Source organism: Diceros bicornis, unplaced genomic scaffold, assembly GCF_020826845.1.
Source record: "Diceros bicornis minor isolate mBicDic1 unplaced genomic scaffold, mDicBic1.mat.cur scaffold_67_ctg1, whole genome shotgun sequence".
NCBI classification, from domain to species: domain Eukaryota; kingdom Metazoa; phylum Chordata; class Mammalia; order Perissodactyla; family Rhinocerotidae; genus Diceros; species Diceros bicornis.
In genome coordinates this window covers 618,814-686,337 of record NW_026691553.1, presented here as the reverse complement: position 1 = coordinate 686,337, position 67,524 = coordinate 618,814, and the positions used below count along the sequence as shown (strand labels likewise).

Genomic DNA, 67,524 nt, shown 5'->3' with positions numbered 1-67,524 from the left:
CCATCCGTTCATTACGTTATGTCCAGTGTGTATTTATTGGGCACTGCTGTATACCACTCATTCATCCATTGATGCTGCCCCAGAAGCCCGCAGGGGGATGACTGGCCAGCAGCGGTTTCTACTGCCCAGGGCTACTCCCTGCTTTCAACCCAGTCCAGAGGGTCCTCGCCCCATTGGCTGACTCCATACACCCCTGACTCCATACACCCCATTGGCTGACATCATAACGTCTCACCCCATTGGCTAATTCCATATAACCACATGATCCCAGCTTGGCCACTCAGGGCTTTCTGTTACCTGGCCACAACCATTGGTTCAACAAGGACATGTGACTGAGGTTGGGCCAATCAAAACCTTCCCTGGGACTTTTGCTGCCTTTCTTGGGGAAAAGGTGCTGGCCTTCTGCTGGGGCTCTTAAGCTCATGGGCACTACTGAATTTGGTCTGGGGCCGTTGGCACCATCTTTGTCCCCACAAAAGTGGAGACTGCTGGGGCCGGCCCGGTGGCACAAGCAGTTAAGTGCGCGCGCTCTGCTGCGGCGGCCCGGGGTTCACCAGTTCGGATCCCAGGTGTGCACTGACGCACCGCTTGGCAAGCCATGCTGTGGCGGTGTCCCATATAAAGTGGAGGAGGATGGGCACGGATGTTAGCCCAGGGCCAGTCTTCCTCAACAAAAAAAGAGGAGCATTGGCAGATGTTAGCACAGGGCTGATCTCCTCACAAAAAAAAAAAAAAAAAAGAGAGGGGAGACTGCTGAGGAAAAAAGCCAAGAGAGGATGGCAGAGCCAAAAGATAGAGAGGTGGATGAATCTTTGTGACATGGTGGATACTGGATCCAGCTGAACCTGAAACCAACTGGGCCAGTGGGTCTCAATCAGGGGTGATTCCCCACCCCCAGGGGACACTGGGCAGTGTCTGGGGACATTTGTGGTTGTCACGGCTGGGGGTGCTCCTGGGATCGAGTGGGTGGGGGCCAGGGATGCTGCTCAACCCCCTACAGTGCCGAGGATGGCTGCTCAACACAAATAAACATCTGGCCCCAAATGTCAGCATGCCGACGGGGGAGACCCCTGAGTTAGATGTATCCTTGGACTTTTCAGTTCCACGAGCAAGAAAATTCCCATTATGAAAAAAAAGCCAGTTTCAGTTGCGGTTTCTGTCACTCATAACCAAAAGATTCTAACCCATCCGGGAGATAAGACTCACGCAGGGGGTTTCGGAGATGGGAGCTGCAGGTGGCCGGCCTGGGTGGGCTGCATCCCAGGAGCGAGAGCCCTGCCCAAGAACAATAATGGGGAGGGGGGACGTTACTCCAATTCCTTTTTTAAATAGGCTTAGTTTTAGATTTATGGAATAGTTGCAAAGATAGCCTGGAGACTTCCTGCATGCCTGGCACCCATTTTCGCCTATTGTTAACATCTTGCATTCGTGGGGGAAATTTGTCATTGATCATTATTATGAACTCAAGTCCTCAGTTTTTTCCAGATTTCTTTAGTTTTTCCTAACATCCCTTTACTGCCCCAGGATCCCACGTGACATTCAGGCCTCACGTTTCCTGGGGCCCCTCTGGGCTCTGACGCTTCCTCAGACCCTCTTTGTTTTTGATGATCTGGACAAGTTTGAGAAAGGTGGGAGGGTAGTTTGTAGGCTGTCCCTCTTTTGCGGTTTGCCTGGTGTTTTTCTCAGGGTTAGACCAGAGTGATGGGTTTCAGGAGGATCATGGAGGTGAGGGGCCCTTCTCACCCTGTCGTATCAAGGGTCCCTCTGTCCACATGGCTGATCACAGTCAGTGGCCACAGAACCTCTTGAGCACCTCTTGAGAACCTCTGAGCCCGTGGATCAGAGCCAGAACCCCAACTTGATCATTGGCGTTCGCGACTTTGGTTTAGGGTGCGAGGACGAGCTGGCTGTGACATCTATCACCCTTTGATCACCAGGGTTGATTGTTTTTTCTTCTTTTTTTTGTGTGTGTAATTCACATAACATACAATTAACCGTTTTAAAGTGTACCGCTCAGTGGCGGTCAATGCCTTCACATTGTGGTTCAACCACCACCTCTCTCTAGTTTCAAAACATTTCATCTCTCCCTCAAAACATCAGGTCCTCGTTAGCTGTCACTTCCAACCCCCTCCTCAGCCGCTGACAACCCCAAACCCACTTTCTGTCTGTGGATCTGCCTGTTCTGGACATTTCACATCAATGGAATCACACACCATGTGTCCTTCTGTGTCTGGTTCTCACTGAGCATCGTGTGTTCAAGGTCCATCCACAGTGTGGCTGTGTCAGGGCTTCACTCCTTTTCACGGCTGCGTCATATTCCAGTGTGTGGATGGAGATGTGTTTATCTGCTCACCTGCTGAAGTACATCTGTGTTGTTTGCACTTCTTGGCTATTACAAATTGTGCTGCTATGAATGTATTTGTTTTTTTTTAAAACTGTTTTACCCTAAAGTCCTCACCACTTCCTGAGCCCTGCTCCAAACGCTTAACATCTCCTGGTACTCAACAAATTCTCTCAAAAACCCTCCGAGGGAGGTACTATGATTATCCCCATTTTATAGGTGGGCAAACTGAGGCACAGAGAGGTTAAGTCACTTGCCTGGAGTCACACAGCCACTGGGTGGGAGAGCTGGAATTGAACCCAGGAAGTCTTAACCCTCGTGCTCTGCAGCTGAAGCTCCGCTTTGTCGGTCATCCTTGCAGCCCTGGGGACATGAGATGACCAGCAGGGGAGGAAAAACGTCCCAAACCAGCTCCAATACCCATCCCCAAATTCTCACCTGTTGGAACCCAGCTTCCCATCCGTGCCCTGCAGGCTGTGATGGGGACGCCCAACCTGGGGCTGGAGAGCCTGGCTCCTTGCTAAGCCCAGGGTCTGGAGGGTGGTGGGACCCACACAGTTCTCCAAATGGCCCTGATGCCCCGCGGGAGCCTGGCCCCCTCTCGAGCCGCTGGGACCTGGACGTGAGTCAACCCGGCCCCAGCAGCCCTGGAATTTCCCTTTGGGGCCAGGCAGAGCCAAGGTGGAGGTTCAGGAAGTCCCAGCACAGGTGACATCAGCTCTCGGGCCTGGGGCCGTCTACACTCAGAGGACAGCTGGGGGAAGGGGGGAGGGGCAGGGCCTCGTCCACCTGCTCGGACCCTCAGCTGGCACTCATGTTGCAGGGACCTGCCCGGGAAGGGCCAACGCGTTGGTGCCCTGAACGGCAGGGGTGTCCCACTCTTCGTGGTCTCTTGTGTCCCTGGAGACCCAGGAGGCACCCCAAGAATGCTTCTTACATGAGTGCACAGCCCCAAACAGGGCGGCGGCCTTGTCTCCCTCCCCCTCACCCACCTTGCAGCCCAGCCATCCTCCTCCTTGGGCCCTCTACCCTCCGACGCCCACCCCCGCCCCGTGCTGTGCTCGAAACCCTCCATGGCTCTCCATCGCCCTGGGGACTGGGTGAGGGGGCATCCTGAGGGTCCTCACCTCCACCCCAACTCTTCTCCAGCCACATCTGGCTCACTATGGGCCCTTGACAGAGAGAAATGCAAAGTCTGGCTCCTTCCTCTGGCTTCGGGGCAGCAGCTCAGTCTCCTCTGGCCTCCGTCTTGCCACCAGATGAGCCTTCAGAGATGTGGCCCCTCTGCCCCATCCGGTCCAGCACTGCGGGCAGATCCAGCCCCACCCCCACCGTACCACTCCATTGCTCTATAACCATCAATGGCCCCCTACTGCCCCAGGATAAAGGCCTCGTCTTGGCTTTCTGGACCCCCCATTACCACCCCTCCCCCTTCCCAGCCTCACTGCCCTGCCCCTGCACATGCTCCCTGGATGCTTTCCCCACTCTGGGCCGTTGCACGTGCTGTGCCCTCTCCCTGCCAGTCCTTCTCCTCTGGGGTGGACTGCTGATCTTCCTCCTCCTTCACGCCTGCTCCCCAACCTCAGGGCCCAGCCTGGGGGGTGCTGGCTCTGGTGTCGCCTTTAACTCCCACAGCCCTGGTGTCCCAGCCTCGGTGCAGAGGCTGGAAGACCTGTCTGGGGCGGATCTCAAACCCGTTGGACGGGTTTGCTGGTTACTGAAGTCGTCCTGGCTCAGAGGCAGCCCTGGCGGGGCCTGGCAGGATCCTGCTCACGGGTCAGGCTGGGCGGGGAGGGAGCCGAGGGAGGCGCAGGGCCCTGGAACCCGCCAGCCAGTGCCGCCTGAGGACACCTCAGGGCAAGTGGCAGGTGGGCCGGGTACAGGGAGGGCGTGGTAGCTGGACAGGGCGGGTCGGCTTGGGGAGGGCAGCTGACGGGTGACAGAGACACAAAGTCAGACAGACTCAGAGACATGGCAACAGAGAGAGACGTGGAGAGAGAGAGACACTGAATCTGACAGACAGAGAGACATGGAGAGATAGAGAATCTGAGAGACACAAAGAGAGACCAGGAGAGACGGGGAGAAAGGCCAAGGAGGCACAGACATGGCTTGTGTGACCGGGCCAGGCCCTGGGGCTCCTGCCTCAGTTTCCCCTTCTGCACCACAAGGAGGGCCGGACTGGGGCTTGAGGGACAAATAAGAGGAGGAGGAGAGGGAAGGGGTGGGCAGGCGGGAACCGAGCTGTGGGCCGGGGGCAGCAAGGGGAAGTGTGTGGAAAGGAGAAGTGGCAAGGGACCGGGCGGGAGGGAGGAGGTGCTCCCGCGGCTCGGGAACGCCGGGGCTTTCCAGAATGTGGAGAAACAGGAAGTTGCTCCGTCCCACCCCAGCTCTGCGGGGGCCCGCCGGCCCACCTGCCCCATCTCACCTGGCTCCTCCTCCCTGGGCGCGCCCTCTGCCTGCCTCGGTCTCCCCGACTGCACAGGAGTCCTTCCCAAGGGAGAAACTGAGGCTGGGGGCGGGGGGCCTCCAGGGGGTGCTTCTCAGGTGGGGAAACTGAGGGGCAGCCGGAGAATCTCGCCATCGACTCACAGCGAAGCCCCCAGGGCCCCGACCTCGGGGTCTGCCAGCAGTTCTCTGCAGCCTGAAACAATTCAAACCGTGAGCGCTGACCTGGGCCTTCGGGAGCCACGATGGCGCCCACTTAGCAGACAGAACAGAGGCCCAGAGAGAGGCAGCCGCTCACCCAGGCCCCCAAGCCCAGCTCTGGGACCCCATTTCTGTTTGTGGCCTCCCCACATCAGGTCGCCTGATGTCACCAATAAAAACACAGGACTTCCCCCGTTCGATGGGAATTTCAGATACATGGAGGCTGCCTCGTTAGCATAAGCATATCCCAAATACTGCCTGGGACGTACGGACACTGAAAAATTATTCTTTGTGTCCTTGAAATTCAAACTTCAAAGCCTGTATTCTACCTGGCGACCTACTCCCACGAGCCTGGCCAGAGGGCTTGGGGGGACACTCCGGGGGGCACTGCACCAGATGGGGGAGCGGGAGGGCTTGGGGGTGGAAGGTCTTTGACCTCCAACAGAGCCTCACCAGAAAGACCTCTGGCCTTCCGTGAGGCCTGTCCCCACGTCTGACCAGCTGGGCATGCCCCCGGCCCCGGAGGGTTCCTTTTGCAGCCTGAGCCAGGAGAACTGGGGCCTCCAGGGCCCAGCTGTGCATCAGCACAGCCCCAAACCCCTCCTCTCTGGACCTCCAACCTCAGTCCTCCTCATTATTACTATCACACTGAACTCTTTTTAGGTGACCCCGTGGACTTTTCCCAGGAAAGATCCAGAAGCTCCCTTGGAAACATGCATACTGGCCGGACACCAGGCGCTGTCTGAACAACCTAGGGGGTAGCAACTATTGTTATCACCATCCCCATTTTACAGGTGGTGAAACGGAGGCACAGAGAGGTTAAGTAACCTCCCGGGGGTCACACAGCATGTAACCAGAGCTGCACAGAGCGCCGGACCTCGAGCTTCAGAACACTGTTCCTTCTGCTCTCCCAGGCTGTCTCTTTCGATTCCCTGGAAATCCCCACATCTGACTAATTCCCTAGACATCCCCATAGTTGGCAGATTCCTCCACGCTGAGATGGCTGGACCCACCCCGGCCTGGGCAAACTGCCCCCATCTCAGGCAAAATTACCCATCAAGACCTCGTGGTTTCCCGAGGTGGACGTGGCAGAGGTTGAGTCCACGCCTCCCCGAGGCTCTCTCTGTGACCTCGGACTGGCTATTGAACAGGGCTGCGCCTCCGTGTCCCCACCAGCAAAATGCAGGTAATACCCGTCCCCACCTCCGAGGGCCTCGGTGGGAACGGGCCGGCTTCGTGGGTGTCCTACTCGGGACTACACCCTGGCCCCACGTGCTGGGGGCCCCATGCTCAGTTTAACGCTCCACTGTCGCCGTCTCGAAATTCTTAATACATTTTGAACAAGGGGCCCCGAAAATCATGTGGCTGGTCCCATGCGGGAGGAAATGGGAAAAGGCAATCGGATGCTCTCTCCTCCCCAGATCTGCTCACTCACCCTTTTAAATCTTAAGTGTCTGTTGCTCAATTTGATTGCTTTTCATGAGTTGTGAAAAGTAGTTTCAAAGTCAAGGTTACAACCCAAATTGCCAAAAACTATGCATACCAAAGCAAGGTCGCTCTGGATAAATCACTTCTCCTCTCTGGGTCTCAGTTTCCCCATCTGCTCTCTTGTGCTTGTGGATTTGGGGACAGGGGGTCCTTGTGCCGAATTTTGTAGGGCAAACAGGTTTTTTTTTTTTTTTTATTTACTTTTCCCCCAAAGCCCCAGTAGATAGTTGTGTGTCATAGTTGCACATCCCTCTAGCTGCTTAGTTGCTGTATGTGGGATGCGGCCTCAGCATGGCCGGAGAAGCAGTGCGTCGGTGTGAGCCCGAGATCCGAACCTGGGCCGCCAGCATCGGAGCGCACGCACTTAACTGCTAAGCCATGGGGCCGGCCCGGCAAACAGGTTTTAAACATACTCGTCTCTGTTACCAGACCAGGCCTTTGAACAGTTTTTACTTTAACCGGGCTGTCCTTCCTATGCTTGTCTGTCTGGTAAACTCCTACTTGAACTTCAAACCCCCAGCTTCAACATCCCCTCCTCCATGCAGCCCTCCATGATGCCCTAGGCTGAGACTTCACTCCTCCCTGGGTCCTGGGCCTGATGTTACAGATGAGAGTGTCTGGTCCTGGCTCTGTCTCTCCTAGACTGTGGACTTCCTGAGGGCAGGGCTGAGAATTGAGTCCTCTCCAGGGCCCCAGCTTTGCCCAGCTCAAGGCCAGGCACAGAGCAGCATCTATAAGAGTTCATTGAATGAATAAACAAGCCCGTGGAGAGGTGACCTCTAATTTTAGGGGGTTGGGATGGGTGCAGAGGCCTCTGGCTGGTGGTGAGGTCGGCCCAGGGAAACTGTGGCAGCTTCACTGCTGAAAACTCCTCTGGGGAAGGGGTGGTGCGCCCCACACTGGGTCTGCCTGAACCGCCCCGGCCCACTCCGTGGTGGGTCCAATGGGCTCGAGTCACAGGAAAGCTGCCGTCTGTGCCAGCGCTGAGTCCCGCCCTCTTCCTGGCAATGCAGTTGGCAAATCCCGGCACCGTTTGCATCAGGCCCCTGGAAGCCCTGTTGGGGAAGGAGGTGGCCAGCAGGGGAGCCTGCCTGAGAGCCTCCTGATCTCTTGGGGTGGCCCCTAGGACTCACCAGACCCCCAACCCCTGTGTGCCAGGCTCTGTGTTCTTCCGGCGGGGAGGCAATAGAGAGCATGACTGGGTGGGGAGGCAGAGAGTCTCTGAGGAGGGGGCTTTAGAGCCAAGATTGGGGTTTTACAAGAACCCCAGCAGTTTCAAGGTCAGGGGTGAGAGTGCAGCAGGGTTGGGGGGGCACAGCCCGTGCAAAGGCCTGGAGATGGGACTGCTTCGATTCTGTCCTCATGTTGCAGAGGAGGAAACTGGGGCTCGCCAGGGTAAGCCTCCGGCCAAGGTCCCAACAGCACAGGCGGGGGTGGGATTCGAACCCGGGGACGACAGAGTCCGAGCCCCTCGGAAGGCGCAGGGGCCTCCAGGAGCCCAGAGGCGAAGGCCGGCCTCGGTGGCCCCGCCCCGCCACAGGCCCCGCCCCCGCGGCATGACCGGAAGTGCGCGGGGCCCCCAAGATGGCGCCTGAAACCCGGAAGTGAGCGCGGCGGCGGCGAAGCGCGGAGAAACTGAGGCGCCGCGGGCTCCGCGCCCGGCCGGACCCGGGTCCGAGGTGAGGCGCGTGCGGCCCGACCCCCGCCCCGACCCCGCCGTCCCCGTCCGGCCCGGCCCGCTCTCCCGGCCCGCGCGGGCCCCGGCTCCCCGCGGCCGCCCGCGCCCCGGGTCGGGGGTTCTGGGGTTCCGGGGCCGCGGGCGGGGGGAGCGCGGCGGCGTATCGCCGCCCTCCGGCGCGACCCCCGACCCCGCCCTCCGGCGCGACCCCCGACCGCTCTCCGCCGTGAATCCTGACCCCGCCGTCCGCCGTGAACCCTGACCCCGCCCTCCTCCGCGACCCCCGACCGCGCTCTCCGCCTTGAACCCAGACTCCGCCTTCCTCCGCGACCGCCGACCCCGTTCTGCACCGTGAACGCTAACCCCGCCCTCCTCCGCGACCCCCGACCGCGCTCTCCGCCTTGAACCCTGACTCCGCCCTCCTCCGCGACCCCCGACCCCGCTCTGCGCCGTGAACACTAACCCCGCCCTCCTCCGCGACCCCCGACCGCGCTCTCCGCCGTGAAGCCTGACTCTGCTCTCTGCGACCCCCGACCCTGCCCTCCTCGGTGATCTCCGACCCCCCTCTCCGCCGCGACCCCTGACCTGCCCTTCTCGGTGACCCTCCACCCCGCTCATCGGTGATTCCCTGACACCTCCCTTCTTGGCGACTTCTATCCCACGCTCCTTGGTGACCCCCGAACTTTACTTCTTTGGTGATCCTTGACCCCGCGCTTCTCGGTGACCCTCCAGCACCTTGTGACCCCCTGGAACCTACTCCTCCGTGATTCCCTGACTCCTCCCTTCTTGTGATCCTCAACACCCTGCCCGTCGCTGACCCCAGCTCCTCCCTTTCTGGGGGGCCCCTCCTCTCCCCCCATCTTGGTGACCCCTGACCCCAGGCTCCCTGGGGATTCCTGTCCCATCCTCCTTAGTGTCCCCTTTCCCAGGACCCGTCCTTTCCTGGCTCCTGGGCCCCTGCAGCGTGGCAAGAGGGGCAGACACTCCTGTTCCCTGCCCTCGGGTTGGGTCACTCGGCTTTGGGGTGGGGGCCTTGCTGGTGTCAGCTGACTGGGGGAGGGGGACGGCAGAGCTTGTTGGGGTGGGAGTGTCCCCTGGAGCTGGCACTGGGACCACCGAAGGACGGGCTGGGGGCAGTGGTGGGCAGAGACTCCCCTGCCAGAGGTGCAGGAGGAGCAGCCTGCGTGGGTGGAGGGGAAGGGAGGCGCCCAGGAGGGTCCCGCCACCCCGTGCTTCTCCCCAGAGCCCCTAGAGGGACTGGCCAGGACCGGAACTGGCTGGGTGGGGGCGCGGGGGCGCCAGGGAGGCCATGGGGTGTCTCCCTGCAAAACGCTCTCGACGTTCTGAGAAGGGAGAAGCATGGAGTCTGTGCGGGGCGTCTGGGGCACCCCCGGCTCCTGCTTCCCGGAACGGCATGTGCGTTGGTCCCGCCCGCCCTGAATGTCCGTCCTCCCTGCTGTCCATGGCCCGTCGGGCCAGTGGTGCCGTCTGTTTGCACCCGTCCAGGAGGGGGCCCGGCCTGGAAGCCGGCCTTCGATGGAGCGTGCTGGCAGGCTAGGGGGTGGTGAGTGTTTCACGGCGGGGCTGGGGAACTGGTGTTGGACTGGACACCCCCGGGGGACCTGCTGCCAGGTGAAGTGATCAAGCCCGGAGCCGGCACCCTGGGGCTGTCCCCGTAGGCGCTTCTGAAAAGTTCAAGGAAATGGGGCCTGGGCCTGGGGGACGCACGTCCCGGAGGGAAGAAAGGCATCTGTCACAGGCAGGAAACTCGAGAGAGGGTCGGAGGGCGGCCTCGGTCAGTAGATGGGAGGCCCGGCAGTCCTGCAGGCACAGGACGTGCCCGTGCGCTCCGCTTTTCCCTGCCCTGGATTCTGCTTCTCCGGCTGCGGGGCGCTGTGCTGTCAGGACCCTGTGAGCAGGGGAGTGTCTGAGCCCCCTGTCTTTGAGGCTGAGACCTGGGGCCCATCTGCCACCGGTCTGCATCCTTTCTTCCCAGCTCTCTGGATTTTCCCAGGGGAGGCCCCAGGGGTGGGTGATGGCTGCCCAGGGCTGTCTGTTCGGTCCCCGTCGTGCAGTCCTCTCCAGAGTCCTCGTGAAGAATGCTGAATGTGCACTTGTGCTGCTGGCTGGGTGGGCCAGGGAAGGGTGCGTGGGCAGGTGGCCCCAGGGCCCCCCGATGGTGGGGGAAGTGCAGGCAGGCACCCACCAGACCCTGGGGGAGCCCGGCAGGTGCATGACCCCGGCCTGGGGACGACCCAGTGCAGGGACCTGGGGACAGGCGCCTTTGTTTAACTCTGAGCTTCTGACGTGTGCTCACACCTGCCCTGAGCCAGGACCTGCCCTGCCCGGGTGTGTGTCGGGGGGGAGACTCGGTGCTTTGGCAGAGGGTGGGGGAGGCCGGGGCCCAGACGAGGGCCAGGTTTCCAGGGGAGCCCATGGGGGCAGCACAGAAGAGGCGGTTGGCTTTGAAGTCGGGGTGGGCGGGGCCGCAGGTGTGCAGGTGGGCCGTCCAGGGCCACTGGGTGACCTTGGGCCAGTCACCGTCCCCCCCCGGGGGGGCGGGTGGAACCGAGGCCAGACCTCCACAGCCCACAGGCCTGGCCCCCACTGGGGCATGACCAGCCTGGGCTGGCCCAGCTGGGGTCCAGCAGAGTCTCAGACGCGCATCCAGCGGGGGCCGGGCCGGAAACGCTGACCCAGCACGGGGCTCTGGCGGGTGAGTGAGCTGGGCTGGGAATAAAGAGGCGACTGTGTCCAGTCCCAGAGGCCGCCTCCCCCCTCCCGGGGCGGCCTCCCTGCTGCAGCCGGCACAGCCGGCGGGGGTGGGGAGCTGCCGCTCTCGTGTGGGGGGGCTGGCGGTGGGGAGCCAGCCCCCCGTGGCGCCAGCACAGTCCCAGGGTGTGCGTGTGTCCGTGTGCAGGCGTGACTGTGTATGTGTGCCAGTGCATGTTTCGTGCGTGCAGCAGATGCACACACATATGTCATGTGTGTGCTTGTGTCGCGTGTACCTGTGATTCGCCGTGGGCAGACTTGGTGCGTCTCCAGCCACTTTCCGCAGCCGAGGGCTATGTGGTCAGACGGCAGGGAGGGCCGGGCCGGGCAGGCTGCAGGGTGTAGCCGAGAGCACGGTCACCCACACCCGTTCCAGGCCTGCCTGCCCCCTGCTCGCCCGCCACCTCATCCAGTCTGCCCACGCTTGTCCATGGGGCGCCCGGCAAGTGCAGTCCCCCTCTCCCCTGAGTGGAGCCCCAGTCCCTGTCCCTGGGAACTTCCACACCCCCCACCCCCCAGCTGCTGGCAGTCCCACGTGAGCGACCTGAGCGGGGCTGGGGCGGAAAGCCCGCTTCCTTCATCTGCTGAAGATGGTGACAGCCCGCTCCCCTGCTGGGAGGTGTGGCCGCCCTGCCCTCGCCCTGCCCTCCGGCGGGTGGCTCAGGTGAGGGCAGGACCGCTGCCTAGGATGCTGGCTCCTTCACCTGCTGCACTGGGCTTGCCGGGCCCCTGGGGAGGCAGAACAAGACCTGCCGCTTGTTTATATCCCACACCGTGAGGGACTTGAACACACGATGCTCAGTGAGAACCAGACACAGAAGGACACACAGTGTGTGAGTCCATTGATGTGAAATATCCAGAACAGGCACATCCACAGACAGAACGTGGGTTCGTGGTTGTCAGGGGCTGGGGAGGGGCTGGGGGTGACTGCTGATGGGGACAGGGCTTCCTTTAGGGCTGATGGAATGTTCTGGAACTAGATAGAGGTGATGGTTTGCACAACCATCACTAAATGGACTAAAACCCACTGCGTTGTACACTGTAGTGGGTGAGGTATATGGTGTGTGAATTGTGTTGCCATAAAACAAGTGTTAGAAACCCAGAAAGCAGGGCCAGTCCTTGCCCCTCAGCTGCCCGTGTGCCGTGGCCTGGAGTTGAGTGGGCATCTGGGGGTGGCCCCCAGCATGGCCCCGCTGCCAGCTCACGCGTGGGCGCTGGGTGGTTTTGAGGCATCTTCTCCCGGCCCCACAAGGAGAGCAGAGGGGGCACCGTCTCTGAAGTTTATGGGGGGTAAACGAGGCTCTCCTGGGAGCCCCCCACCAGGCCCCCGCTCTGTCCCCAACAGCTGCCGTGGGCAGACGGGAAGCATGTCCTGCAGGACGTGGTCTGGGGGTCTGGACTTCCGGTGCGGGGTGCTCAGCTGTGTGCGGGGTGGAGAGTGGGCAGCCCTGGGGGCCCGGCCTGCAGGAGGTGGCGGCTGGGGCCAGCGCTGCTCTGGCCCTCTGGTACATTCCCCTGACTGGCCGGGCCCCCCACGAGGCCAGGTGACAGCGGGGAGGGGAGTGATCCTCTTGAGTGCGGGCCGAGCCGCACCCGCCAGTTCACTCACTGACAGTGACCCTCCCAAGTCAGCCGTGCCCTCCTGCCGTTGTCCACGGCACGGCCGCGGGGAGCCTGCCCACTAGGGGAAGGCGTTGATTTGGCCCCTGCCCAGGTTCCCGCACCCAGAGCCCTACAGCGGGAATCACCGCCCGCAGAGGGGAGGGCCCTGGCCGGGCACCCCGGGCACGTGCGGCCCGAGCTTCCAGCGCCTTCTGGAATGTGCTCGTGGCTGCCGACCTCTGGTGCCACCGTGCCCTCCAGTCCATCCGTCTGTCTGTCCGCCCATCTGTCCATCCGGTTGTTCAGAGAGGGCGCCGGCTTTCCCGTCGGGACTGGCGTCTTAGGAGTAAACCCCCTCGTTCCCAGGCCGCTGTGTTTCAAAAGCACGGGCGCCACATTCCCGAGGACGGATCACCCGCTGTTCCCGGGGAGTCCGCTGCCCGGGGGTCAGAGGCCCTCAACACCGGAAGCTGGGACAGGGTGGGAGGGGTTGGGGGGTCTGTGGCCGGCAGTGAACTCTCATGGCCCTGGCTCATCAAGGGAGTGGCTGGCATCCAGCCCGACCTGCGGCCTGAGGCTCCGGGTCCGGCCCGGGCGGAAGGCATCTTCGCCTGTGAGGTAAACTGAGGAAGGGCCCACCCTGTGGGGGCTGCGGCCCCATGGAGCAGTGGGGCCCTCCCGCCTGCGTCTCCTCCCGGTGCTGTGGCCGTGGCCGTGGCCGTGGCCTGGTCTGCCTGGGGTGGGAGCTCAGCAGGGACCCGTGTGCTTCTGAGGGCTGCTTCAGGGTGTCTGGAATGTTCTCCTCGGCTGGTTTGGGGTGCGGCTCTGCTCTGGATGCTGTGAAGTGGGGGCGTCAGGCTCCCTCCCTCCCCGGCCTGGCCTGGGGTGGTTCTGAGATTGGTGCTGGGGGCGCAGGGCCTGGAAGCCTCTCCTGGTGTCACCAGGGAGCAGGTGAGCTGGCAAGGGGCATTTTGGGGGGTTTTCATCAGATTCCAGAATGACTTTTGGGGGTTTTCATCAGATTCCAGAGCGACTTTTGGGGGGTTTTCATCAGATTCTGGCCCTCTGGGAGCTCAGCCCAGTGTTATGGGGGTGGGGCTCAGGGTGAGTGAGCCCCCAGGCAGATGTTGGGGGCCATCAGGGCGGCATTTTGGGGTCCTGGCTGGTAATGGGAGGGCCGGTGGCTCCGCCCCCAGCCTCCTGGGGCCCTGGAGGAAGGCACGCCACGTCGGGAGGATGGGTGTGAGGGGGGGATGCCAGCCTTGAGAAGCCAAGTGCTGCCACCCCCAACCCAGACCTACAGCTTCCCTTGAAAAACCAGCCTGTCTGGAAGCCCTGGGCTGCATTCCTGGCGGTGGAGGCTGTGCTGCGCCAGCCGGCCCCCCAGCCTGGCCACCCTGTGCTGCCGAAAGGCGGCCTCGCTGCAGTCAGGCACCTCCAGGGAGCGGGGCCCCCGTCCCGTCCCCCGGAATCTGTTACTGTGCGCGGGGCCGGGCCGGCCTGGCTGCCCGCTCTGGTCCACTCGTGGCTGCATCCTGCCTCTGTCCTGTCAGCTCAGTAACGGCCCTGGAGACGTCCCGTCCTGGTCCCAGGACCTGTGGACTTGGCACCTCATGTGGCAGAGGGGACTTTGCAGCTGGATTAAGTCAAGGTCCCTGAGATGGAGGATGATCCTGGGTCACCGGGGGGCCCTGGGTCATCACAGCGTCCTCTTAAGCAGAGAACTTCCTCCCTGGAGGCTGCTGGGGTGAGAGACCTGGAGCTTGAGTAGGCCTCGTGCTGCCGCTGGCTTTGAAGATGGGTCAGCGTGCGTGACAGGGACACGGGCAGCCTCTAGAAGCCGAGACCCAGCCCCGGCTGACCACCAGCTCGGAGACAGCCCTGGGCCCTGCCGACCGCGTGGACTGAGAAGCGGATCCTCCTGAGGGTCCAGCGGCAAGCCTGGGCCTCATGAGACCTGGCGCCAAGGGCCGGCGAGCTCGCCTGGACTTCTGACCTGTGGAGCCGCGAGGATCCACGTGGGCTTTTCAAGTGGCCCGGTTTGCGGGCGCTCATCACGGCAGGAGGAGGAATGGATCCAGGCTCCGCTGATGGGTCTTGGGCTTCCCGCCACTGCGATTTGGGGGCCTCTGTCCTCTTCCCAGAGGTGGGCCCGGGGTCGAGCCCAGTGTGGGCGTTTGCGTGGGTCCGTGGAGCAAGGTTGCCGTCCCCCGAGCTCAGCCCAGGGCTGGGAGGGCCTCTTCCTCCTGGGACGCTGGATGCCCTTCGGGCTCAGGTAAAGGTCTCTTGTGATGTTCTTGGCACCGACCTGGACTGGGGGAGCCTGAGGAGGGTGCTGACTGGTCAGGCCTCTCACCTGGGACTAGTGTGACCCGGCTGCAGGCAGCGCCAGCCGCTCTCCTGCTCAGGGCTCTCCGAGGGGCTGGGTAGAGAGACCTGGCATGCTGGCTGGGTCGAGGCACACGCGATACCAAGCAGGGGCGGCCACAAGTGCCAGGAGGGACAGACCACCCTCTGCATGGACCCTGGGCAGGCCAGGGCACGCTAGTTTCAAAAGACCAGAGAGTTGGTGGCCAGTGATATTTTCTTAACATCTGCTCAGGGGTGGAAGACCCTCGGGGTCAGGGAGACCACAAGCTCGGTGTCTCTAAAGCCTTTTTAACACCACGAATAAACACGAGACCTGGGCAGCAGGCACCTCCCAGGAGAGGAAGCCTGCATGGGAGATGCTCGGCTGCTGCGTGAAGCCATTCCATGCCTGTCGGCCTGGGCAGAGGTTTAAAGGTCTGCCCGGAGCAAGGGTGCTGCAGCTGGACCTCCATCGCTGCCAGTGGGCGGGCGGAACGGTGCCACTGCCTTGGGAAGCATTCGGCTCTCCCCTGGAAGGCTGAACCGCCTCTGGGAGAGAGGGTATCAGGGGTCCGGGACCCCCCTGAGACCCAGGCTCAGTGTCCCCCACTGTGACTGAGAAGGCTGCCTGTCCTGGGCCCCTTTCCCTGCTGACCAGCCTCCTAACGGCCGTGCGGCTCTGACGTGTCCTTACGAGCTCAGGTGTGGCTTGCTCCAGCTGTGCTAAGTTGCTTTGTGAAGCTTCCGCCTTACTGTAGGCCATCAGAGCATCCTTCCACCTCCCTGTGTGTGGGGCCGTCACAGCGGCCGTGGGGTCTGGTGGCCGGCTGGTCTGTCCTGGATGAGCCAACGGGTCTCTGGGCCCGTGGCCAGCAGATGCATTGGCTGGAGAGCCAGGCAGCCATAGGTGACCCAAATCGATGCCTCCAGAGCCCAGCCTGACATTTGTTTCAAGCAGATGTGGCTCCCCGGGGTGGCGTGTGGGGGCGCTGTGTGTTTGCCCTGTTGCTGGCCCCCATGTGGTCCAGCTCTGCTGCTTTTGCTCTTGGGGGTCAGATTGGGGTGACGGGCTGTGCGGCCCCCCTCCCACCAGGGCCTCCTCCATCCGCTGTCGGCTTACTGGTCCTCCGTTCACCCACATGTTGACCGTGCCAGGCTGGGGCCAGGACGTCAGCTGAGCAACCCCATGGCCCGGCTGTGCGCAGGAGCTGTGGGGTCTCCCTGTCCCGCCGGGTGGGGCGGCCGCTTGGGGCCTCGGCCTGGAGTGTCGTCCCCCCAGTGCCCGGCCCCGTGACGGGGAGGGAGGGGGCTTTGTGTCCCAGCAGGACGGGAGGTTTTTCGAGAGACGCCCCCTCACCATCTGCCGTGAGGCGCAGGAGCCCGGCTGGGGGGGTGCCCTGGGGACCCGTGGGGTCTTGCAGGCCCTTTCCTACCTTTCCCGCGCTGAGAGCAGAGCTGGAAATTCAGCTCTGGCTTTCTGCTTTCTTAAATGGGGCTTCCGAGGGGGCCCCCCTCCTCCTCCGTGTCTTGGATGGAGTGCTCCTCCCGCCTGCCCCACCTGGCATCCCAGATGCCTCTGGGGACTCCGTAGAAACCTGAGGGCACACGCTTGGTGCCAGCCTCACCCAGTCGGCGGTGCTCCCAGCCCCCCAGGTGCCACGGGGATCCAGGCCGAGGGCCATGGCGGCTGCAGCTAGGGGTTGCCTCCCCGTCCTGCCGAGTGTCCGGGGCGGCTGTGACAACTGACTGCGTGCTGGACAGCTTAAACCACAGAGGTGTATCCTCTCCCAGCTCTGGAGGCTGGACGTCCCAGATCACGCGCTCCCTCCGGAGGCTCCAGGGGAGGGTCCATCCTGCCTCGTCCGGCCTCTGGGGGCTCCAGGCTTGTGGCCGCGTCCCTCCATCTCTGCTTCTGTCGTCACGTGTCCTCTCCCTGTGTCTGTCCAGATGTCCCTCTTATGAAGACAACAGTCTTTGCATCAGGGCCACCCAACCCCGGTGTGACCCCATCTTAACTAATTTCGTCTGCAAAGACCCTGTTTCCAAATGAGGGGCTGTTCACAGGTTCCCATGGGTGCACCTCGGTCCCCCCGGCCCCTCCTCCAAATCCCGACCCCCTGTTGCTCACCAGCTGGCCTTCAGTCCCTGCCTGGCCCTTGGGCCCTGGGATCTGACCCTGGCCCCGCTTTGCTGCCTTGTCCCCGTGCGTCTCCCCTGAGTACCACCCGGTCTCAGTGTCAGTAGATGAGGAATGGGTCCCCGAGGCTTTCAGGAAGGAAAGAGCCAGCACCTTCCCTCGGATCCCTCCCCTTCCCCCCCTTCCTTCTTGTCCTTGGGGCTAGCACCCCATGGAGGGGGCTGTCCAGGGGCATGTGCCCCCCTGGGGGTCCCAGGAGAGCTGACCTGTGCCCCCGAACTCAGGCAGGACCTCAGTGCGGGGCTGGAGCCCCCAGGACAGGCGGTGGCTCTCACCCCCACGTTGAGCTCCGTCGGCTTGGCCCCCTGGCCCGAGGCTGCCCGTCTCTGCCCCACTGACCCCACCCGTCCCGTCTCAGCCGGGCGCCTCTGCCTAGGAGCTGTGGAGCCCCTCCTGGACGCCCTGCTCGTGTCCCTTCCTGGGCCGCCTGCTGGAGGCTGCCCTCAGGCTGGCTGTGACCCGAGGTGAGGAGGCAGCTCCCCACCCCAGCCGTGTGTGGATTCCGCGGACGGTTCTTCCCCCGGACAGTCCAGGGCGGCCAAGTCGGGGCCTGGCCAGGCCTCCGATTCCACCAGGGCCTCTGCCCTAACAGCCAAGCCTTGGGGAGCCCTGGCTGGCCCCTGCTCTGCCCCCGGCCCAGGACCCCAGGGCTGTTGATCAGAGCCCAGTGGAGGGGTCGCCAGAGGGGCTGCTGTCTTGTGCCCCGTGGGGGCCAGCAGGTCCCTGCTGCTGGAGGACACTGTTCCTGGACGGGGGGTGTGGCAGCCTCTTCCTGGCCTGGCGGGACACAGGTGAGGTAACGAGTGACGGGCAGTCCATGCGGCTGCTGGGGTCCGGGCACCACTAGGCAGAGGGTCTGGGCGGCAGCTCAGAGTGTGTTGGGGGCCGAGCCGACAGCTCATTGTGGGCTGACACCAGCAGCCTGTCCTGGGGCACCGGCCCCGGGCTGAGGACCGGCTGGGGCGATGGGCCGAGTGGGCTCAGTGGTGGGATGGCCGTTGTCACCCAGGGTCAGGCTCTCCCAGATCTCGGCCTCATCCCGCGTCCCACCCCTGTTGTTGTCTTGCGTGGGCCACTGATGCCTTGATCTCTCTCTCCTGTAATGACTCATCTGAAAACCTGATCTCAGGAGGAAATCCTCTGAACTGAAACCGCGGTGTTTGTGAAGTGCCGGCCCCTCCCCGCGAGAGCGCCCACACTTCTCCAGTCAGGAGACTCACGGCTAAAAATACACAGCGCCCGCTGCAGGCGCTGGGCTCTCACCACCAGGCGGGGTCTGGGTTACGAGCCTCTGGCCCGAGACCACACTCAGTGCCCTCGGGGGTGGACCCCGGGGCAGCTGGAAGCCCCCAGGGCCGTGGTGCTTTCGTGCTCTGGAGCTGGGGGCCAGGGCATGGTCCAGAACGCAGGACCACGGGGCGGGGCAGCCAGCCAAGGCCGGAAAGCAACAGGATGGAGGGGGGCTGTGTCTGGGGGGCTGTCCCAGCACCTGGGGGGACGGAAGCAGGAAGCCTGAGGCTGTGGTGGCGCTGCGGCAGAGAGAGGTGACAGGACTGGGGTATCAGAAGAAGGGGGGCACCGTAGGGGTGGGCCCTGGGGGCGTGGGGATGGTGGTGGGCACAGTATCCCCCACTCGTCCCCAGCCGCTGACGACTGCTAACCCATGTTCTGTCTGTGGATGTGCCTGTTCTGGACATTTCACATCAGTGGAATCACACACCGTGTGTCCTTCTGTGTCTGGTTCTCTCACTGAGCGTCATGTGTTCAAGGTCCATCCACGGTATGGCTGTGTCAGGGCCTCACTCCTCTTCGTGGCCGCGTCATATTCCAGTGTGTAGGTGGACATGTTGTGTGGATCCGTTTGTCTGTCAGTGGACACTGAGGTTGTTTCCACCTTTTGGCTCTTGTGACTCGTGCTGCTGTGAACGTGCGTGTGCAGATTTTGTGTGGATGCGTGTTTTCAGTTCTCCTGGATGGACACGTGGGAGCAGATGGCTGGGTCTGTGGAAATTCTGTGTTTAACCGTTTGAGGACCTGCCGACTTTTACAAGTGGCTGCACCATCTTACATTCCTGCGCACGAGGATCCATCTCCTGCCTCCTGCTCCGTTGGCCCTGGTCTCAGTTCACAGTGCCTGGTGGCCGACTTGCCCACGTTCCTGCCCTCCCCACACCCCCTCCAGGCCCAGGTCTGAATGCCCTGCTTGGTCAGAGAAGCCTCTGGGGTCCCCAAGGCTTCTCTGTTTGTGAAAAGAGAGGATGCACGGGCCCTGGTCACAGTCCCCTGGGTCACAGCCCCCTGGGTGTCGGGCCCCCAGCCAAGTCTGGAGCCTTCCTCTAGGTCACGAAGGCTCTTTCTCTGAAGGACTGCATGCAGGTGACTCCGCGGGGCCTGGCCTCCTGGGGCTGCCACTCAGATCAGGTTCCACGGGGGCTTATGGACACAGCCCGACCTGGGTTCCTGGGACTGGGGTCTCCGGGGCTCTGGGAGAGGGCAGGAGGGGCCGTGCAGGCCAGAGGGACGCAGATGAGGGGTGAATGCAGGGCCAGCCTGCTGCTGCTAGGGGTCCCTCGGGCACAGTGCACCCCGAGGATGGCCCAGAGGGTCCCTGGGGAGCTGCCCACAGCGCCCCCTCCTGCTCGTTGGCCCGTAGGCTCTGGCTGGTGCCTTCCAGGGGAGCAGCCCGGGGCTCCGTGGCGGCAGAGCCAAGAGGTACCGCAGAATGGGAAGGGATCTGCTTCCCCTGGGGACGTGGCTGCTGAGAGAGGGAAGCTGTGGCAGGGAGGGGTGCCCCCAGGGTTTAACAGGGCGTCTCGGGCGGGGTCGTTCCTAGGGTTGACTGCAGAGAAGGGGCAGGTGGTCGAACCCCGGAGACGAGAGCAAGCCAGCCAGCGCCCGGGGTCAGCTCTGTGAGCTTTCCCTGTTGAATAGGGGTGGTTCCTGCCCCTTCCTGTCCCAGGTGTCGGGACAGACCCCCCTCAGTCACTTAGGCAGCCACTGGATTGCAGAGGCCCCAAGCTCTGCTGGGTGCCTGGTGGGCCTTGTCCCTGTCCCCCAGACAACCCATTCTCCAGCTGAGCAAACTGAGGCTCAGAGGAGCTGAGGGGCCCCCGAGTTGTCAGAGGTTATGCAGCTGTTAGGCGGCTGACCAGGTCTGGACCCTGTCTGCCTGACCCTGGAATCTTTATAAGGAACAGCGGAGACCCCAGATCATGGAGTAGCCGTGTGGTCATCGAGGACCCCAGGTCATTCCACTTGCAGCCTCTGAGTCCGTGTCCCGTCGGGTCTCAGCCTGCAGGAGGCTGGAGGGCGCAGGCAGGAGGGGGCCGGGGCCTCCGGGGATCCAGGTCTCTGCGGGCGGCGAGAGGTAGCGTCCTGCCAGCGGGCGAGAGCCGGGAGCCTGAGCGGTCGGCTGGAGGCCTGGAGCAGAGCAGCCACCCCGCAGCCCCCTGCGGCCTTCTCGAAGGGCCCGGACCCGTCTGTGTGCCGCCCTCGGCCGTGGGCCCCTTTCCTGCCGCCTGACCAGGAGCGCAGGGGGAGGCGCCCCTCCCTGCCCCTGCGGGATTGCACAAGCTGCCGCGTGCAGACGGTGATTACTGGAAGTCCCGAGGATTTCTTCACTGAGGCTTGGCCGGGAGTGGCGGCCGCCTCCCCTTCCTGCCTCCCTTGGTGATTAACGTCCGTGTCCGGCCGCCGCCTGCGAGGAGCCAGGGCCAGCCTGGGGTCGCTGCTCACGGTGGCGAGGGTGGGGCTGGGGGGCTCTGTCACAGGCCACAGGGCAGATGGAAATCGTATGTGGCCGGAGTCAGCCCCTGTGCCTTTCCCCAGGGAACGTTCTCAGTGGGGTCACTGTGTGTCTTTACTCTTAGCCAGGTCTGAAGGCTCTTCCCGGCTCAGCTGGGCCCCGACCACCCCGGAGACCCTTGGGCAAGCCTCGCCTGGCTGCAGAGGGGCAGGGTGGCCCGTATCCCCTGTGGGCGCCCAGCTTGGAGGTGCCGGCCGGGTTGGACTCAGCCTCCCAGCCTCAGACGCGCCTGGTCAGACAGCCAGGCGTGGGCTGTGCTCCTCACTCCGGGGGTCCCTTCGTGGGTGGCAGGAGCTTGTTCTGTGGGCCAGGAGGCCCAGGCGGTGCTGTGAACAGCAGGGAGGGGATGCGGCGGCGGCGCCTGGCCACACTGAAGGGGCTGCCCTCACCCCAGAGCTCCACCCGAGAAGCTCATCTTAGTTCTGCCCCCGGCACAGCTCCCTGTGGCCAGGAGCCCCACCTGGTGGCGCTTGATGCCCAGCTGGGATCTGTGGTCAGGGGTCCAGGCCCAGTGTCCCCAGGAGGGGCGGCCAGGCAGCGATGGGGCCTCCCCTGTGTGGACTTGGAGCCTAGAGGCTGAGCGGGCTGCCACCCTGGCAGTTGAGGGACCCCCTCCCCAGCACAGCCCCTGGAGGGAGGCTGGGAACCAGAGGCCCCAGCAGCACTGCAGAGTTGAGGACCCTTGGTTCACACCCCTGCTCTTGTGGGCTGGGCGGTCAGGGTGGGCTAGCCCGGCTGCCCCTCAGCCCACTGTCCCTTGTCCCCAGGGAGGGCACCTCACCCGTTGGGGTCAGAGGGCGCCCTCAGGACATTCTGTGTCTTTCTCCAGGTCATGATGCCACCCCCGCGGAGCAAGAAGCCCAGATAGACGCCCCCGCGGCCCGGGTCGAGGAGCCGCCCGATGCTGGCAGTGGGGCCCGCCATGGACGGGGAGTTCCCTCAGCACGAGCCCCCGCCGACGGGCAGCGTCCTGTACAGCCCGCCGCCTCTGCAGACCCCGCTGTGCGGGTCCAGCGTCCAGGTGAGCCCCGGCCCCCCGGGGTCGGCCTTGGGGTGGGACGTGGCCTCCCCTTCTAGACCTTGAGCGAGTATCAAAGTCCCCAGCTTTGCGGGAGGACCCGGGGGGGGTCCCGTCTGCCCCAGAGATCCCCAGACATGAGCCACTAGGTTTCTTTTGGAAAGGCCACAACTGGCCTCGGGGAGACGCTGGGGCCTGGGCTGCCGCCTTCACCTGCAGGACATCGAGGGCTGGGACTCCTGTGACAGGTCACAGCCGTCCATTTTTTCTTTAATGTTTTTTTCTTTTTCGTTTCGTGGACTTCATTTCTTACACGGTTTTAGGTTTACAGGAATATTGCACACAAAGGTCCCACATCCCCCCAGTGTCCCCATGGTTAACATCTCGGTTAATGAGCGTGTTACGTTGTTACAATGATGAGCCGATATTGATACATTGTCAATAACTGAAGTCCACGGTTGACACTGGGGTCGCCTCCTGGTGTTGGACGTTTCACAGGTTTGGACAAATGGATAATGACGTGTCCACCGTCACAGTGTCACACAGAGCAGTGTCACTACCTCAAACATCCTCTGTGCCCCACTATTCACCCCCCTACCCCTGGGACCACGGATCTTTTTAGGGTCTCCATAGTTTCATCTTTTCCAGGACATCCTGTAGTTGGAATCACAGTGTGTAGCCTTTTCAGACGGGCTTCTTTGAGTTTGTCATGTATATTTAAGGCTCCTGCCTTTCTTTTCGTGGCTTGAAGGCTCATTTCTCTTTAGCGCTGAATAATGTCCCATCGTCTGGACAGACCGCAGTCTATTTGTCCATCCCCCACTGCAGGGCGTCTTGGGTGCTCCCAAGTTTTGACGACCGCAATAAAGTATCCTAAGTAATAAAATGACCATAGATGCCGGCCGGGCCTCCTCATAGGACAGAGGGTACAAGAGCCCCACGCAGAGAAGGGTCCAGAATTCTCCAGCAAGTCAGGCCTGGAGCCCTCCATTCCTGGGAGAAACTGGGGCTCTTTCCCCTGTAGAAACGAAAACAAACCGTGTTTCGTGGTGGGGAAACTTGAGCTGCCGGGAGGCTGGGCGGAGAGCAGGTGGGGTGCCAGGCGCCAGAGGACAGCTTGGGGTGCAGCAGCGACGGGGGGGGGTGCTGCCGTAAGTCTCTCCTTCAGTAAAGAATTGGCTGCTTCCTCTCCCTTGGTCCTACTGGGATAGGGCCAAGGAGGGAAGGCCGGTGGGGAGAGAGAGCGAGAATCGAGCTTGGGTTTTGGAGGAGCCAGGAAATGGGCCACTGGGGTCAGAGGGAGCTCAGGGTCGAATGCCTGGAACCATCAGGAGGCGCCCCGGCCTATAATTGGAGCTTTGGAGAGGGGCTGGGACAGCGTGCACGGACCCAGAATTCACTCCCTGCCCAGATGTGCCCACGTGGTATCCTTATGGGATAGGGCACGGAGCACAGAGATACAGAGGGGGCGGGGAGCAGAAATGAGTTAGGACTGAAGCTACACTCGCAGCTTCAAAGCCTTGGCTGACGTCCAGTGCCTCCGGCCAGCCTCCTCTCTCCCCATCCTGTTGAAGCCATGTCCACACTTCCCCTGACCCTTCATGTCCCCCGCCTCACTCCGAGCCGCCCCCTGCCCATCTACATGGCCGATGATGCCTTCCCGTCCCCGTGTGCCAGCCAACACGTGGCAATAAGTGGGCTCATTCCTGGGCTCTATTTCGCCCCGTCTCGTCGGTTCAGAGCACAGGCTTGTCATTCTTAATAACGCCACAGGATTCCTTCTTCTCCGCATCCCATAATTTGCTTAATTATTTCCCTATTGTCGGGCCTTTGGGGCAATTCCAATTTTTTACGGCTATAAATAGCCATGCTGAGTCTTCCTCCCCCTCACGGATGAGTCCCCAGGGGTGTGCTTCTGAAATAGAACTCCTGGGTCAGAACGAGTGCCTGGCGGGTTTGCAGAGGATGGAGCCGTTCCGCAGGGTATCTGCTCCTGCCACATTCCCTGTTGGTGACCCAGGAAGCCGGCCGACGGCCAGGACAGCCTGTGGGGACCACAAGGGCTCAGAAGCTGGAATTGAGGGAGGGAAATTTGGGCTGCAGTAGGGACCCTGGTGCAAGGGAGGCGCAGCATCGAGCCGCAACTTTGGCTCCAGCCCCTCTCCAGCAGGCAGAGCACAGCGGAGCAGACTGCGCTGCTCTCCCAGGCCGGGTGGCCCCTCCCCAGGGTGTGCACCGAGTGTGTTCCTCCCGGCCGCCCCCCACGCCACACCAGGTCCAGCCTGGGAGTGGCCGGCAGACTCTGCAGCCCGTGCAGGCACTGGGCGTGTGCGCGGTCTGTGTGGGCAGCACCCTCCTCACCCAGGACTCCTGGGTCTGGGCTGGACCGAGCTCAGAAGGAGGGCTCCAGGGTGGAAGGCGCGGGGCGTGGAGCTGCCCCCAGGACTTTCAGTGTCGCTAAGGTGGTCAGAATTGCAAATAAAAACACAGACATCTAGTGAAATTTAAATTTCACATGAACACATATAATTTCTTAGTACATGTCCCATGCAATATTTATACTAAAAATTGTTTATCAGAAATTCCAATTTCACTAAACATCCTGTGTTTTATTTGGCAACTCTCTTTTATCTGCTGCCCTAGCAGGAGTGTCATCTTTCTACATCAGCTTACACGGGGCAGCTTTGAGCTAGTGTCCCAGGGCCTGCACCTCCCTGGGACCGTGCCAGCCTCTCTGTCTCCAGGTGGAAAATCCCCAGGCAGGTTCTGATTGGCTGGCTGGAGTCAGGTGCCCATCTCTGGACCAGTCACGTTCCAGGGGCCTACCCTTTGAAAAGAAGGAACTGCCCCCTGTGGCTGCAAGTGGAAAATCCCTAGGCAGGCTCTGATTGGCTGGCTGGGGTCAGGTGCCCATCTCTGGACCAATCATTTACTAGGGCCTGCCCTCTAAAGGTGGAGCCAACCTTCTGGCTGCAGGTGGAAAATCCCAAGGAAGGCTCTGATTGGCTGGCCATGCAGTGCCACCCCTGTGGGGTGGGACTCTGGTGTCCTTGATTGGCGTCCTCACCAGAGCCGCATGCTGGGGGAGGAGGTTGGGGGGCTGGGTAGACAAAGCCATGAGTGACCCCTGGCATCCTCCCTCCCCAGCCTGAGATCCTTGAGGACCTGGGGCTCCCCTGGCCTGGGAGCTCTTCAGGGGTGGCTCCAGGCCAGTGTGGGTGCAGATGGAGAAGGTTGGTGAGTGAAGGACCCCTCTTTTTTTTTTTTTTGTGAGGAAGATCAGCCCTGAGCTAACATCCGTGCCAATCCTCCTTTTTTTTTTTTTTTTGCTGAGGAAGACTGGCCCTGGGTTAACATCTGTGCCCATCTTCCTCCACTTTATATGGGATGCCACCAAAGTGTGGCCTGACAAGCGGTGCTTTGGTGCACACCTGAGATCCGAACCCGGGCTGCCAGTAGTGGAGCGTGAGCACTTAACTGCTATGCCACAGGGCCTGCCCTGCAAAGGACCCCTTTGGTTGCTCCCACCCCGGAAACCCCCGGCAGCCCTGAGGCCAGCTGTGCCCCTTCTGGGCCCACAGTGCACGCCTGCTCCCTGGACTGGCCTGGCTGAAAGTGCTTGTCCATGCCCCAAGACCATTTACTCTAGTTCATCTAGGAGGCCGAGCACGGTCTGGAGTCAGAGTTCTGCTCTGGAATGTTCCGGAAGTGCCCGTGGCCTTGGGAAGTTCATGTTTCTCTCTGGAGCTGGATTTCTCTTAAATGGGGCTGGAGGGGGGATGTGACACTAAGCCAGGGCCCTGGGGAGAAATGGAGGTGCCTGGGAAGACCCCACCCTGCTCCCCCAGTCCATGGTGGTATAGCTTCCTTCCGGAGTCTTCCACGATGGTATGTGAGAGTGTTCGCGCCACCGGCCTTCGTGCTCGGGAGCGGCCCTGTGCTTCCTTTCCCCCCAGCTCTTTATTTTGATAACTTTATTTTGCAGCCTGTGCAAAACTGAAAGAGCAGGCGCGGCCCCTGGGGCCTCCGCCAGTCGATAACGGCTCCCCGCCTGTCTCGCCCCTTCCTCCTCATGCGGTTCTCGGGGGCTGGACCTCTGGACGCTGGCAGGCCCCCGCGGGGGGCCCGGGGGCAGGTCGCAGTGATGGGAAGTCACGGCACGCAGAGGGTACAGGAGGGCGCCAAGGCGGTTCCGGCCATCTGGGCTGGGCCAGCTCTCAGTTAGTGAGTCCTGCGGACAGGGAGGAAGCGGCGGCCTCGCAGGGAGCAGGGCTGGCGTGGGTCGGTGGGGAGACTGCTGGGCCAGCTGGGACAAGCGGGGACGGTGACCGCAGCCAGCAGGCCTCTCCCCAGGGACAGCCAGGGGCCTCCCTGACGGGGTCCCCTGCAGGCCATGTTGGAGGTGGGGCTGGCTGTGGAACAGCGGCCCATCTAGGGCAGGGGACCCCTGCTGGGCAGGCCCTTGTGTGGAGGTGGGACGCACCCCCCTCATTCTGCAGAGGGGCGTGAGTGTCCCTGTCCCACACCCCCAAGCTGGGCCTGTCAGATCCCAGCGCAGGGCCCCTCGTGCCCCCGCTGACCTCAGGCTCCCCCTTCCAGCCTCCCACTGGCACTTCCCAAAGCAGCTTCCCCCGAACCCCCACCCGTGCCGTGCTCGTGGGCCAGCCAAGCCTGGTCGATGCCGGCAGCCCCCTGAGCCCGTGGGAACTCTGAGAAGGCCAGGCTCCCGACCTGCCGGGGAGGGATGGGCCACGAGGGCTTGTCTGGGGCAGGGGCCCGTCCATGGTGCCAGTGAGAGCCCCTTGCCCTGACCGGGGCCATTGCCCCTCTGGCGGGCTGCACGTCTTTCTCATGGGGGCCTTGCCCAGCAGGGCTTGCGCCATCCTGCTTTGCATACGGCTGCGTCCTCCACTTTCTAGAATGGTGGCCTCCAGGCGGCAACCTGAGGTCCTTGTGAAATGCAGGTTCTCGGGCCCCAGGCCTGGAGTGAGAACCTCGGGTGGGCCGGCAGCCTAACCCTGCATGCCCGCCGTCTCTCTGCCCCGTCTCGAGTCCCACATGTGTATTAATGGACACCTTCATCTTCACCGCAACCCTCTCGATCGGTTCTGCCATGTAGACGGGGAAACTGAGGCACAGAGTGGTTTACAGGTGACCCAGCGTGCACTCGGCCTCTTGACCCCAGTGCAGCGGGGCTAGACCGGGTGTCACCACTCCTGACCCCATGCCCCTCTGTTTCAGAACGCCATGCTGCACTGCCCGTGCTGGCACCCCTTCTCGGCCTCGCAATATCCAGCCTTCTCCAGCGAAAGCCAGTAAGTGCCCCGGGCCCGGGTCTGAGTGCATCCTTCTGCGTCCTGCTGGGTGCCCCCAGCCCCCCATGGGGGCCTCGCTCTGCCTTCTTGTTCTGCAGTCACAGGTTAAATGAAAATAGAGGTGACAGCCGGGGGGCTTCAACGTCCTGCCAAGGGGCCCGTGGGCTGGGCCTTGGCCTCACGGCAGCTGAGACTGAGCAGCTGTGATCTGTCTCAGTGAGAACCCACCAGGGGGACAGGCAGAGGTAGTGGGGAGGAGCAGCCAGGGAGGGCTCCACTGCAGGGGTGACATCAGGCGGGGGACAGCCAGCAACTTCAGGGGCAAAAGGAGCCAGGCGGGCACCTTCCTGCAGAGGGCAATGGTGAGCTGGGTTTTCAAGGCTAAGGAGGAGTTTGCCAGGGGGTGCAGGCCCAGAGCCAGGACAAGGAATGGCCCGTGCAAAGGGCCTGGAAGCACATGCAGCTAGAACCTCGAGGTTTTCCCGGGGCACGTGTCCTGGGACGTGGGCGCGTCTGAGCTGGGTTTCCGAGATGCCAGAGTTCTTCCTGTGGGCGGGAGGCCCCCGCGCCTGTCCTGCACGTGGGGTGGGGAGGCAGCGCCCCTGCCACGCCCGACGGCTCACCTTCTTCCCATCTCCACCTCCAGCCAGTTCATGAACTCCGCCTCCTTCCTCGTGGGCCAGCCCTGTGCGGACACCAGCTACGGCCCCACGGCCGCCACCCCCAGCTTCCTGCCAAAGAGCGCAGACTTTCCTCAGGTAGGAGACCTCAAGGCGGAGCCACCCCTCGGCCCCCGGCCTGCTGGAGAACCCCTGCCATGCCCCAGGGCGGCCGACGGCCTCGGCTGGGCCATGGGCCACATGGGTCTGTCAGGTGCCGTGGGGACGGGGCTTGTTTTTTGGGAATAGCCGGTGTGGCCTTGCCTCTCCAGATCTGTCAGAGGCGACTCCCCGACAGTGGGAGCTGGGTTGGAGGTCACGTAACAAAAGATGGGGAGCGCATCCCCGTCGTGTGTGGGTTTCAGGGCCGTATCTCAGAGCGCCCGATTCGTCTCGTCTTTCCCAAACTGCGGCGCCCCCTCCCTGCCCGGCGAGGCCCCTGCGCTTGCTCCGTCCAGCACTGTAGCATCTCCACGAGGGTCCCTGTTCCCCGAGCCCCCAGGCCAGAGCGACACACCGCCAGGTCCAAACACCGGCACAAGCGTTTGTGTCCTGAAATCTAGACAGCCATGTGAAAACCGTAACCACACAAGGCAAAGCAGAAGATAACATTCTATTTCCTTCTTTTGGGGGGCATGGGGTGGCTCAGCCCCACAGAGAATCAGGCGGACCCCCGCCCTCGCAGCCTTGCCCACAGGGTTCTCGCGTGGCACCCGCGTCTCCTCACGGCAGCCGGCCCTCGAAAACCAAACGCCGCAGAGACGGCTTGTCGGAAGGAGCCCAGGCGCCATCTGGGCTGGGGCCTAAGCTCTGATGCAACTGACCCGGGGCCCGCAGGGGCCAAGCTGTGCTGGGGTGCCCTTGGAAATTTAAATACTGGGAGACCAGCTGGATTCACAGTACCAGGGGTGCCCTGGCACTCAGTTTGGGAACTGTCCAGGTGGGACGGCACCTGGGGCCCATTGGGGAGTGAGGGGGCACCAGGTGACAGGCTATGGACGACACGGCACAAACCGGCCCGTTCAAACCTGCTGGAGTCTTCTGGACCCAGACAAGGTCGTTCAGCCAACTCACGCCGCTGGAGCCCTGCCCCCGTCTCCGTCCCCGGGGCCGTAGCAGGACCGGGCAGAGAAGTGGACCGAGGATCTGTACTGCGGGGACCAGTGTGCCCCCAAATCCAGGTCTGCCCAGATCCTCAGAACGGGACCCTATTTGGAAATAGGGTCTGCAGGTGTGATTAAAGACGGAGGTGGGATGATCCTGGCCTAGTCCAGTGGGTCCTTATAAGAGACGGAGAGACAGACACACAGGAGAGGCCACGTGACGAGGAGGCAGAGACTGTGCGATGGGGCCGCAAGCCAAGGCTGCCCGGGGCTGGAAGGGGCAGGAAGGACCCTCCCCCGGGGCCTCATCTCGCCCTTGGACGTCTGGGCCGTGGGAGCGTCCGCGTCTGTCCTGGAAGCTGCCCTGTCGGTGACCCTTTGGTGGGCGCCCGGGAAATGATGTGGCTGGGCCTTGCGGAGGGAGCACAGGGGCACACATCTGTGTCCCCAAGGCCCCCAGGGAGGGCAGCAGTGGGACAGCGACAAGGGGCCGTGGACGTGGCCCGCCAGGCTTTCCAGGCGCATACGTGGTTTCTTCCACCGACCTTGGCTTCTCTTGCCCTGCGAGGTACCCCGTCTCCATGAGAGGAGGGCCCAGCGGGGCTCAGCCTCCCAGGGCACCCGGCTGTCGGCCCAGACCCTCTCCCCGTCTGCTGCGTCTCTGTGCGTTGGCTGGTCCGCAGGGCCCCCGTGGCTCGTGGCCTGGCGCCTGGCTCTGAGCTCCTCCGAGCTCTGGTTAAATTCCTCCCCGCCAGGTACGGGACATGACTCCACGCCCGACTTGTCTCTGGCGCTGTGTCCCCAGCTGGGGCCTCACCTCTGTGCGGACGAGGAAACTGAGGCACAGGGCGTGCAGAGCCCAGGGCCAGTGGAAGCCTTTGGGGGCCCTCCCTGCGGCCACGCACCCACCAGCCCCCTGGCCTGTTCTCGCTCCCCCATCTGTCTCTCTAATGCATTTGGCTCCCGCTGCCTCCCCTACTCTGCCAAGAATCGACGTGGCTTCTGGAGCTGAGAGTCCCCCGGGGCGCCGCATCCGCTTCCCGCCGCACGATGGGCGAGCGCTGCCCAGAGTTGCCCCTCGTTGGAGGTCGGCCGCCTCCACCCCAGAGGTTTATGGTGCCTGTGAATGCGGCAGCACCCCCCCCGCCCCATCCCCCCTCCAGCACCCTTGCTGGGGGGCAGCCTGGACCCGGCTATCCCTTTAATGCAGCGGAACCTTCTTCAAACAAAATCTTGCCCCAGTGCCGCGTGTGGGATCAGATGGACGTGAGGCCAAAGTTCCTTCAGGGGGAGCAGGCCTGAGGCCCTGTCGATCAGCCTCCTCCACCTCCCCTGACCTCAGACCTCAGGCCTGCCGGCTGAGCCAGGAAGAAGCCAGACTGAGCCTGGCATTCGAGGCCCTTCATCCCCAGCCCCGCCCACCGGACGCGCCGCAGACACCCTCTGTTCCTGGTTCATGGCATCATCCCTAAGGACGTCCCTGTCCTGGTCCCGGGACCTGAGGACATGTCACCTCACGTGGCAGAGGGGACTTTGCAGATGGATTAACTTGAGGCCCCTGAGATGGGGGATGACCCTGGATCCCCGGGGGCCCAGTGTCATCACAGGGTCCTCATCAGAGGGAGGAGGAGGGTCAGAGGCAGAGAGAGACGGGAGATGCTGGGCTGCGGGCTGTGCAGACGGAGGAAGGGGCCCCGAGCCCAGGACGCGGCGCCTCTAGAAGCTGGAAAAGGCAGGAGACGGTTCTCCCTGGAGCCTCCGGGAGGACAGCCCTGCCCAACCTGGATTTAGTCCAGGGAGGCCTGTGTGGGACCCCTGACCTCCAGGACCATAAGGTAATAAATATGTGCTCTTTTAAGCCATGAAGTTTGTAGTACTTTATCATAGCAGTGATTGGAAACTGATACAGCTGCGAAACCTTCGTGTGGTTCATCACTCACTTTAGAAGTGTTCCCTACTGTTGTATAAGTTAGAAGGAATTGGAATGGAAAGTCCAGAGCTGGGCAGGAGGTGAGGAGTGAATATAAACCCACAGGCCTTAACATACTTCCTGGTAACTAAACTTGAGCCCTGAGTTTCCTGGCAGCCAATGCAAAAAGAGAAAAGAGTTGACCTGTGTGACTCTTGTTGCCTTTCAGGAGAAAGCTTCTCCCCCATTTCCCTTTGGGGCATGGAGCAGTTCCCGGGGATTGGCATCCCACCCCATCTCCCCTGTGTGTGGACCGTGTTCCCAAGCCTGTGGTTGGTCTCAGCCCCGGCTTCACCGTCTGAGGTCTTTGCTCCTTCTCCTGTCACCTGGGCTGAATCATGGAACCCCAGGGGTACTGGGTCACTCCCTTGTTTCTGCACATGAGCTGACCCAGGCACAGGACCACTGGGGGCGGATTGACCACTCCACCATGTGGAGTCCCCCTTTCACAGATACCTGGGAGGGGCCTCCAGCCAGGGGGACTCTGCTCTCAGGAATGGGCTCTGAGGCAGCTCTGCTGGCGGTGACCCTCCCCGATCACGCCTGTGCTGCAGGGTGGTCCTGGCGGTCAGACCGGGTGCCCACTGAACCCGCCAGAGCCTGGGACCTGGCTTCCAGTATTGGAGGCCCCGTGCCTCACGAGGTTGTCTGAACATTTAAGCTCTGACGCTCTTTTCCCCATGTTTGAAGATTTTCACGACGAGACAAATTTTCCAAATATTGTAGATTTACAGAAACGTTGCAAAGACAGTAGCGAGAATTCCGGAATGCCCTCACTCGTCCCCCCGGCTTCCCCACATGGCATATGACGTCCTGCGTTCCCCTGGCCTGTCCAGCCCGATGCAGAGATTGGCCTGGTACAGCGCCAGCCACTAAATCAGAGCGCCCGGGTTGGGGCGCGGGATGAGGCTCCGGAGAGGCCCGTCAGGTGTCGTCCTGGGAGGGACGCGCGGGGCTGTGCGGGCCTCATGGTGGGGACATGATGGCCTTTACCGCCCATGGCTGGGTGTCGTCTGCGGGGACCGTCTCCGCGGCGTCTGTCCGGGGGAGCCTGTCGCCCTCGTCGGCTACGCTCGTGAGCTGATGGCGTCTGTAGGAGAGCCGTCCCTCCTCTTCGTCGTGCCGTCGTTTGTGTGTCAGCGGGGGCTCGGGGGCTCTCGCTGTTTACTGCCCCGTCCCGCGGGGTTCCCTGAGGCCGTCCCTGCCCCCATGGAGCACTTCCTCCCCCGCAGGCCCCCCGCGTCTTCCCTGCCACGGCCCTCGTGTCACCCGCTTCCCGAGGAGGGGCCTCCTCTCCCTCCAACTTCCCCTTGACATGGAGCCACTGGGGCTCCCACGTCCCCGGTGGGTGACCTAAACAGCTCCAGGGGCCCCTCGTGGGGTCTCCCGCCCCGGGTGTGCCGTGCGTTGGGGGGTGTGGGCGTGCGGTTTTTCTTTCATTCTTTTTTTTTTTCTTGTGAAGAGATCAGCCCTGTGCTAACATCTGCCAATCCTCCTCTTTTTGCTGAGGAAGACTGGCCCTGGGCTAACATCCGTGCCCATCTTCCTCCACTTTATATGGGATGCTGCCACAGCATGGCTTGACAAGCGGTGTGTCAGTGCACGCCCAGGATCCGAACCGGTGAACCCCGGGCCGAGGCAGCGGAGCGCACGCACTTAACTGCTTGCGCCACCAGGCCAGCCCCTCGTTCTTTGTTTTTTAGTTGAGATAGGATGCACATATATGATTCAGTGGCTTTTAGTGAATTCACAGGGTTGTGCAACCATCACTTCTGTCTAGTTCCAGAATGTTCCATCACCTCAGAATAAACCTCGTCCCCATCAGCAATCACTCCCCCTCCCCCTCCCCCGCCCCTGACAACCACAAACCCGCTGTCTGTCTGTGGATGTGCCTGTTCCGGACAATTCACATCAATAGGATCACACACCGTGTGTCCTTCTGTGTCTCGTTCTCTCACTGAGCATCGTGTGTTAAAGGTCCGTCCACGGTGTGGCTGTGTCAGGGCCTCACTCCTCTTCATGGCTGCATCGTATTCCAGTATGTGGGTGTGCACGTCATGAGGATCCGTTGACCCATTGCTGGGCATTTAGGTTGTTTCCACTGTTTGGCAATTGTGAATCCCGCTGCCGTGCACATCCGTGTACAGGCTTTTGTGTGAACGTATGTTCCAGACGTGGCTGAATCTGATGGGGGGATATTTGGGGACGTGTCGAGGTCAGGGTTGGGAGTGAGGGACTCAGTAATCCAGACCCCGTCTCGTGCCTCCCACCCTCGCTGCCCCCGCCCCTCCACACCCTCCTCTGGGTTCCCCCTCTCTGGGGTCTTGGCTGCAGGCTGGCCACCCTACCCTGCCCTCCCTCCCTGCCCCCCAGTGCCCATCCCCCTGCCGCCCTGCACACTTGTTCCTCGGGAGCAGGTGCTGCCCTGCCCCCTCCTCCCACCCGGACCCCTAGCTTCTCGGCCGGGCTCTGGGGAAGGTTCTCTCCCACCTCGGACCCCCCTCACGCAGTCAGCAGGGTGGGCGTCCACCCTGAGTGTCCCCTCCAGGCGTCTCGGGCGGCCGTGTGTCCACCCATAAGGACACTTTCCGTCTGCCAGCCCAGGGCTTCTGGGAAGCCAGGATGAGGTCACGGCTCAGAAAAGTGCTTTGCAAACTCTCGCAGCTCCCTCCGGCCCCCCTGGCAGGGGCGGCGGCATCGACTGCTCTGCAGATGGATCCGCGGCAATCGGAGGGCTCGCCCACCCTCCAGCAGGTTCCCAGTCGTTACTGGCATTGGCAAGAGCGAGCGTGACGTTCTTCTACAGGAAGCCCCTTGGTTTGCACGGGGCCACGGCCAAAAAAAGCCCCGCTCCGTGGTCTGTGTCAAGAAACCCCACTGCTTCGTGGTCTGCGCTAAGGGCCACGGACAAGAAGGAACACCCACTGTGTGGTCTGCGCTGAGGGCCGCAGCCAGAAAACCCCCACTCTGGTCTGTGCTGAGGGCCACGGCCACGAGCCCCCCCCACTCCCTGGTCTGTGTGAAGGGCCACGGACGAGAAACCCCCCTGCTCCGTGGTCTGTGTCAAGGGCCTTGTCCAGTAGGAGCAGGGCGTGGGCATCTCGGGAGGGTCTCTGCAGGGAAGTTGAGGCACCAGGAACCAGGGACAAGAAGGTGGGGCAGTTCAGAGGCCACCAGCTGCCCCGCAGCCAGATTCTCAGAGAGGGGACCCTGCCGTAAGCCTGGGTCAGGGTCGGGCCATGGGAGAGGGCTCTGGCCCTCCTGACCGTGGTCAGGGGCGGCGTGCTGGCTCAGGCCGGTGGGCCCACATTGGGCAGCCGGCCCCACGATGGTGGGCTCACAGAGCCGAGCTCCCTGGGGGCCGTGTGAGCGTCCCGGAGCCCCCATAGCACCACACACCGGGCGGCTTAAAACCACAGAGAGTTATCCCTCATGGTTGTGAGGCCAGAAGTCTGAGGTCAAGGTGTCACAGGGCTGCGCTCCCTCCGGAGGCCTGGGGAGGGCCCTTCCTTCTTCCTCCAGCTCCGGGGCTCCCGGCGTCCTGGGCTTGTGGCCGTGTCACCCCCATCCCTCCCCCGTCACCACACAGCCTCCTGTCTGTGTCCAAATGTCTCTCTTCTTATAAGGACACCAGCGATCGCAGTAGGGCCGCCCCACTCCAGTGAGACCTCATCTTAATGCACCACATCTGCAAAACCCCATTTCCAAACGAGGTGCCAGGGGTCCGGCCTTGAATGTGTTATTTTGGGGGACACAGTTCAGGCTTTAACCGGAACGTTCTAGCAGCAAGGTGCGCCCGAGGGGCTGTGCAGTGCCCTCCCTGCCTGTGTGCCCAGTGCGCTGCGCACCCCTCCCCCGGCCTCAGTTTCCTTTGCTGTAACTCCGGGATGGACAGGCTGGCTCTGCCGGCCCGGCCAGCGTGTGCGTGGAGGATGGGTCATGGGATGCGGGAGAGACAGGCCGAGGCAGGTGGGGAAGGCAGCGCTGAGAGCCCAGAGCAGACCCCGGGGTCTCAGGAAACCTGGGGCAGCTGGGCCGCGCCGGGTGAGCAAGGTGGCCGGGTGCCCGGTGGTGAGGACCCCTGTGCGGGGACCCCTCCTTGTCCTCAGACCCCAGCCACGCGCCAGCCTCCCTGTCTCCTCAGGGCCACCTTGCCAGTCGGCCAACCCTCTGGTGATGATATACGGGGGACAGACAGTCAAAGTTTAGAAACTTTGCTGGCAACTTGACAAATTTTATGCTACTTAAATCTAATGATAAAAAGTTTGTGCTTTGTATGTCTTTCCGTTTCAGTTTTCTAGTAATTCTTTTTAAAATTGAGACTGAATTTGCATACCTTAAAATTCAGCCTTTTAAATTATATTCAGGGTTGTGCAACTATCACCTTTATGTAATTCTAGAACATTCCATCTCCCCAAAAAGAAACCCCGTCCCCATCAGCAGTCACTTACCTATCCCCGACCCCACCCCCTGACGACCACGAACCCACTTTCTGTCTGCGGGACTGCCTGTTCTGGACATTTCACATCAGTGGAATCACACACCGTGTGGCCTTCTGTGTCTCATTCTCTCACTGAGCATCGTGTGTTCAAGGTCCACCCACTGTGTGGCTGTGTCACGGCTTCACTCCTCTTCATGGCCGCATCATATTCCAGAGTGTGGATGGACGTGCTGTGTGGGTCCATTCATCTGTGGATAGACACTCGGGTTGTGTCCACTTTTGGCCGTTGTGAGTCGCGCCTCTGTGGACACATGTGCAGGTCTCTGTGGACATGTGTGCAGGTCTCTGTGGACATGTGTGCAGGTCTGTGTGGACACGTGTGCAGGTCTGTGGACACGTGTGCATTTCCCTCGGGCACAGGCCTGGGAGTGGAGTTGCAGGGTCATGTGGTGACTTTAGCTTCCTGAGGACCTGCTGACTGTCCCCAGAGAGGCTGCCTGCTCCCTGTCCCCACTGCGGTGTGGGGCCCTGAATCCCCACCTCCTCGCTCCTCTGACCCTGGTGACCAGGTCTGAGCCCGGCCGCTCAGCCAGTGTGGACTGGGGTCGGGCTGGATTCCGTGTGGGTCTCCCTGTTGCTCACGTGCTGTCTGTCACGGACGTACCGGCCCAGCCCCAGCGGCCACAGCCCGGCGGAGTGTTCAGCAGCTGTTTGCTCCGTTGTCGGGGTTCTGTGGGTGGGGACAGGGTGGGGGTCTGCCACAGTGGCCTCATTGTGTCTGCAGCGTCGGACCCTGTGACCGTGCATTCTCCCTGGCCCAGCATGTGCCGCATGTGCCCACAACTGCTGAGCAGGCGGCGGGGGGCTCCCCTGCCAGCCCCTCCTCTCAGCTGTGTGAGGGCTCCCCAACACCAGAACCGTCCTTGAAGGCGGGTGTTCTGTGAACAGCAGTCATTTCCCGAGGGCTGGGGTGTCTGTGCCACACCCACCAGCCCTGCCTGCGATCCACCCTCTGTGCTGGGCTGAGGGCTGTGGGGCAGGCTGGGAGGGGAGAATGGGGGCTTCAGGGACGCAGGCCCCTTGGCGAGGCTCCAGGAGAAGGACGAGGTTAGGGGCCTGGGTCCCCGGGAGGAGGCCCTCCAGGTGGGTGCACAGCATGGGCAAAGGTCCTGGGCTGAGCGTGGGAGGCTGGTGATGGCCTTGGGTCCAGGCTGAGGAGCTGCGGGCTGGGCCTGGGGGGCATGAGAGGCAGAGAGGCGGGCCTCTGTTTCCTCCCTGTGACGCAGGGGCCTGTGCCCCTTAGAGTCACGGCTGTGGGCACTCGGGGAGCAGCAGTGGGTCCCTGCCAGGCCAGCTGGCGAGGGGGCGGGTGGATCAGAACCCAGCGTACCCGCAGTCTGGGGAAACCGAGGCCAGGGCCAGAAGGAGCCTGCCTAGGCATCCCGCCCCCACCCCAAGCGCCCACAGGGGCCTGGCCACAGCAGACGGGGCGCCCGGGGTCGGGTGCCTGGGGCCGGCAGGGTGCGCCCCGCGGGCGGGCGGGCCCCGCGTTGTTGACAGCCATCTGTGGCTAGATTCCGCCCCGTACAGTAATTCTCTGCGCTCTGCCAGTAATCGCCCTGACTTACCAGGCAGGCATCATTTCCTGAAAGTCAGCCGGCCTGAGGGGAAGTCGGCGTGGTGACTAAACCAACATGTAAATGCAGCCGGGCTGAGAGCGAGCGCTTCCGCCGGCCGCCCGCGGTCATGCGGGAGCCGCTCCCGCCGCCAGCCAGGGGCCCCCGTGGCGGCCGAGCCATGTCCCAGCTGCGCTTCTGGCTGCAGTTCGCAGCTCTCAACAAGGTAACGTGCGGGCTGCTCCGGCTCGGGCTCCTGGGCCAGGGAGGGCACGCTGGCGGGCGGGACCCCGGCCCCCTCCCACCCACACCACCTGCGGAAATGCCAGGACCCGCCGGGCTGGGGAGCCCCCTGCCCTGCGCCCCGCTCCTCTCCAGCCTGCTTTTTGGCAGCAAGAGTGATGTGGGGACTCGGGGCTTGTGGGACGGCCTGGGAGGGCGGCCTCAAAACGAAAGTGCTTGTTGTGGCGGGAGGGGCCCGCCACGCACGCCCCCCCCCGCGTCCCTGCCCCGTGACCGGGAGCATCTGAACTTGAGTGTCTCGTGGGCTCCCTGTGTCCTCGGAGTCTCGTGCAAGCCCAGGTGGGCGCGTTTGAGGTTGGCTCTGGCTGGACAGGTGGGAACAGGTCCCCGTCCCTCTGCGGGCTCCCCACGGATCCAGGTGGGCGTCCAGCCGCTGCCTGCCCTGGGCAAGAGAGAGAGAACCTGTCTGTCAGGGTTTCTGGGGTCGGCTTCCCAGGCTGGGACATGGTACTGTGCAGGTAAAGCCCCTACGGGGGAGGCCCAGAGCCAGCTCCAAGGCAGGGGACCGTCCATCCCGCTGGGCTGAGGCCTCGGGGGCTCTGCTTGCTTAGCTCTATGGGGTCCTGCCAGCTCCTCGCCTGGCCCAGGGAGCCCCGAAACGCTGGGGATATGATCACAGTGGCAGGTGACACCATGCCCTCCTGGTCCCCCAGAACTGTCGGGTGACCACCCAGCTCCGTCCCCACTCGGGGGCTGCATGGAAGGAGCCGGGTGGGGGCCTGTGGTCCTGGGAGGAGGTGCTCAGGGTGGGGGCCCAGGGAGGGTGATTCTGGGCCGGGGGCATCTTGGAGGGCTGCTGGTGGCTGCGGGGTGTCGGGTCGCCGGCCCACCCCCACAGGCGGTGAGCTGGGAGGGGCCCCTCGGAGCCCACCTCCCCATGACACCTGGGACCCTGTGCAGCCCCGCCTCCTCTCAATTCTGATTCTGATGGCCGGTGGTCGGGGCGTCTGGTGGGGGTTGGCATCTGTGGCCGGGGGAGAGAGCTCCTGCCTGTTAAATGGACTGTTTCAGAGCAGTTTTAGATTCACAGGAAAGTCGTGAGGATGGTTCCGAGTCCCCTGTGCTCACCCCTCACATTAGTGCCGACGTCCTCACAGCTGCTGGGGTTGGGGGGCGGGGGGGATGCATTTTATGAACCAGAGTCCGCACTTTCCTCCGATTCCTCCGTCCACCTGGTGTCCTCTGTCCCAGGACCCCATTCAGACGTCATGGCTCCTTGGCCCCTCTGGGCGGGGATGGTCTCTGCCACGGTCCTCGGGTCCTCGTGAGGGCGCCCGGGGCCATCGTGAGCAGGACCGGGCAGGAGCCGGCAGGACGCACCTCTGCTGGGGCTCGTCTCCTGTTTTCTCAGGATCGCGCTGAGAGTGATGGGTTATCGGGGGGAAGACCTCTGAGGAGACGTGACCTGTCATCGCGCCACATCAGGGTCCCTGCTGTCGACGCGGCTTCTCCCTGCTGACGGGGACCCTGACCTCCTGGTGGAGGGGGGCTGCTTGGGCCCTGCATTGGAGGGTCCCTGCCCCTCCACACTGTCCTCGGGAAGGGCTGCTGTGCGCAGCCCTCGCAGAGCGGTGGGGTCCCCCTGGGCACCGCCTTTTGCCAGCCCGTCTCCCCTCATCAGGGCTGGCCTGCCCACAGTGACCGTGTGGCCCTTGGGAAGCAGGGCCGTTGACTTGATGGCCCTGGGGCTGTCGTCACTCTGACTGGGCTTGGGTAGTGCCCGCCCAGAAGGCCACACCAGATGTGGCCCCAGAGAGATTCTACAAACACATGCGGCCACCTCCCCTGTACCCAGACCACTCCCCGGCCCGCCTGCAGGGGTCTCTGGGGGTCTCTGCCCTGTCACTTCACGGGGACCGGGTGGCCAGCTTCTGCAGTCCAGCCTTCTCTGGCATCGTCTGCCGTACTCGGGCCGGCCCACCTTGGACCCCAGCTGCCCGGGGATGGGGTGGAGCCCAGAGGAGGTCCCGGAGGGCAGAGAACAAGCCTCGGGGTCAGCAGGGCCGGACCTGCCCACCACTGCCTCAGTTTCCCCCCGAGATGGCTGCTCTGGCCTGTAGAGTCACCAGGCTCTCGTGAGGGTGCCGGGCGCCCCAGGGAGCGTCGAGGTGCCCCTTCCGCTCCTGGGCTGGGGTTGCCTCTTGCCTCTGTCCCGGAGCTTGGAGTCGGGGCTTCATCAACCTTCCCAGGCCCCTGTGCCCGAGCCCGTCCTGCCCGCCAACATCTGCCTCCCCATTGGGCAGCCGCAGGCCCTGCCTCCTCACCTGGACTTGCCCGGGACACCGCCAGGTCCTACTGGCTGGAGATGGTGATGGGGAGGCTGGGGTCTGCCCCCTGGGGGTCCAGGCGGATGCAGCCAGGGGGCAGAGGCGAGGAGAGGCCTGGTGGTCAGAGCTCTCTCCTTGCACGCTGTGGAAGCGAGCGGCCGTCCCCTCAACTCCCCATGTGCCGTTGGCCATGGGTGGTCTTTCCCACATGGCCTCTGACCCCCGGTCAGCACTAGGACCGATCCCATCCCGCAGATGGGCAGACTGAGGCCCCCCCGTCCCGCTATCCCCAGGGAGGCTGCTGGGTGGACCCTGGCCCCATCCCCGGGTGCGCTGGCGTCTGAGCACGGAGCCTTGGGAAGCCAGATGGTGTCGCCTGGAGAGGCCCCACCCCAGGGAGTAGGGATCTGATTCCGACAGAGATCAATGGGAGGGGGGCCCCAGGAACATGGGGACATGGGGCAGGCCTGGCGCAGGCCGACCCTGGGGGTCTGTTCTCAGTGCCTGCCTTCTGCCCCCAGAAGCCAGCTCAGCTGTGGCCTCGAAGCCTGAGCTGGGCACATCGGGGCGGGCTTAGCGCCCAGGCGTCCCCTTTCTCCCCAGAGTCCCCTGATCTGAGACCCCAGCCGGTCAGCCCCCGCCATCCTCCCGGCCTTTCCCTGCTGGCTAGTGGGACACGTGCACCCGGCATTGCAGCTGCCCGGCCACGACTGCGAACAGCCCCGACAGGCAGAGACGTGTAAACGGTGCTCGGGATCTGGGGGTTCCCGAGGGCGGCTCTCCCCGGCTTCTCCATGTAGCCTCGGCCATCCCCACCGGCCCCCACCCTGCTCGGGAAATGTGCCACCGAGTGACCTGAAATGTGTCAGGGCCACATGTCAGCTGACCCTGCCCTCTGCAGCCACAGTGGGCAGGCCAGGAGGGCCTGGGGGCCCCCTCCCTCTGGGGGGTCCCTCCCTGTGGGGGTCGGCTGAGGGCTGCTCCCCCACCCCCTGATCTGGTCCTGGAGGGGCTCAGGGAGGCGGACGGGGCTGCGCCCTCCCCAGCTCTGGGGCGCTCAGGGTCCCTGTCTGCAAAGTGGGCACCCCAACCCAGTGGGGCGCTGTGGGGTCTCTGGTGGGGGGCTCACTCCCCACTGGTCCAGGAACCCTGAGGGGCTGGTCCCCGCCTGTCCCCATGTCCAGCGCAGAATGGGCACACACAGGCACGCTGTGCCTGTGACCAGAAGGGAGGGCAGCTTGGGGACCCCCTGGCTTTGCTTCTGCATCCTGACATCCCTCCACTAGGCCACTTCCTCCACTGGAAGGGCCAAGGGTGGCATGGGGCGCCTGGCACCTTCTCCTGGTGCTGCCTATGTGGGGGCTCCCTTGTCACTCCTGCTCGCTTCTTTCCTTTATTTATTAAACACCTTTATTGACATACAGTTTACATACCGTACAGCTCACCCATTTAAAGCACATACTTCAGTGTTCTGGGTACATTCACAGAGTCGTGCATCCACCACCTCTGTCCAATTCCAGAACATTCCATCACCGCAAAAGAACCCCATCCCCATCAGCAGTCACTTCCTATCCCTCTTCCCCAGCCCCTGGCAACCAGGAACCCACTTTCTGTCTGGATGTCCTGTTCTGGACATTTCACATCAATGGAATCACACACCACATGTTCCTCTGTGTCTGGTTCTCTCACTGAGCATCGTGTGTTCAAGGTCCATCCGCGGTGTGGCTGTGTCAGGGCTTCACTCCTTTTCATGGCTGCATCATATTCCAGTGTGTGGGTGCACCCCTGCACCTGTCCGTGTGTGGGTGGATGCCTGGTGCACCTGTCCCTGTGTGGGTGGACCCCGTGAACCTGTCCGTGTGTGGGTGAATGCCTGATGCACCTGTCCCTGTGTAGGTGGACCCCGTGCACCTGTCCACATGTGGGTGGATGCCTGGTGCACCTGCCCGTGCGTGGGTGGACGCCAAGCACTTGTCCCTGTTGTGGTGGATGCCCTGCACCCCTGTTCCCATGTGGGTGGATGCCGTGCCCCTGCCCGTGCGTGGGTGGTTGCCTGGTGCACCTGCCCTGTGTGGGTGGACACTCGCCATGCACCTGCCTGTGCGTGGGTGGTTGCCCGGTGCACCTGCCCTGTGTGGGTGGACACTCTCCATGCACCTGCCCGTGCGTGGGTGGACGCCCCGTGCACCTGTCTCTGTGTGGGTGGATACCCCCTACACCTGCCCACATGTGGGTGGACGCCATGCACCTGCTCGTGCGTGGGTGGATGCCTGGTGCCCCTGTCCGCGCGTGGGTGGACGCCCCATGCGCCTGTCCCCGTGCGTCGGTGGACGCCCCGTGCGCCTGTCCCCGTGCGTGGGTGGACGCCGTGCGCCTGCCCGTGCAATGGTGGACACCCTGTGCACCTGTCTGTGTGTGGGTCGACACCCCTGTGCACCTGTCCGCGCGTGGGTGGATGCCATGCACCTGCCCGTGCGTGACTGGAGCCCGGTGCCCCGTCCATGTGTGGGTGGACCCCATGTACCTGCCCGTGCGTGACTGGAGCCCGGTGCCCTGTCCATGTGTGGGTGGACCCCGTGTACCTGCCCGTGCGTGACTGGAGCCCGGTGCCCTGTCCATGTGTGGGTGGACCCCGTGTACCTGCCCGTGCGTGACTGGAGCCCGGTGCCCTGTCCATGTGTGGGTGGACCCCGTGCACCTGCCCGTGCGTGGCTGGAGCCCGGTGCCCCATGTGTGGGTGGACCCTGTGCACCTGCCCGTGCATGACTGGACTCCCTGTGTCCCGTCCATGTGTGGGTGGACCTCCTGTACCTGTTCGCGCGTGGGTGGACGCCCCGTGCACCTGTTCACATGTGGGTGGACGCCCCGTGCACCTGTCCACATGTGGGTGGACGCTCTGTGCACCTGTCCGGTGGCCCCTCACCAGCCTGTCTTGCAGGACTCCTCGTTCCTTGACGACCTCTCCAATGCCTCCATCTTCTCCTCGTCCGTGGACTCCCTCTCAGACATCGCCGACACCCCTGACTTCCTGCCCGCTGACAGCCTCAGCCAGGTGCCCACCATCTGGGACGTGAGCACCGGCCCCTCTGCCCACGACAAGGTCAGTGCCCCTCGGCTTCTGTGCCGTCAGCTGTCCGCAGCCCTGTCCCCGGGCTGGGGCAGGTCTGGGCTGTTCACAGATGCAGACCAGGTTGTGGGTCGAGGGTCCTCATGAAAGGTCTTCTCAGTGCCGCGGGTGGCTGGACTTCCACGCCCTGCCGTGTGCGGGGCCCTGGCTGTCCCCTGCTCTGCTGGGTCCACCAGGAGGTGAGGGAAAAGCCATTTCCAATGCTCGTTCTCCTTCTGGTGATTCTGCTCCCAGAGGACACTGGGCGATGTCTGAGGACATTTGAGGGGTGCTGGTGTCAAGTGGGTGGGGCCCAGGATGCTGCTCACACCCCGTAGCACAAGGACAGCCGTCACAGAGAATGACCCGGCTCTGAATATCCACAGGCTGAGGGGCGACCCTGGGCTAGAGGAGCATGAGGTTACGTGACGGGACGGAGCTGGTGGGCAGGGAGGGGTCCCCCTGGAGAGGCAGTTTCGGGCTGAGGGCTGGAGGAGGAGGCATCAGCCGGGTCAGAGGCAGAAGCAAGTCCGATGGGCTCCGGGGTCAGCGGTGGGCTGAGTGCCTGGCTGGGTGGGAGCCCAGAGGGTGAGGTTGGCAGAATCGGGCCCCGGGGCAAGGCGGGGTTGGACCTGTTTCTCAGCGCGACGGGCAGCTCGTGGCCAGCTTCCTGCAGCGGCTAAAGCCCTGGGGTTGGCGTCCATGCAGCTCCTCCTGCAGGACGTGAACGGCGGAGGGACCGGGGGACGCAGGAGGTGGCCGGGCCCGGGGTGAGGGGGGTCCCAGGTGCGCCACGCCGACATTCCAGTGTCTTCCCAGGACTGCGCAGTGAGGGTATCTGGTGAGGGAAGCAGGGCTCACACCATCCGGGCCTTTCCCACTGCGGGGAGAGGGGGTGATCTCTTCCATCCAGCAGCTGGACGTAGCCCACACCCTAGTGGACGCTGATGGGCACACCCTGCCTGGTCACCTCGAGGGACCACAGGAAGCCCAGAGGAAGGGTCTGTGACTGGACAGCAGGACACACGGGCCTGGGAGGTGTGGAGCCGGCGGGGGTGGGAGGTGCCCGGGGCAGCCTGTGCGGTCCTCGCCCTTGGCAGCCTCAGTGGGCGACCCAGGCCCAGCCCCGTGCCCGGGCGCAGGGGCCCAGTGGGGCAGGGCGCTGCCTGCCTCCAGGGTCCCCCCACCGGCTCCAGCTCCTCGTGGAGGACGAGAGGCCCGAGAGGCCCGCGCGGCAGGAGGGCATCTGAAACCCAACGCTGCCCGCCTGCCGGCCGCCAGGAACCCCGACTCAGCCTTCCAGGAACCCGGCCTCGTTGTTTGTTTGTTTTTGTTAATTTAAAAACGAAAAGGGAGGGGGAACTGAGTGCAGGTTGCTGGCCTCCCGGTACCTCGCTTCCCTTTTATTTTCTCTCTGAGAAAACCGGCGTGTTCTTCACCTTGGAAACAGCGGGCGTCGGGGGAGTTGAGTTGGTCGTCACGTGACCGACCCCCCCGGGGACCTTGTTGCCCTGAGACCGTCCCTGACACGTGTGCTCGGGCGCGGCCCTCACGATCCTCGGTCTTGGGACGGTGGGGTCCACGTGCGGACAGGGTCTGGAAGGGATTTCTCCATTGCTATTGTGGGTCTCACGGTGGGGTTTTTTAAGATGGCCCCACGTGTTACTTTCACGATTTTTATTTATGAGGAGCAAGTATGTTTTGGAATTGCACAGGCCCTGGGGGGCAGGTTGAGGGCCAGGATGTGACTCGGTCTGCCGAGGTTTGGGTCTCGTGTCCCGGCCCGTCTATGGGCTCTGGATGCCGTGTCGATTCTGAGACCCCCGGTAGGCCTCGTCCCCCATGGCTGAGGGACTCCGCCTAGGCACCCGGCTCTGGCCGCCCCGTTTCCATCCCCCTAGACGAGACTCTCGGGCTGTCAGTCTCCCCAGGGCCAGACTGTGGTCTGGGACATGTCCCTGCTCTGGTCATCTGTGCGACAGGGGGTTCCAGCCAATTCACCCTGCAGAGGAGCCACCACCCCTGGGGGCTCCTATGCACTGGGGGCAGGAGGAAACACAGGGACTGCCCCTCGGCCCTGTATGCTGCATGAATCGGGCCGCATGTCAGCGCGGGACGAGGCGTGGTCACCACCCTGTCAGGCTCACAGGGCCCAGGCCCACCTGCCTGCCCCTGAGACAGTCCTACTGGCTCTCGTCCCACCCCCAAGGGACCCAACATGCTCCCCAGTGCATGAAACCTGGCACACAGTGGGTCTCGCCACCAGTCTCTGAGGAGGCCTGTCCTGGGCCTGGACCTCGAAGGGAAGGGGCCTGTCATTCATCAGAACCGGCCAGCCCTGGACGAGGGCAAGAGGACGGCATGGAGAGCCCCCCTGGAGGCTGGGCCAGGTCAATCGAGGTGCTTCTTCCTCCCATCTGGCCTCTGGACTGACGGCCTGTCTCCCCTCCCTTTCCCCTCCAGCTGTTCCTGCCCAGTGGGTCATTTACGGGCTTCCAGGACCCTGTGCCCTCCCTCCCCAGCACCCCACTCCTCATCAGCTACCAGGTGAGCCGGGCCCCTTCCCCAGCCCTGCCTGCTCCTCCTGGGGACTAGGGACGGCCACTCACACTCAGGCACTTGCCCTGTCCTGGGTCCTGGGCTGCCCGTTTCACAGATGGGGAGACTGAGACCCCACCACCCCTGTCACTGGGCTGGCTGGTGGGCCAGGCCCCTGCCCCTTGGCGGGAGGGTGGCTGTGCTGGGGGGGACAGGACCGTCCCCGGCATGACTGCTCGGCCTTCAGTCTCAGAGTCAGCCCGAGGAGGAGGATGAGGCCGAGGAGGACGAGGCGGAGGAGCTGGGCCACACGGAGACCTACGCTGACTATGTGCCCTCCAAGTGTGAGTGTGCCCTGTGGGAGGAGCCCCCAGTGCCCACCACCTGACCACACTGCCCCACTGGGCCGGGGGCGCTGGCTTCCAGGTGGCGAGCAGGGAAGGCAGGCATGGGAGCTGTGAGCAGGCAGGGGGTGGTTCTGCAATCCTGGCGGTAATCCACGCCTGGAACAAACCAGAGTGTGTGCAAGTAAGGCCGCCTCCGTCCCCCAGCGAGGATTTCAGGGGTCTGCCTCCATCCTTTGTGCGAAGCGCGGATGGGCCCCCTCCCCCTTCTGAGGGCAGCCCCGCCGGAGCTGACCCTGAGACCCCGGCCACGCCCCCTACGCGCCCCCCCGTCTGCCCCTCCACCACGCCCCCGTCTGCCCCTGGCCACACCCCCAACCGGGCCTGGACCACGCCCCTGATCCACCTGCGGCTACGCTCTCGCTCTAGGCCTGCCCCCGCCACCTGCCCCGGCCCTGCCCCTGACCTGCCCTGGGCCACGCCCCCAATCTGGCCCTGGCCACACCCACGACCTGCCCTGGGCCACGCCTCTGAGCCAACTCTGGCTACGTCCTCTGCCTGACCCGGCCCTGCCCCTGACCTATCCCTGGCCACGCTCCTCCAGCCAAGATCGGGAAGCAGCACCCGGACCGCGTGGTGGAGACCAGCACGTTGTCCAGCGTCCCGCCGCCGGACATCACCTACACCCTCGCCCTGCCCGCCTCGGACAGTGGGACCCTGTCCGCCCTGCAGCTGGAGGCCATCACCTACGCGTGCCAGGTGACCCCGGCGTCTCCCACCCTGTCCGCGTCCCGCGTGGGGGGTCCCGCTTGGGGAGGCCGCGGCAGGAGGGCGCCCCGCCGGCCTGACCCCGTCCCTCCCCGTCCCCGCAGCAACACGAGGTCCTGCTCCCGGGCGGGCAGCGCGCCGGCTTCCTCATCGGCGATGGCGCGGGCGTGGGCAAGGGCCGCACGGTGGCCGGCATCATCCTGGAGAACTACCTGCGCGGCAGGAAGAAGTCCCTGTGGTGGGTCCCCCGCGCGGGCCGGGCCGGGGCGGGGCGGGGCGGGGCGGGGCTGCGGGGCCGAGGGCGGGAACGGCCCTGACGCCCCGCCCTGCAGGTTCAGCGTCTCCAACGACCTCAAGTACGACGCGGAGCGCGACCTGCGCGACATCGAGGCCCCCTGCATCGCGGTGCACGCGCTCAGCAAGGTGGGTGTGCGCCCCGCCGCCACGCCCCCGCCCCGGGGTCCCCCGCGCGCGCCCACGCCCGCCTCTCTCGCAGATCAAGTACGGCGACAACACTACCTCAGAGGGCGTCCTGTTTGCCACCTACTCCGCCCTGATCGGGGAGAGCCAGGCCGGCGGCCAGCACCGCACGCGCATCCGCCAGATCCTCGAGTGGTGCGGGGAGGCCTTCGACGGCGTCGTATCCTTGCCCGCGGGCGGGAGGGGGCCAGGGGAGGGGCTACAGGGGCGGGAGGGAGGAGAGGAAGGGGCGAGGTGGGGTGGGGTGGAAGGACAGGGCCGGGTCGAGGGAAGGGGCTACAGGACCGGGAGGGAGGAGGGGGAGGAGGCGGCAAAGTGGGGTGGGCTGGAAGGACGGGGCGGGGTTGAAGGGAAGGGGCCACAGGGGTGGGGGCGTGGTGAGAGGAGAGGGGAAGGGGAGAGGAGGGAGGCGGGGCTGGAGGGGGCCCGTGGGATAAGGGGTCGGGAGGGGTCAGGGAGGCGTCTCTCTCCGGTTGCATCATGATGGGATCTGGCGGGGCGGAAGGAGCCCGGAGGACCTGAGACCCCACCCCCTCACGCGGGAGGAATTCTCGGCAGAGGAATGTTCTCGTTGCGAGGTTCACCCTCAGTGACCGCTGTCCTCTGCCCCTGGCGGTCTGCCTGGGCCTCCTGGCTCCAGCAGGCGGACTGTGACCACAGGCTAGGGTGGTGGTTGCTGTGACACCGCGGGCCGGAGGTGTGGGGGCGTGGAGCACTTTCCCCCCTCAGTTGGTCTGGACTCCTGGGGTGGGCAGGCCAGGCCAGGAGGCCCAGAGGACGGCTCTGCACGAGGCAAGGCTGCCTGGGCTTGGCCAGTGGGTGTCAGGTCCCAGGCCCTTCCTGGCTGTGGCAAGAAGACCCCTGATTGGGGGGCTGGTTCCACCCTTCCCATCTTCTCCCCTGGAACTTAGATCACGTCTGTTCTCCTCCTGCCGAACTGTGGGAAAGTGAGGCGTAGGAGAATAAGCCAGAGTTGACCGCATCTCCGCTAACTTGTCTAATTGCACACCGAGTGCAGACACGTTTTTTCTCTAACACCCTTCCAGCAGACCCCTCAGTCTCACCGAGCCGCCCCCCTGCCCCGCCCTGCAGTGGGCACCAGGGGGCCTACCGCTCACCGCCGGGATGTCTGCAGAGGGCGCCCCTTTATCTGTCACCAGACCCTGCCTCTTGCTGCTGAGGCGGCCTCTGTTCCCACGGTGGAGCCTGGGGCGGCCGTGCAGGATATTTGTCCTCCTGAGCCCCGGGCTGTCCCGTGTGTACCATTTCACCTCAATTTCTTCTTCCCCGCCTGAGCCCTCGGGTTTGCTCGTCCCCGAGTGTCACACTGCTCTGCCCTTACACAGCCATTTTCCGGTCTTGGGGACATTCCCGTGGTTTCCAGCCTCTCTGCTTTATAAACAGGAGTGAGCGGGTGTGTCCAGGGAGACCCCTTCTCACTGTCTCCTCCAGGCTGTTCCCAGAAGTGGGGGGACCGGCCCCCACGCTCTCCAGAAGTGCCCTTCGCTCCTGGTCCCAATCACGGGTCAGAAGGGGGACGCGGGCCTGGGTGTCCTTTCTGTGCACAAGGGCGTGTTCACAGGTTTACTGTTAGACGCTCGCCTCAGTACAGAACAGCTCCTGCGGGCCACGCGGAGGACTGGGGTCACGGTGCGCCTTGGGCACCTGACTGACACTGGGCACCGCAGCGTGTAGAAATGACGACGGTGTTAACATTCCACCCCGAGGGGCTGTGTGCTCGGCTCCAGGCTCCCGTTCTTCGCTTGTATTTTCGCAGATCCTCCGTCAGCCCTTTACACACGCACATCACGTGTATGTGCACACGTGTGTGTAGACACACTTTGTTTTCAAGTGGGTTCATGATAGGCATCCTTGTCCGTAACTTGCTTTTTCTCCCTTAAAACGTCAAGAACTTTCTGTATCTTTCAGTTTGTTTTTCCGCGTCGTTTTTAAATTGAGATCAGTGCAGACTCGTGTTCAGTTGTGAATGTGATACGAGCCCAGCTCCTGGTGGGCACAGTCACAGCCCACCCCTCATTCAGAGGCCCCCCCTCCCTGATGCTCGTGGGTGCGTGTCTGTGCGTCAGCCTCGTCTTCCAGGTCTTCACAAGGCCGTCACACACACGTCAGCATCGTGTGTGGCCCAGAGGCTGTTCCCACCCGCCCTCATGACCTTGCACACCCAAGGCCCCCACCCCGTGGCCACACCGCCCCCAGGCATCTTGCCGAGTTCCCCCAACCAGGAACGGGCAGCCTGGGGGGGCGTCAGGCCAGGGCCTGTGGGTAGCCTGCCTTCCAGAACAGTCCTTGACCCACACCACCCCAGATCGTGTTTGACGAGTGTCACAAAGCCAAGAATGCCAGCTCCACCAAAATGGGCAAGGCCGTGCTGGACCTGCAGAACAAGCTGCCCCTGGCCAGGGTGGTCTATGCCAGCGCCACAGGTGAGGGGCCCGTGGGGGGCGGGGGTGGGGCTGGTCTTTGAGGACAGCTGCCAGGGACAGGGAAGGTGCCCAATCGCACGTGCCATCATTAATTAGCGATGTCTGCTCTGGTGCAGCCCTGGAGGGTGTCCAGTATGTCAGGGGCAGGGAGGGGAACCTGATTGCACTTACCGTCATCAATTAGCGATGTCTGCTCTGGTGCAGCAGTTGCGGGTGTGTCCATTGTGTCGGGCAGGGAGGGGAGCCTGATTGTACGTGCGATCATCGATTAGCATTGTCTGCTCTAGTGCAGCCCTGGGGGGTGTCCAGTATGTCAGGGGCAGGGAGGGTGCCTGATCGCATGTGCCATGATCAATTAGTGATGTCTGCTGTGGTGCAGCCGTTGGGTGGCATCCAATATGCCATCCGTGGCTTTGCTTGTCTGCACCCCATACAACCTGGCCTGAAGGCAGAGGTCACTCTCCCCAGGCAGACGCCAACCCCCATCAGGGGCTCCCCTCTGCCCGCTGGCTCCAGCCCCTTGGCACCCCACCTGTGGGCACTTTTCTGAGAGCCTCAGCCCCGTTCCTGGCCCGAGGGCCATTTCTGGCCATGTTCAAGGCCCCCCGACCTCGCTGGGTTGGAGGAGCTGATGGCACCTTCCCCCAGGTGCCTCCGAGCCCCGGAACATGATCTACATGAGCCGCCTGGGCATCTGGGGTGAGGGCACACCCTTCCGGACCTTTGAGGAGTTTCTGCATGCCATCGAGAAGAGGTGAGCACCCTTCCCTGCCCGTGACGGAGGCAGCAGGGGACCCCCTGGGGGCCCTGCTCATCACACACTGGGGCCTGGTGTCTGTGTGCCCCCTCCACACCCCAGCTCACACTTCTCTGGCCCCCAGAGGGATCGTAAAATGAGAATCTGCCGCAGCAAACAGAGCCCAGGGCCTTTGCACGTGCCGTGTACTTGTACCCAGCCCCTCCTCCCCCCCGGGGCTCAGCCCCAGGTGTCAGCCCTCCCCAGAGTCAGTTCATCGCTAGGTGGGACCCCGCATGTGGTGGACAAGTCCCGGCCCGCGCTCAGGGCCCTGTCCCCGTCCGCAGGGGCGTGGGCGCCATGGAGATCGTGGCCATGGACATGAAGGTCAGCGGCATGTACATCGCCCGCCAGCTCAGCTTCTCTGGCGTCACCTTCCGCATCGAGGAGATCCCGCTGGCCCCAGCCTTCGAGCGCGTCTACAACCACGCGGCCCTGCTGGTGAGCAGACGACGGTCTCCGCCACGTGGACACTCTGTGCGTCGCTCCTTGTCCCTAAAGACGCCACAGGGGCTTGTCAGGTCACGGAGGGGGGCAGCAGCCGGCCCGCCTGTTGGTGTTTGGCGGGAGCCCCGTGTCTCGGTTCTGTTCAGGTCAGGGATCCTTAAGTGACTAATGACGTGGGCGTAGGACCGGCCGCCTCCCCTTCCCACCATCTGCAAGCACTTTCCCCCAGGTCGTGACCCAGAGCGCATGGCCGTTTTCAGTGTCCACGTCTCTGTGGCCTGTGGCCTGGCCCCCGTCTCCTTCAGCGTCCCCTCCATGTGGATGGGTTCCCGTGTTCTGTCAGATCCCACCCACATGGGATGAGCCCTGAGCAGCAGCCCTGCCCGTGTTCTAGATGGTTCTTTCAGCTCAAACCAACACAGGGCCTCCCCCTGAGCACTGTGGACATTCGGGCCAGGTCACTCTCTGTGGGGGGCCGTCCTGGGCGCTGTGGGGGTTGAGCAGCATCACTGGCCCCACCCACTCGATGCCGGGAGCTTCCCCAGTGGGACAACGCCAGATGTCCCCAGACGTCACCCAGTGTCCCCTGGGGGCAGAGTTGCCCCGTTGAGACCCCTGGTGTAAACTGTCAGAGACAAGTGGCTGCTGGCAGGAGGCGGTCACCGCAGCTGCCCCGCCCCTTGTGACTGCTCCCTCCACCGTGGCCTCGCCTGCATCACACGTTTTGGTTTTTTAACATGGCTGACTCCTGGGCTATTGGCGGCGCCTCTCTTGTTCTCCTTACGACCCCCACCCCTGGCCCCGAATTCCAGCAGGCTGGGGGCCGGCGGGCCTGGGTCCCGGGTCCCGGTCGGGGATGGGCAGCGGCCGGGCGGCGGCGAGCTGAGCGGGCCGTGTTGTTGCAGTGGGCCGAGGCCCTGAGCGTGTTCCAGCAGGCGGCCGACTGGATCGGCCTGGAATCCCGCAAGTCGCTGTGGGGTCAGTTCTGGTCAGCCCACCAGCGCTTCTTCAAGTACCTGTGCGTGGCCGCCAAGGTGCGCCGGCTGGTGGAGCTGGCCCGCGAGGAGCTGGCCCGGGACAAGGTGAGCGGGCGGAGGCGGGCCGGGCAGAGAACAGCGAGGGGGGCCGGCGCCGGCAGTCGGCTGCCATGCGGAGTCCCGGGTGGATCTGGGGGTGCTGGGGGCCGGGCAACGAGTGGGACACAAGGGGAGGGAGGAGGGGGAAACCGAGGCAGACTACGGCTGCAGGGGGCTGGGTTTGGGGGGCCTGGGGCTTTCCTCTGGGCCACGCTTCAGGGCTGGTGGGGGGTCCCAGGGCCCAGCTCACCCCCTCGCCCCCCGCAGTGCGTGGTGATCGGGCTGCAGTCCACGGGTGAGGCTCGGACCCGGGAGGTGCTGGACGAGAAGGACGGGCAACTCGACTGCTTCGTCTCGGCTGCTGAGTGAGTGGCGCCCAGGGGTGGGCGGGGCGGCCGCGCCCGGGACCCCCTTGCTGTGTGACCTGAGAAGGTGCCCCTGCTCACTGGGCCTCCCTGGGGGCCTACTTGTGGCCTGGTGCTGCCCCGAGACCCCCCAGCCCCGGGAGCAGGCGGGCAGGCGGGAGACGCCAACCTCGACCCCCAGTGCTTTAGGCCCAGCTCCAGATTTAAAGCCCGAAAGATTAACCACGGGCGGCCACAGGGCTCAGAGGGTCCCGGGGTTTCAGAACAAGGCTTCTGGCTGCCCCCCCACGTAGGGACAGCGCTGTTGTCAAGGAGGAGTCCGCTGATTTCAGAGACTGGCCTTTGGGGTCCCCAAAGCCCCTGGCCTCTCTTCCCAGGGCTAGGAAGGCGCCCCAGCCCAGCTTGGGCCAGGGTCCCAGCACGGCCCCTTGCCAGCTCCTCCTCATCCCAGCTCCCCCCCCAGCCTGGCGTCATCTCCTTTCTCCAGGGAGCCCCAACCCCTCCTCAAACCCACCCCACCTGCCCCAATGCTGGGAGCCGCCATCTGCGGCTGCCCCTCATCCCTCCGAGACGGTCATCCTGCGTGGGCAGAGCCGAGGGCCCTTTGACGGCGGGAGCCCCACCCAGACCCCGGCCCCACGCCCAGTCCATCACAGCTAAACTGCACCCCCTGCAGCCACAGGCCCACTGCGTGCGGGTGGGCACCCCACCCTGCTGTCCTCACAGCTCCTTTCCACCCCCCTCCCCCCTTCTCTGAGCCCTGAAGTGAGACCCTCCGCCCAGGCCCAGCCCCTCCCTCTGACCCACCGCAGGGCCCCTGGTGCTGGGTGCCCCCCACCCCAGAGCAAACTGTACACAGGACCCAGTGGCCTTGCGGGTCTCCTGGCCGGACAGCAGGACCTGTCTTCATAGTGAATAAACTCAGCTTTTCACTTTCAGGGGTGTCTTCCTGTCTCTGATTCAGAAGCACTTTCCTTCAACCAAAAGAAAGCGAGAGAGAGGAGCCGGCAGCAAGAGAAAACGTAAGCACCCCGCCCGCGGCTTTGGCTTGTGGCCCTCCTGGGCCTCCCACTTGTCCTCGCTCCGTCCTGCTGCTGCCTTCCAGTCTCTCCTTTTTGTGCATCGTCCGTGGGTTGGCTGGTCACTCCGCTGCCCCCTCTACTGCTCTCTGCAGAGCCACACGGGATTCTGTCACTAAGCTGGCCTAACCGCTGACCGCCACCCTACTCCTCCAGGGCAGCCCAAGGGGGTGGGATGCTGCCCCTTTCCCAGCATCCCCCTGCAAAGGAAGAACGAAACCACAGTCGGCTTGTGGGGGAGGGCGTCCAGGGTCTGATGGGCGCAGAGGGCGGGCGGGGAGCAGAGGTTCTCTAGAGAGAAACCTGCGGGCAGCAGTCTCCCGGCCGCGCTGCCTGCCCAGGAGATGTGGGTCCGGCAGAGCCAGAGACCTTCCTCTGCTGCCAAGTTAGAAAAAAGCCCGGTGCTGCAGGAGGGGGCGCCGCTAGCTCGTCCCCACGCGGCCACACACCGCGGCCTTCAGCCTTACCCCAGAAGGCAGGGCCACGGGATCCTGGCATACAGCCTCGCGCTCCCCCACTGGAAGCGAGCCCGCGGCTAAAACCACGCCGGCCGTGTGGACTAGGACGGGGCCCTTTAAAGAGCATCCCGGGGGGCCGGCCCCGTGGCTTAACAGTTAAGTGTGCGCGCTCCGCTGCTGGCGGCCCGGGTTCGGATCCCGGGTGCGCACTGACGCACCGCTTCTCCGGCCATGCTGAGGCCGCGTCCCACGTACAGCAACTAGAAGGATGTGCAGCTATGACATACAACTATCTACTGGGGCTTCGGGGAAAAAAATAAAATTATTAAAAAAAAAAAAAAAGAGCATCCTGGGACGAGGAAGTGGTCGTCATCACACCTGTTGGTGTGGGCAGCCGCCGTTCTTCCAGGCGAAGGCCGAGTGTCAGCTCAGTGAGCCGAAGTGAAGCTCAGAGAGGCCAGGCACCTCACTGAGGTCACACAGCCAGGCCTGGGGGCAGAGCCGACCCCACCGCCTAGTCCCTCCCTTCCACCTCCCAGACCAGCCTTCAGGGTGTCCTGGACTGCTGTCCCCTCAGGGCCCAGGCACATCCTCTGGCCAACCACCCAGGGCCACCTCTTGAGGATGGGCGTGCGGCCTCCCCAGGCGCCACCCGAGGACGCATCACCATATCAGGAAGTCGGGGATGTTAAAACTGCCCTTCTGACATCGAGCCCTGGCCAACAGCGTGACCCAGGAGAGCAGCCGAAAGCGTAGGGATTCACCCGAGCTGGCCCCCCAGGCCAGGCCCCGGCGACGGGGGAGAGGCTGGCCTGCTGACCTTGGCTCCTCCCCCGCAGGGCGGCCACGGGGCCGTGGGGCCAAGGCGCCCCGGCTGGTGTGCGAGGTGGCGGGCGTGATCCGCATCAGCGACGACAGCAGCACTGAGTCGGATGCCGGCCTGGACAGCGACTTTCACTCCTCCCCCGAGTCCCTGGTGGACGACGACGTGGTCATCGTGGACGCCATCGGGCTCCCGGCTGACGACCGCGGTGAGGCCCAGGCCCGGCGTTCCCCACCTCACGAATGGGGAGACTGTGGCTCGGAGAGGGGAGGTCGGGGCCACGTGGCTGCTCAGAGGCAGGGCCGGTTCACACGGGCAGTCTGGGGGAGGGAGAATGTTCTGGAACCCCAGCCGAGCCTCCTTCCCTCACCAGCCCTGCAGCTGGGGGCACTTGGGCCCTGAGCTTCCGTTTGTCCTCCCTGCTCCCCAGCCCCATGAGGACCCACGGGGGTCCTCATTGCCCCTGGGTGCTGGTGAGGTCGCTGGGCTTGGGCCCAGACGTGGGGGCTCTACGCAGGGAGGCTCCATCCCATACCTCAGCTGGTCTCGGGGAGCCAGCACAGAAAAGCGATGTGACAGGGTCCACGGTGCCCCCAGGGCCACCTGTGCACCCAGCTGTCCCCACTCCCACTCGTCCTCGAGGGCCCGGGGCTGAGTCCCACCACAGGGGGCTGTGGGCAGGTGGCCTGGCTGGTGCCCTGACCCTTGGGCCCTGCAGGCTCGCTGTGCCCCCCGCAGCGGGACCTGCACGGCCCTGGTGTCCTGGAGCACGTGGAGCGGCTGAAGCAGGACCTGCTGGCCAAGGTGCGGGCGCTGGGCCGCGAGCTGCCGCTCAACACCCTGGACGAGCTCGTCGACCAGCTGGGGGGCCCTGAGTGCGTGGCCGAGGTGAGCCCGGGGCGCCCCCTGGTGGCCACCACGAGTCCCTGCCCAGCTCGGCTGCTTTGTGATAAAAGCCTAGGATGTAGTGCAAAGGCATGCGCTTTGCCCCCACACACACACACCCAGGAGCCCCAGGGTCCCAGGTTGGGAGACGGGGAAACTGAGGCACCCAGGGACCAGCCCCTGGGTGGCCACACTGCCTGACAGCCTGTCCCCTTGCCCCCGCCACGGCCACAGATGACCGGCAGGAAGGGCCGCGTGGTGTCCAGGCCGGACGGGACCGTGGCCTTCGAGTCTCGGGCGGAGCAGGGCCTCTCCATCGACCACGTGAACCTCAGGGAGAAGGAGCGTTTCATGAGCGGGGAGAAGGTGGGGAACGCAGGGAGCGGAGGGCCATTGTGGGGTCTCCGGGGCACCCGTGTGCTGTGGGAGGAGCCCGAGAGGGCCCAGGTGACGGGGGAGGCACGGGGGTCTGAGGGGCTGGCTCAGGGACCACGGCCACCCCAGCCCCTGCTGTGTCCGTGTGCATCTCACACGCGTGTGTGCGCGTCACGTGTGCCTGAGCAGGGTGCTCCCTCTAGGGGTGAGCGGGGTGGGCCTGACTCCATTCCAAGCCCACAGTGCCCCCCACAGGCAGGCACCGAGACTCGGTGCGGGTCACCCGTAAACGAGTCCAGGTGGCCCCGGGCGTGGGGTGCGAGGGGCAAGAAGCCGCGGGTGGGCTGCACCCCCCCGCCGCCAACCTGGCCCGTCCGCGTCCCCCAGCTCGTGGCCATCATCTCGGAGGCCTCCAGCTCCGGCGTCTCCCTCCAAGCCGACCGCCGGGTCCAGAACCAGCGGCGCCGGGTCCACATGACGCTCGAGCTGCCCTGGAGCGCGGACCGCGCCATCCAGCAGTTCGGTGAGCGCCGGCCCCGCCCCCGGGCTGACCGCCCCGCCCCGCCCGGCTGGCCCCGCCCCGGATGGCCCCTGAACGTCCCCTCTGCCCTCAGGCCGCACCCACCGGTCCAACCAGGTCTCGGCGCCCGAGTACGTGTTCCTCATCTCCGAGCTGGCCGGGGAGCGCAGGTTTGCCTCCATCGTCGCCAAGCGGCTGGAGAGCCTGGTGAGCGGGCGGGCGGGCGGGGACCCTGCGGGCGGGGGCGGTTCCTCGGGGAGGGGCCGGGGCGCGCGTGACGGCCTTCCCGTCCCGGCAGGGGGCTCTGACCCACGGGGACCGCCGCGCCACCGAGTCCCGAGACCTGAGCAAGTACAACTTTGAGAACAAGGTACCTGGGGCGTGGAGGGGCGGGGCCCGGAAAGCAGGGGTCCCGGGGCCGCAGCGCAGCCCCTGACCCGGCCCTCCTCGCCTCCACTCAGTACGGTGCCCGGGCCCTCAACTGTGTCCTCACCACCATCCTGAGCCAGACGGAGAACAAGGTGCCGCTGCCCCGGGGCTACCCTGGAGGGGACGCCGCCTTCTTCCGCGGTGAGCGGGGCACGCGGGCTCCCTGGGGGGCGGGGCTGGTGCGCCCCGAGCAGGTTGGGGCGCTGGGACTGGCGGACTGGATGTATGTCCAAGGACTGCTCCTACCAAGGGGCCCCCGCGGGCTGGGGAGGGACCGGCGCCCGAGGACCCCGCGTAAGGCCTCCCTTCCCACAGACATGAAGCAGGGCCTGCTCTCGGTCGGCATTGTCGGGCGCGAGTCCAGGTCCGGCGGCCTGGACGTGGAGAGGGGTGAGTCCCGCGCGCGCTCTCCGCGTGGGCGCGTCCCCCACCCTCCCCGGACTGGCGTCCCCACACCCCCCAGGCGGGTCCCCCAACCTCCCCGGACTGGCGTCCCCACACCCCCCCAGGAGGGTCGCCCATTCTCCGGGACGTGGGCGGGCGGGCGCTCCCGACGCAGCCTGAGGCCCCTGCCCGCCGCCCTGCAGACTGCTCCATCACCAAGTTCCTGAACCGCATCTTGGGGCTGGAGGTGCACAAGCAGAACGCGCTGTTCCAGTATTTCTCTGACACCTTCGACCACCTCATCGAGGTGGACAAGAAGGAGGGCAAATACGACATGGGCATCTTGGGTGAGCACGGGCTTGCGAGCGACCCCCACCGCGCTCCCCGGGGGAGGGGAGGCCCTAGAGCTGGGCATTGAGGCCCCCCAAAGGCCAGGGGCGTGCTGACACCCACGGAGGCGCGGGCCCCAGGCTGGACGGCTCACCGCGTCCGACGGCCCTCTCCCCAGACCTGGCTCCGGGCATCGACGAGATCTACGAGGAGAGCCAGCAGGTGTTCCTGGCCCCCGGGCACCCGCAGGACGGGCAGGTGGTCTTCTACAAGGTGAGCGGCCTGGCCCCGTGCCCTCCCCCCTGCCGCGCCCCGGCCCGGCCCTAACGCGCGCGTGCCGTCCTAGATCAGCGTGGATCGCGGCCTCAGGTGGGACGAGGCCTACGCCAGGTCGCTGGAGCTGACGGGCGCCCACGACGGCTTCTACCTCTCCCACAAGGTGGGCGGGACCCCGGGCGGTGCGGGGGGGGGGGGGGCCGCGTCTCGGGGACCCCACCGCGGACGTGCGGCGCCCGCCGCCGCCTCACACACGCCTCCGCCCAGGTTCGCGGCAACAAGCCGAGCTGCCTCCTGGCCGAGCAGAACCGCGGGAAGCTCTTCACCGTCTACAAGCCCAACATCGGGCGGCAGAGCCAGCCAGAGACCCTCGACGGGCTCTGCCGGAAGTTCCACCGGGTAGGCCGGGGTGGGGGCCGGTCCCCAGACGCGCGGCTCGGGGCCCCGTTATTCAGGTTCCTGGCCGGCGCCCCGTGCAGCCGCCAGGTGCAGGCTGAGCAGGCCCGGGGCGCCCCGGGCCTCAGTGTCCCCGCCTGCGCTGGGCTCACGTGGCCGTGTCCGCAGGTGGCGGCGGAGGAGGCCCGCGAGCACTGGGAGAGCAGCTACAGCTTCTCGCTGACGCACTGCAGCCACACGTTGTGGTGAGGGTCGGATTTGGACGGGGGCCGCACTGCACAGCCCCGCCACGCTCTCGGGGCGGCTCTCCGGGGGACGGTCCCCGACACAGCGCCGGGCGGGAGGGGGCGCGGGGGGCGTCTGGGGCGTCCCGGGACCCCGAGGAGGTGGAGCGTCTCCCTGGGCCGCTCTGAGCGCCCCGTCTGTGTCCGTGTGTCCGCCCGCCGCGCAGGAACCGGCCGTGCCGGCTGGTGCAGGAGGGCAAGGACTGCGTGCAGGGCCTGCGGCTGCGCCACCACTACATGCTGTGCGGGGCCCTGCTGCGCGTGTGGGGCCGCATCGCCGCCGTCATGGCCGACGTCACGAGCAGCAGCTACCTGCAGATCGTGCGCCTCAAGACCAAGGATAAGAAGAAGCAAGTCGGTGAGCGACGCGGGCGCGCCCCGGGGCGGGGCGGCGTGGGGGCGGGGCGGGCGGCCCTGACCGCGGCCCCCCCGCCCCCCGCAGGCATCAAGATCCCCGAGGGCTGCGTGCGCCGCGTGCTGCAGGAGCTGCGGCTCATGGACGCCGACGTGAAGCGCAGGAACGCGCAGGGCCGCGGCTTCCCGCCGCCGCCGCCGCCGCCGCCGCGCACGCCCACCCTGGGCCCGCTCGCGCTGTCCGTGGGCCCCGGCGAGGTGCTGGACCTCACCTACAGCCCGCCGGCGCCGGCCTTCCCGCCGCCCTCGCCCTTCGCCTTCCCGCCGGCCCCGGACGCCGGCCCCGGCCCCGCTGGCCTGCTGCTGGGCGCCCCCGATGCGCCGGCCGACCCCGCGGCGCTCGTGCACCAGGGCTGCGACATCAACTTCAAGGAGGTCCTGGAGGACATGCTGCGCTCGCTCAACGCCGTGCCGCCCGCCGAGCCCCCCGGTCCGCTGGGCGCCGGCGCGGGGGTGGCGGGGGGCGGGGCGGGCCCCGAGCGCCAGAGCGTCATCCACTTCAGCCCCCACTTCCCCAATTCCTAGGCCCGGACGAAACCTATTTATCTGTAGTACTGCGTCTGCACAGGCGCTGTCTTCTCCCACCGAGGCGGGGGTGATCGAGGGTGAGCAGGGCCCAGGCCTCCTGCCGACTACTGAGAGAAGGGGGGCGGGGGCGCCCTCCTCCAGCCTCCAGGCCTCACTGCAGTGCCTTCCCGGCCGTGCCTGCCTAGGCAGACCCCCCCGGAAGCTGCCGGCCCTGTGGGGCGCCCCCTGCCTGGTGAGGCGGCGGTGCGTGCAGGTCCCACTCAGGACGATGCGGGGGCCGCCCTCTCTGTGCCTCTCTCCTCTCCTGCCCTCCAGGCCTGGGCGGGGGCACCAGGCCCCGACTCCTGAAATCCACAAAACTGGGTGCCCCAAGAGCTGGAAACTCAGGAAACCCCAGGTGCTCAGGGCCCCGCCTCTCTGGGGGGCTCCGTGGGGCAGACCCCCGTTAATATATGCAATTCCCTTTTCCTGTTCTTTGCTCCCTAAATTATTGCCCGGCCGCCTCTCCCAGACCCCAGAATCTGCTCTGGGAGTCCACGGGGCGGGTGGCCCCCAGTTTCTATCTGTATTTATAATTATGTCAAGTGTATATATGTAAAGAGATCTTTTTTAAATATATGTGCATTTTCACTACTTCCCCATGTCTGCTCCTCCAACCTGCAGGAACAGTGCGGGGTACAGCGGCGAGTCTGCTCCAGGAGGGTCTTTAGGGGGCACCTGCTGCGGCCCCGCCCTGGAGAGTGAGGTGGGTTGGCTGCCGCCTGCAGAGGGGGCCCACTCCTTAGGCCACAGCCACACCTTGCTGTCCGCACCCTCTGTGCCCGCCTGTGTGTGTGTGTCTGGGGCCAGGCTGGGGGAGACAGACCCCACCCCCAGAGCCATTGTCCTCTGCAGTCCTGGCACCTTCTAGCAGGCCAGCTGCCTCTGGACTGGCCGTGCCATGCCCGTGCTGTCTTGGACCAGACACTGGTCGCCTCCTGCCAGCTAGAGACAGGAGCCCCACCTGGGACCCCAGTGTGCGGAGACCAGTTCCTCAGAGCCTCGTGTGCAGGGCTGTGGCTCTGCCTCGGTTTCCTCCCAGAGTTCCTCAGGGGTGTTGGTGCTGGCAGGCAGGGCAGCCCAGGGACAGGAGGCCCCCAGAGCTGGGCCGGGTCTGGAAGGCAGGAGTGGGCGCCAGGCCCTTCCTGGAAGCCGTGGGGAGGATGCCTGGCCTCTGGCCCGGAATTTGCAGAACGCTGCCCCATCCGGGAGGCAGACAAGTGGGCAGAAGCCAGTGGAAGCAGCCCCCAGGACCTGGGGTCTCAAACCGGGTTATTCCCATCTCCCAGCTCCTCCGTCTGCAGGTCCCCGCCCCCTGCTGCTGGTCTTCCATGGGGGCACTGCAAGGGGGGGAGGTTTGGCCTCTCTCCAGCTGTGCCACCCCCTCCCCACAATAGCTCTCTCAAGCTGCCAGCAGGCAGGCTGCGCCCACCGCCTCCCGGGCCCCCCAGGCTGTCAAGTGGTGCTGGGCTGCAGGGCCCCCCACGGGGGGACTGTGCACAACACCCCCTTGCTTCTGCCAAATGAGGCCCCGTAGGCAGGCCAGGGTGCCCCGGCTCAGCGTCCACACCACAACTCTGTTGAGGAGACCCTGCCTTGCGTGGCTCTGTGCCCAGACCATGTTGGCCCGATGCCCGGCCCCAGGTGTGTTGGGCCCCCAGTGGGGAGGGCCCTTTAAGGCCCGGGTGCCCTGACCCTCCCATCTCAGTGCACTGGGGAAGGCTGAGGCCCCAGGCCGCCCGAGCAACTGCCTCCTAACGGGTTAACTCTCGCCCCAGAACTAACAGCCAGTTAAGAGGTATTATCTCCTCCAAGATCAGCTCTGCTTGTGCTCCAAGCTGTGCTTAGCAGGCAAGGGGGCTGCGGAGCCAGGGGCAGCCCTCTGAACCTCAGAACTCCTCCCTCACGCCCCCTCAAGCCTGGGGAGCAGACACCTACCCTGAGCCCCCCCACGCCCCCCGCGGGAGACAGAAGCAGCCAGCAGACCAATCTGTATGTTTTATTCCCACAAGACAGGGGTGGGGACGCCGAGCCGCAGCCGAGCCCGGCCGAGGGACCTTCCTCCGGCGGGAGTGCACGCCGGGTTCTCGGGCCGGCCCCACCAGCGCGCTGGTTTTCAGGCCGGCCGTCATGGGTGCCGGGTGGAAGGCTCCGAGGGGCGCGGGCGGTGGGCTTGGGCGGGGGACGCACTTGTGGAGCTAAAGGTAGCAGGGCAGGTCCTTCTCTATCACCTGCGGGAAAGAGGGATCAGGGGGGCCCCCTCCTGTGGCCCGCCCCCGCGGGCTCCCTGCAGAGGCACCTACCAGGGGCTCCTCCATGGGGCCGTAGCGCTTCACCACGCAGCCGTTCTTGTCAATCAGGAACTGCGGAGACGCACGTCAGGGCGGGAGGCAACCATGAGGACCCTAGCAAGGGAGCTGTGGCAAGCAGCCCCCAACCTGCTGCCCCCTTTGGCCCGGGCCCGGGGCCCCTTGGGCGAGCCGCAGCTGGTGCCCGAATAAACAGCGGCCAGCCCTGGACCTAGTCCCTGCTATGCTTCCCCCAGCTCTCTCACCTTGGTGAAGTTCCACTTGATGGCGCTGCAGAAAAAGAGCGAGGTCACGACAAATCCCACGGCACCTGCGAACCCCCACAGCCTCCCGGGGCCATCCTCCCCGCACTCCCGCCGTCCACTCACTTTCCCAGCATGCCCCTCCCCTTGGGCTGGGCCTTCATCCACTTCCACAGCGGGTGCGCGTCGTCCCCGTTCACGCAGATCTTGCTGAACATATCGAATTTGACGTTGTAGCCCGCGGCGAACTCTTTGATCTCCGCGTTAGACCCTGGCTCCTGGGGCGCGCGGCGGTGCGGGGATGAGTGGAGAGGCACTCTGACCCTCTCCCCACGCCCCACCCAGGGACACCAGGCCCGCCACGCACCTGCCTCCCGAACTGGTTGCAGGGGAAGGCCAGGATGCGTAAACCGCACTCAGCGTATCGGGCGTGCAAGTCGACGAGCTGAGTGTAGTTTACGTCCGTTTTGCCTCATTGGGAGGCCACGTTGGTGACGATGCACACGAAGCCCCTGGAGGCGGGATGGGGCGGTCAGGCGAGGCCAGGGGAACCCGCCTTCTCCCCGCCTCCCCCACTAGGCCCGCGGGTGCCCACCGGTACTTGTCCAGGTTAACCATGTGCCCGTCGATGTCCTTGGCTGAGAACTCGTGCATGGAGCGCGCACAGCGCCAGTCGTCGCGGGCTGCACACTGCAAGTCGAGGGCGCGCTGAGCGGCCGGCCGACGTCGGGGCGCGCGCGGGGCCCCCGGCCACCCGGCCCACTCGCCCAGCCCGGGGCCCAATGGGAGGAAGGGATCCTGGGCGGATCCGCGCCGAAAAAATCAGCGCCCTGGGGTAAGAAAAGCGAGGGCTCCTCCTCCTCGAAGGCGCCCGCCCCCTGCGCCGCAGGGCGCACTCGACCGGAGACGCTGCGGCCCATCCCGCGGCGGGGGTGGGGGCCCGCGCGCACCGGGTCCCGCGAGTCGGCGCTGCAGCCCCTCTCCGCGGCCGGGAACTGCATGGGCCCCGGGCCCCTGGGACAGGGCTCCCTTCGCCGCCGGGGGCGCGCCCTCCTGCGCCGGCACGTCCGCGCCTGCTGCCTCCGGGGCGCTCGGCGCCGCCGCCTGCCGGGCAACCAGCGCCGCTGCCTGCGGCGACCCGGGGAGGCGGCGGCTCCGCGGGCCATGCCCGCCTGGCTCCGGCCGCGCTGTGCCCACCGAGGGCCGCGCCGGGGGACAAGGGCCGTAGCCAGGGCGCCGGACCGCCGTCTGTGACGCACCGCGCAGGCCCGGGGCGCGGGGCGGGGGAGGGGCGGGCGCCCGCGCGCGTGACCCCGGTTTCCAGCCCGTCGGGGCCCCCGCTCACCGGGCCCAGGGCCAAGGGCGCCCCTCGACGCCGCGACGCAGCGGCCTGGGACACCCACCCGGGGTCCCGACCACGACCCCGCCCCGCCCCCTGCCCAGCCCCCGCCCAGGACCCGCGGGGCCCCCGGCCCGCGCGCGCCCCCGCCCCGATGGCCCCCCACGGCTTCCCCGCCGGACGCCCCCCGCCCCGGTCACCGCGGCCGCGCGCCCGCCCCAACGGCCCTCGGGCCGGCCGCGGCGCCGAGCTCACCATGGCGCCGGCCAGGCCGGGCGCCGCCAGGACCCCGCACAGCAGCGCCGGCTTCAGCAGGCGGCTCAGGCGGCTCAGGCTCATCGCGGCGGCGGCGGGGGCGCTCGGACGCAGCGGCTCCTCCCCTCGCCGAGCCGGCCAATGGACGCGCGCCGGCGCGCCTCGCCTCCCCGCCCTCAGCCACGCCCACCAGCGCCCTCATTGGTCGGCCGCTCCTGCGCTGCGGGCACGTGGTGGCGCCAGCCAATGGGAACTCGGGGTGAGGGGCGGTCGGGGGCGGGGCCGGGGCGGGGCTGCGGCTTTGTTGCTGTGGGAGACTGCGCATGCTCGCCGCAGGGCAGGAGGGCGGGCGGCCGCGTCTACGCAGGCGGCGTGTGGGTGCGTAGCGGCCAGTTATCCGGGTGGCTGACCGCGGCGCCGCGGGATGCGCGACAACTTGAGATACCACTGGACACCGGGGGTGGAAGTGGCTCGAACTCGCAGAACAATCGCCCCAGCTCATTGAAAACTGCGGGTTTTCTTTTTAATGTAAATAAAATCACACTGGGAGTGGGGACGCCCGCCCCTCGGAGCTGCAGTGTCGCTGCGGGGGTGCCCCGCGAGGCCCGGGGGTCACCCCGGCGAGACCCCGGACGGAGGCTCCTGCCGCAGTGTCCACCCTTGGTGCGCAGCGGCCGGTGCGGCACCGTCCCGGGCACCGTGGCTTCAGCTGCTGCGCCAGGTGACAGGTGCGCCCTGGGGTCATTGAAACCGTCACCGTGTAACCGGGCACCTCGGGGCCCCGCCCCGGGGAGGTGGCACGAGGCACGCACAGGTGTGTGCTTACAACGAAACATACCCACGGGATTTCTTTCCATGTCTAAGCTTACGTAGCACAGGTGCGCACAGGGCCGCGTAGGGCCCCACGTTTCGGCTAGAAACTTGCTTATTTTCAGTCCAGGCTCAGAGCAGGGCAGAAAAAAAAGGGCCACCTCATTCCTGGGAACTGAGTCATGGGATCCGAAGCAGGCCGGGCCACCCCCGCCCCTCCGAGCCGTGACTGGACGTTGACCTGTGGACAGGCCCGCGGTTTCTGCTTCTGCGCTGCCTGTCCACGTTTCCCGTTCTCCCACGAACACTTCTGCAGAGGCCTTGGGGGCAGGACTCTCCTCGGGCTGGGGTCATTTGGGGGAGCCAATGAGCCCCCTCCCTCTGCCCTGGAGCCAGGCCTGCCAGAGGGCAGGGCAGGCACAGGATCCAGGATCCCCAGGGCTGGGTTGCTTCAATCCCCATCTTGCACAATAGTCTTCATGTGGCTCCTTCCCTCCAGCCTGGCCACCAGAGGCCAAGTTCTCAGGGTCGCCTCTTGGCAGGGAGCCCGCCCATTGTCTCAGCTGGGCCGCCTCCCTTCTCAGGGAGCCCCCCCTGCATTTCCTGCCCCTGGCAGCACTGGCCAGTCCATCTGGCCCTTGGGAAGACTCAGCTGTCTGCTGTTTGCTCCACTTGTGACCTACACCTTTATTATGAAGATGGCCACGGTCAGGGTTATATATTTCAGGCTTGCCAGAAAAACAGCTGCGGGGGAGGGGGAGTGATGGACCAAGCGTGGCACCCCATTCCTGACTGTGCCAGTTACGATAAGAGCAGAGGAGGAGAGGAGGAGCCCGCGGGGCGGGGCCGCGGGTCTCGGGTCAGGGAAGCGCCCCCGGCTCTGCTGAGCGTGTGTGCCTGGGGCTTCACAGCCTTTCCCACAGCGACCTCTTGCAAAGATAGGGAAATGGAGTTTTGGGGCCAGTTCCTGTGTGTCCCCAGTGAGGAAGCTGAGGTGCCCACCAGCCAGAGGCCTTTCCAGAGTGTCCACCAGCTCCAAGAAGGGCTGGTCTGGGCCTGTCCTGTAGCCTGGCTTCTGTAGAAAAAAATTTTTTTTAATGGAGACAAAATCCACATAAAATTCATCATTTTAAACGCTTTGAAGTGTACATTTTAGTGGTTTTTAATATATTTATGTTGTGCAACCATCACCACTAATTCCAGAATATTCTTATCACCTCAAAAGAAACCCTGTCCCCATCAACAGTTACCCCCCCATCCTCCCTGGCCCCTGACAACCATGAACCCACTCTCTGTCTGTGGGTGCGCCTGTTCTGGACATTTCACATCAGTGGAATCACACACCGTGTGTCCTTCCGTGTCTGGTTCTCTCACTGAGCGTCGTGTGTTCAAGGTCCATCCACGGTGTGGCTGTGTCAGGGCCTCACTCCTCTTCATGGCTGCGTCATATTCCAGTGTGTGGGTGGAGCATATTTTGGTATTTTGTTTCTTCATTCACCTGTCGATGGCCACTTGGGTTGTTTCCTCCTTTAGGCTTGTAACGCTGTACAAGTTTTTGTGTGGGCATGTTTTCATTTCTCCGGGGAATGCACCTGGGAGCAGAATTGCTGGGTCACAGGGCAACTCTGTGTTTAACTGTTTGAGGAGCTGCCAGACTGCTTTCCGCCAGTCAGCTGGGCCATTTTACCTTCCCACCCACGAGTGTGTGGATGGTAGCCTGATTTCTGGGCCTCAGGCTCCACCAGGGCCGCATGGTGAGGGGTGCGAAGGAGCAGGATGCCACTCTGTGTCCTGGTGCTGAGGCCACAGGGTCACTGGCAGGACTCAGAATCATTGGCCTTGTGGTTGGGCTCTGCCAGCATCTGGGGGTCCCGAGGCCCAGCTGCTCCCCATGAGCCCTTTCTCCTCTGTCTTCCCTGCTCTGAGGAACAGCAAGACTACCTAACGTCCACACATCCAGCCCACAGCTGCCCGCACCTGGGCCCTCCGCCTGTCACCGTCCAGGCCGCCCCCTCCTTGAAGGCCCAGCCTCGATGGCCCTGTCGAGGCTCCAGCGGGTCTGCCCCCTCCCCCTGCCCAGATCTGCCCATCATTCCAGCAACCTCAGTGCCCTTTCTCCGTCTTAAAACCCAGTCCTGATCCTCTTCTCCGTCTTCCGCCCCTCTGCTCCCCTGGGCATCTACATCCACATCTCCAATTCCTTTGCTCCTGTAACCCCCCCGGGCAGGCCCCCTCCTTGGATCTGCCCTCCTCATGGTCACCAACTTGGCACTCCCGCTTGGCACAAGCGTCCCCATCCTCAGGCCTGCTCGACTTGGAAGTGGGTGCTCTGCTCGTCCAGGTTCTACAATGCAGTGGGGGAGGGAGATACCCTCTGCCGCCGCGGTTTCCTTCCCTCCGCCCCTCCTGGCCCCTGAACTTCAGTGAGGCTCGGCCATCTGCTCTGCTTGGTGACCTCCTCCAGGCTCCGGGCTCCCATCTCCACCGACCTCACCCTGAATTCCAGACTCATATCTCACCCCCTCCCCACCTTCTCCCATGGGGGTCCCACGAGAGCCCCAAGTTCACCACCTCCAGGACCCCCTCCCACACTGCCCCCTGCACCTGGCCCCTCCAGAGTCTTCCCACCCCGTCAGGGCAGCTCCCTCCTCCCTCCCTCTCTCATCTCCACGTCCCGCCCATCTGCACGTCCTGTAGGCATTGCTGTCAGAACACCCAGAACCTGCCCACTGCTCACCCCACCCTAGCGGGAGCCACCCCCATCCCTGGCCAGGACTCGCTCCTCAGCCCCCTCCCTGCTCTCCCTGCCTCTGCCCTGCTGAAACGCTGAGAATGGCTGAAAAGAAAACCCAACTTTTGAACCTGACCAACAAGGCCTCCTGGGACCTGCCTGGCCTCACCCTCTGACCTCCTCTCCTACCCCTGCCCCGCATTGGCCTCTTTGCTGCCAACTCATCAGGCAAGGTCCAGCCTCAGGGCCTTTGCACCGGCTGTAACCTCACCTGACACACCTTCCTCCAGACATCCCCAGGGCTCCCTCCCTCTCCTCCTGTGATCTGGACTCTCCTCCTCCCCTCCCCTGACCATCCCTCTGCAGACTGCAAACCTCCCAGCTCCCGTAGCCTGCTCTCTCTCTTCTTCTGCAGCATTGTCACCTTCTAACATACTTTGTCACTTATTTATTATGAGACAGGCACAGTCAGGAGTAGGGCACTGTGGGATATCTGAGACCCGGGGCTTGGGGACAGGACAGGGGAAGACCGAGATGGGAGCACTTCATAAGCACCAGGAGCTATGCCAAGCTCCTCCCAAACACAACCATCCCTTCCGATTCTCTGCTAACCCTCTACAATGGGCACTTTATTATTTCCATTGTACAGACGGGAAAACTGAGGCTAGGGGGCGTTAAGTTGCAC

At 64.4% G+C, this 67,524-nt stretch overlaps 2 protein-coding genes across 5 annotated transcripts; one reads left to right on the top strand and one right to left on the bottom strand.

Annotated features, from left to right (window-relative positions):
* The first annotated feature begins 8,063 nt into the window (after window positions 1–8,063).
* SBNO2 (strawberry notch homolog 2) lies at window positions 8,064–59,390 on the top strand. 3 transcript variants are annotated; one of them, XM_058537830.1, is made up of 32 exons: window positions 8,064–8,154; window positions 21,708–21,899; window positions 27,138–27,211; window positions 27,858–27,969; window positions 42,508–42,669; window positions 45,139–45,222; window positions 45,461–45,557; window positions 46,162–46,316; window positions 46,430–46,563; window positions 46,658–46,748; window positions 46,822–46,965; window positions 49,132–49,249; window positions 49,898–50,003; window positions 50,333–50,486; window positions 51,398–51,574; window positions 51,836–51,933; window positions 52,873–52,955; window positions 54,310–54,501; window positions 55,012–55,181; window positions 55,413–55,544; window positions 55,941–56,076; window positions 56,168–56,280; window positions 56,372–56,443; window positions 56,535–56,643; window positions 56,818–56,892; window positions 57,090–57,233; window positions 57,395–57,489; window positions 57,563–57,655; window positions 57,760–57,891; window positions 58,057–58,133; window positions 58,340–58,530; window positions 58,615–59,390. In XM_058537830.1, the coding sequence occupies exons 2-32, from the start codon at window positions 21,780–21,782 to the stop codon at window positions 59,109–59,111; spliced, it is 4,137 nt and encodes a 1,378-aa protein (XP_058393813.1). In that variant the 5' UTR covers window positions 8,064–8,154; window positions 21,708–21,779; the 3' UTR covers window positions 59,112–59,390. The 3 variants fall into 3 exon arrangements, with proteins under 3 accessions (XP_058393813.1, XP_058393814.1, XP_058393815.1); XM_058537831.1 differs by lacking the exon at window positions 57,563–57,655; XM_058537832.1 differs by lacking the exons at window positions 8,064–8,154; window positions 21,708–21,899; window positions 27,138–27,211; window positions 27,858–27,969 and adding an exon at window positions 37,019–37,225.
* Window positions 59,391–61,254: 1,864 nt separating this feature from the next.
* GPX4 (glutathione peroxidase 4) lies at window positions 61,255–63,418 on the bottom strand. Of its 2 annotated transcripts, none has more exons than XM_058537827.1 (7): window positions 63,299–63,418; window positions 62,300–62,394; window positions 62,072–62,216; window positions 61,831–61,982; window positions 61,708–61,732; window positions 61,457–61,516; window positions 61,255–61,384 (listed from the first exon to the last, which is right to left on the bottom strand). In XM_058537827.1, exons 1-7 carry the CDS (start codon window positions 63,380–63,382, stop codon window positions 61,352–61,354), a joined length of 594 nt encoding a protein of 197 aa, XP_058393810.1. In that variant the 5' UTR covers window positions 63,383–63,418; the 3' UTR covers window positions 61,255–61,351. The 2 variants fall into 2 exon arrangements, with proteins under 2 accessions (XP_058393810.1, XP_058393812.1); XM_058537829.1 differs by lacking the exon at window positions 63,299–63,418 and adding an exon at window positions 62,655–62,885.
* Between the last annotated feature and the right edge of the window lie 4,106 nt (window positions 63,419–67,524).

Excerpts from the sequence above, each read along its gene's own strand:
- SBNO2 (XM_058537830.1), top strand. The coding sequence starts at position 21,780 with ATGCTGGCAGTGGGGCCCGCCATGGACGGGGAGTTCCCTCAGCACGAG. Across the intron at positions 52,956-54,309 it reads AGCCGGCAGCAAGAGAAAAC|GGCGGCCACGGGGCCGTGGG; the intron begins GTAAGCACCCCG and ends CCTCCCCCGCAG. Across the intron at positions 57,892-58,056 it reads TCTGCCGGAAGTTCCACCGG|GTGGCGGCGGAGGAGGCCCG; the intron begins GTAGGCCGGGGT and ends CCGTGTCCGCAG.